Source organism: Carassius auratus, unplaced genomic scaffold, assembly GCF_003368295.1.
Source record: "Carassius auratus strain Wakin unplaced genomic scaffold, ASM336829v1 scaf_tig00009243, whole genome shotgun sequence".
NCBI lineage: Eukaryota > Metazoa > Chordata > Actinopteri > Cypriniformes > Cyprinidae > Carassius > Carassius auratus.
In genome coordinates, this window is record NW_020524018.1 from 92,164 (window position 1) to 155,000 (window position 62,837).

Genomic DNA, 62,837 nt, shown 5'->3' on the forward strand with positions numbered 1-62,837 from the left:
TAAAATAATTAAAACTGAAATAAAGAATTAAAGCTAAATATATTAAAAAAATAAAAAATTACAAAAAAGCATGCAATTACTGAAAATAAAATTAATTTGATAATTGCAAAAAAAAAAAAATACAAGCTCAAAATATCAACATTAAATAAACAATACTAAAATAACACTAATGAAATAAAATGAATTTAAACTGACGCACTAAAACTGAAAAAGCACATTAAATTATTAAAATTAATCAAATGAAAATGAAAAATATATATATAAAAATGTAAAGCTAAAAAAACTAGTATTATAATAGTATACCAATAATTCTAAACTAACACTGCAGGACGTCAGATAATTACGATGGAATAAACTGAGATTAAGCTTGAGTACTGAAATAAGTCAAATGAATTTTTTTTTAATTAATGCTAAATAATAAAAAAACAAACAAAAAATAACTGATAAATAAATAAGACTGAATGCTTCAGGGCTCCATCACTGCACAAACACAGAAAGACTCACATATCAGCTCTCTGAATGCAGACGACTGCGCAGGCGAATCTCTGCAGCTCTCCTCCCGACAGATCCTCAACATTACGCTCACGCAAGTGCAACAGATCTGACCAATCACAGCACAAGAACCATCAGACACAAGACACAATAAAACCACAAACAGAAGTGCATGTGTACTTACCCAGCTGTTCACACACCAGTTCTTCTGTCTTGGTGTCGTCCTTCCTGCTCAGGATGGAGCCTACTGACCCCTGCAGGACAAACAGAGAATTACAAACACAACCAATCAAATCAAATATGAATTCAAATCAGCAGATATTCATACCAACCTTAACGGTTTTGGGGATCTGATCGACATACTGCGGCTTAACGATGGCCTTCAGGTCGTCCTCCAGGATCTTGGTGAAGTAGTTCTGCAGCTCGGAGCCACGGAAATATGCGAGGATCTCCTGCCAGTCCGGAGGAGCCTGGGAAAACACGCATTAGTTTATGTATTCACTGTTTAACGGCATCGCAGCATCAAGGCTATTATCTCAGAGTGATGCGATCTGAAGTGTGTGTTTGTGCGGGTGAGAGAAACTCACATCGAATCTCCCCAGGTTTGGTTTCTGTTTTCCCGCCAGGATTTTGAGGGCCGTGGATTTCCCGATGCCGTTAGTACCCACGAGCCCCAGCACTTCACCTGGACGAGGGATGGGCAACCTGACCCACACATACACACACACACACACACTCAGATCAACTCCACAACACACTGAAGCAAGACTAAAGTGCTGAAGACTCAGTTTATACCTGTGGAGCTTGAAGGAGTTGGCACAGTATCTGTGTGTGGTTTCCTTCTCCAGGTTGCTTGGCAGGTTCACGATCGACAGAGCTCCAAATGGGCATTTCTTAATGAAACAGAATAATTAAATCTATGATAAACTAGGAAAATGTCAGTTTAGAGACAGTCAGTTTTTGTTGAATACATACATGAATCTGAACAGACAGGATCAGGACGAATTACCTTGATGCAGATTCCACATCCGATGCAGAGAGACTCTGAGATCCAGACGATTTTACTCTGAGGCGTGACCTCGATGCACAGCTTACCTGCGACAAAAAACACACGAATGATACCCAAACCCTGCACCGACACCGGGCGAATGCAGCGGGCGATCCTTACCCATGCGCACCACCGGACAGCTCTTCTTGCACTCCTGACGACATTTCTTGGGCTTGCACTTGTCGTGGTTCACGATAGCGATTCTGGTGTTCTTGTCGGCCATTTGGCTGGTTTGATGACGCAGATCTACAGGAACAGAGGTCTAGACCTCACTAGAATAAGAGAGATTTAAAATTAGGGGCCATTCACATATAAGCAAGTGTATCATTGCGGTCCAGGGATTTCCTGATGTTTATTTCATGTCAAGCCCTCATTATTTTGAGGAACGATGCATGGGACACACATGCATTCAATAACTGGTAAGCATGATACTGTTTATACATGAATGTTTATTAACTGGTGTATCAGTTATGCTAGCCGTTCCTAAATGCATGACTTTTTTGATCAATATTAGGGCCTCATTACCTTGACCCTACTTCCTGTAGAGCCGAGCCCCTGGCATCGACCAGCAGCATCAGCAAACATCCAGTCTACACCTGTCAGAGTCACGCCGGTCTCTAGATGTCCCTCAGAGGGAAAGAGGAAGAGAAGGACAGAGCCAGACCTCTCTGAACTCCAGAAGAGCTTTCTAAGTGAACCTCAAGACTATGAGGAACTAGTAACGAAGCAAAATGCTGCTGTAATGTTAATTAATCACTGACTCTCCACAAGATTTGTTCACTGTTGAAGCACCGCTGTATGTTACTTGGAGTTGCACTTTAAAATTCGTTGGAACTAAAGTATTATTTTATTGTAAAATAGAACAAACATGACAATATTCTGAAGTTATGTAAAAATGAATGGCACATCTGCCATCGTTTGGATGTTCAGGGAAATTTGCATGCTTGCTTGTATCTCAATAAACATGCAAACAATAACACGCATTGAGTCTAAGAGAGTCTCAGTCCGTATCAATATTTGCTCTTCATGCTGTTAAGTGTAGATCTACGTTAACGATGCATTGAACAGTAGCAGGATTTACATCATATGCACGCTGCTTGTGTGGATGCAGGCAGTTTTGACCACAAAAGATGAGGTGAGCGGATTGGATATCATGTATCTGACTGTTTATTCACTCCCATTTAACAGTTTTTACATTAGAAGCGGTATTTTGCTGTTGTCAGGAATACATGTTCGGTTTTAATGCACATGTAAGTTGAAGTAGAATTAAATGAATGCCAAAACTCAGAATTCAGTTCGCAGTACCCCAGTTTGAGAACCACTGGTCTAGCTCATACCTTTAGCCTAATTATTATTCTGATATATAAATACAACTTTTTAATTAACAACTACAATGTTGATTAACACATTTGAATGTTTCTAAAACAACTGAACTGATCAATGATTTAAAATACAAAAATAAGGCAATGAGGCAAGTTGTATTAAAATGCAAAGATTTCGTTTATTAAGCAGTATGTTACAGATTCGTTTACCTTAGATAATTCGTTTTCTTAAAATATAATGAATCAGGTCCGTGTCCACTCTGAAATAAACTTTAAAACCTCATGTTGTCCAGACAGAGCTCCTGTATCGGCTGGTTTTTGTGTTTTTGAAGAATGGAGTGCACCCAAACACTGCAGCATTTTTTTTTACTTTTCTTCGTAGATAAATCTTGTCGCAGAGTAACAGCAAGGGTTTTAAAAGCCACGTTTTAGGCACGACATGTGAACGTCCTCTAAGACAAATGCATTGCATCCTCAAATCTAGCAAATGTACAAACCGCAATATGCATATCACAACTGCTTGCATTAGCTGAATAATGTTTATAGATTTAACAGATTAGTAATAGTTTTAATCAATTGGATCATTTGGATTTTAATACATGTAGATTTAAGTCATGCTGTCCAAGATTCACTGCCAAAAAAACAAGAAATGTATGAACGTTATATCATTATGTTTTAATTACATTTATACATAATTAAACACATTTAAAGCATTATTGTATTGCATTAACAAACTGCACATTTCTTTAATATCATGCAGTCTTACTAATCATGAAAAAAAAGATCAATGATACAATTCCCACAAGTTAATAATCAGACTTGCACGATATAATGAAATTATCTACGTATGGCAAAATGTACAAATTATAATATAGTGCAAAAAAAAGAAAGAAAACATTTTCAGCGTTTAAATATAATTATACACACTTGAAGCATTATTGTATCACATTTTGCATTATTATATGACAAATCACTGCATGCCTTCATCTTCAGTATAATACAGTGCTCCTAATAATGCAATACAGAGCAAAACAGTCTCAAAAAGGGTGGACTTTTTCCACTTGAGCCTGTAAGAAACCACCTAGCAACTATTCTGGACAACCTAGCAACTTCCATTAAAATCAGCTTATCACTCGTTTACAGACATGGACTCATTCAAACGACCAGATATAATGGAAACAGCTGTTATCTGAACAGAGTTTTTAACTGTCTTAAGCACTCAAGAAACAGTGATAGTCCACAGACCTTTAAATGAGATTCGAACCTGCAACCTTTCAGTCGCCAGACCACTTTAATAATCAATAAACCACAGATTTCTGAAACAATTGGATCAGACCACTCCCTAACAGACCATTGTTTTAACACTGTGAAAATAATAGCAACAGTTTAATAATTCCAGATTGAAAGATTTAATCATATCGAACACGTGAAACCAGTGCGCGCGCGCGCAAGTCGTGACTCAAACGCGCGCGCCTGAGGGAATAACGATGACGCAAGAATTTACATCAGAGACCTTCCCACATAAATTTCACTCCAAAACCAAAACATTATTTCAATCGATCTTTCAAACATCTGCTCGGTTATAAAAACACTTTGTTTAAGAATGACGTTCGTTTGATGTTAGTGGAAACCGGGGGCATTTAAAGGGAGACAGAAAAGGCCTCGCGTGCAGGGCGACGACGATGTGCTTAATGTCTGTCAAAATACCTATCAGCGTCTGTTTAATTGTTATAATATACCAATAAAACACCGCTCACCTCCCGCTGATGGTAATAGCGCAGTATAACGCGTTAATAAGCGGAGAGTGTCTTCTTTCTGTGTGAAGAGACGAGCAGCGCGTGCTGCTCCGGCGCGCACCGCAGAGATGGCGCCAGAACGCGTGACGCAGAAGGGACGCGACGCGATCGAAAACCTGACGACGTATTCAGAGCGCGCCAATGCCGGGCAAATGCAAACAGCATTTGGGTGTCCACGACCATAATTTATCCTTTTTGAGAAAATGATCCTTAGTTTATGTTAGTTGTGGAAACTGAAGGAGGAGACACTGCTGTGTGAGTGTTTTTCAGTGAGTGCCGGTGAGTGGCTGCGACTTTGTTTCGCTTTAAAGATAAAAGGCACGGTTTGCTGCTTGAGCGTTTGTAAAATAAAATTTTCTAGCCCTGTTTACATTTTAACGTGTTAATTATTTGGTCAGATATATTTGTCATGCCAGTATGAAATTATTACACTCTTATTTTAACATTTTATTTTTACAGTAGTTATCTGAAACATTGAAGTTGACGCTTTACTTGCAATTAATATGCTTTTCATTTGCTTATATATATATATATATATATATATATATATATATATATATATATATATTATGTGTAAAATAACATTTTAAAAATTAATCTCAAAATATGAATACCATAGTTTTAGTGTTTTGTAATCATGCTTTTTTCTAAGTGAAAGTTCCACATTTATGTAAAATGTGTCTGTAAACTGTCTGTGGGTGTTGTTTAATTCCATCCCTTCTGTCTGTCTTCATTTCCACTCCTCAGTAACCATGGCAACGGCCGCTAAGACCCCCCCGGGGACAGATCCCAAGCAGCTGGAGCGCACAGGGACCGTCCGAGAGATCGGATCACAAGCCGTGTGGTCGCTGTCCTCATGCAAGCCAGGTGTGTGTCTTATTAATCTCTGTTTTTGATCATCTGGTTTAATGCACCTTTAGTGTTCCTCTGTTTACGTATTAATTCATTCGTTCGGTTTCTGTGTGAAGGGTTCGGAGTCGACCAGCTGAGGGACGATAATCTGGAGACGTACTGGCAGTCCGACGGCTCTCAGCCACATCTAGTGAACATTCAGTTCAGGTAGAGACACCATGAGCCCCTCTATGAGCCGACTGACCCAATGAACTCATAAACACTGACAAATATTGTTCTATCATAACAAACCATACATCAGTGGAAAGCTTATTTATTCAGCTTATTTATTCATCAATTTCGAAAAATGGTTTGTGGTCCAGGGTCACAGATATTTTTACCTTAATTTAAATTTAAAGTCGTAGAAAAGTTCAAGGAAAAATCACGTAGTTTTATTTTTTGAATATATTTGTAGTATTTATAGAACACTAAAATATTTAACTTAGTTTCTGTGTCTGAATTATAGTTTTTATTCAGTTATAAGTTATTTCTAAAGGCCATGAAAATTCACTGATTAATAGATATATTTTTAAGTACTTTACTAAAGTACTACACAGGTTGTTTATGTGTACCTATGATTGATTATTATTAAACTTGGTTGTTATATCATATTTATAATAATAACCATATAATTAGTATATCGCCAGCACATGATGAACTAAATCTAGGGCTTACCTATTCTATTCTATTGTATAAAAAATCCTTGCTATGTGTTCTGTGCTAGACTAACTGATACTGTTGCTCTATCGTTGGTCTGATTGCTTGTAATGTTCTCCTCATTTGTAAGTCACTTTGTATAAAAGCATCTACTAAATGACTAAATGTATTTGAATTAGACAATGTTTTGTCTCTGTTGTGTTCTGTTAGGAGGAAAACAACGGTTAAAATGCTGTGTATTTATGCTGATTATAAATCGGATGAGAGCTACACTCCCAGCAAGATCTCGGTCAGAGTTGGAAATAACTTCCACAACCTGCAGGAGATTCGGGTAAGAGTCATGACCTATGAACTCAAATACTTGATGCTGATTGGTCGTTTGTGACATTTCATGGTCCATTACTTTTATGTAATGATTTTTTTTAAACATATAAAATATTTTATATCATATTTTAATATCTAGAACCAAAAAAAAATGAATAAAAAAAACTTATTTAATTTTATTAAGATTATAATTGAAATAAGATTATTAAAACAGTAGACATTTAAAAAAAACTAAAACTAATAGAAACCGAAATTGGCAGAATTTTAACAAATAGTTAAAAATGTACTTCTTATTCTGTGTGTGTGTGTATATATATATATATATATATATATATATATATATATATATATATATATATGTATGTGTAATTTTTATTTAAAGTCCTAAAAAAGTGGAAAATTATTATAATCTCAAGAAAAAATCTTGTAGGCTTATTTTTGGAATATATTTATAGTTTTTATAGTACACTAAAATATTTAACTTATTAATATATTAATAAAAATATTTTTTTAAATGTGACCCTGGACCACAAAGCAGTCTTAAGTCACTGGGGTATAGTTGTTGAAATAGCCAAAAGTAAATAAATAAATTGTATGGGTCAAAATTATAAAAAACAAATAAATTGTATGGGTCAAAATTATAAAAAATAAATAAATTGTATGGGTCAAAATTATAAAAAATAAATAAATTGTATGGGTCAAAATTATAAAAAATAAATAAATTGTATGGGTCAAAATGATACATTTTTCTTTCATGCCAAAAATCAGAAAAATGTTCCATGAAGATATTAAGCAAATTTACTAACTTAAATATATCAAAACTTAATTTTTAAATAGTAATATGCATTGCTAAGAATTCATCTGGACAACTTTAAAGATGATTTTCTCAATATTTAGATTTTTTTGCACCCTCAGATTCTAGATTTTCAAATAGTTGCATCTCAGCCAAATATTGTTCTATCATAACAAACCATACATCAATGGAAGAACGTATTTATTCAGCTTTCAGATGATGTATAAATCGAAATTTCAAAGAAATTGACACTTAAGACAAAATGTTGTTGCTAATATTAAATGTCAATTTACTGATTCATTTGTTAAGAAATCATATAATAAGCAGAATATGCATTTCTACAAATTAAATCCTTTCATGGTGACGTGAGCATTGTTTGTGTGTGAGAGCAGCAGCTGGAGATGGTGGAGCCGAGCGGCTGGATTCACATCCCTCTGTTGGATCTGGTGAACAATCCCATCAGGACCTTCATGATCCAGATCGCCGTGTTGGCCAACCACCAGAACGGACGGGACACACACATGCGGCAGATCAAAGTCTACACGCCTGTGGAGGAGAGCTCCATCGGAAAATTCCCACGATGCACCACTGTAGACTTCATGATGTATCGCACCATCAGATGACCCCCGCTTAAATTTTTACCTTCTCGTAAGACTGTTCTAGAATTAAAAGCTTTCAGATGTTCTTAAATGTGTTTTGTAAAGAGAACAGTTCGAAGTTCAGTTTATGTAAATGCAAATCTACAGGAAATAAATGTTGTTTTTGTTTAAATTAAGAAATCATTTGTCTCTTGATGCTTTATTACAGCAGGATGGATCGGTTTAGCTTACTTTATTCAGTTGTGTGTACAAATCGCTTTAATTGCACGCTATTCTACACAGCTTTGCAAAAACATGGACAGATTTTTATCAGGTTGCTACAAAGATCCCTTTTGAGGAATAACAAGTTTGTGAACTTAATGCCATACAGATACAGACATAAATATTCTTATTTAAACATCCAAACATATTCAACCAGGTGAGAATTAGAGATCTGATTTTATTATCATTATTATAATATATTTGGGTTAAAAATGTATGATTTTTTTATGTATAATATGTCAAGACTTGCATTTATTACTTGTAGTTCATTTTTAAGCATTTAAAATTTGGACAATTATTAGCATGTAAATATAAACAAGCACATTTAGATGATCCGTAATGTAAGAACATCCATCCTTTATTATCCTTAGTAATTGAATAAAATGTTTTGGTTCAAAGTATAAGACTTATAATGTTAAGATGTAATGTAGTACTTGTAGTTCACATAAAAAAAAATTAAGCAAATCTATTAGATAAGGAATTGAGATATACTTTTATTATCGTAATTAATAAAATAATATTTTGGGGTAAAATTATAGAATTTATAACAAGACTTAGGGCTAGGTTTTGACAAATTTTTAAAGATTCAATTCTATGATGCTCAATATGGCACTTCTTGCGTCCAGAACATTTTAATATGCATTCAAAAGTTTAATCTGAGACCCTTAGTAGTTTGTAAATATCGACAAGCATAAAAAGACTGTGTTAGGTAAGGAATATAGATCTCCTTTCATTAGGATTAGTTACTGAATACCATTGTTGGGTTCAAAGTCTAGGATTTATAATGTAAGATGTAGTACTTGTAGCTAACAATTTAACATTCAAACATGCATGAAAAAGTGTAGCTTGAGACAATTATTTGCATGTAAATATCGACAAGCATATAAAGACTGTATTAGTTAAGGAATATAGATCTCTTTTATTGGGATTAGTACTTGAATACCATTGCTGGGTTCAAAGTGTAGGAGTTATAATGTAAGATGTAGCTACTTGTAGTTTACATGTAAACAGTCAAACTGTTCAAGCCGGTAAGAAATGGATATCTAATCATACTATCATAATTAATGGAATAACACTTTTGGATTAAAAGTCTAGGATTTATAATGTATGATGTAGTACTTGTAGCTGACATTTTAATATTCAAACATCATGCATGAAAAAGTGTAGTTTGAGACACTTATTCGCATATAAGTATCGACGAGCATGTTTAGATAAGTTATCAGATAGGAAATATTGGACTGCTTTCATTATCATTATTAACATAATGTATAATGACATTACATTTTTGACCAAAAGTGCAGGATTTATAAAGCACTTCTTGCATGAAGTACTTGTAGTTCACATTTAAACATTCAGACGTTTTGTTAGAGAAGCACAAAATTCAGCTTTGTTTAAGATTTGTATCTTCAATCTGTTTGTTTTACACATGCAGTGCCATTTTTTCATTATATACAAATTTACTGCATTTTTATTTTATTTTTTTGATTATTTCATTGCCTTTAAATGTCCGTTTGTTGTTGTTGTTTTTTTAGTTGGGCTTCACTTGTCAAGTCAATCAGACTTTTGAGTAATTGCAAACTTCATGCTCAAACCTGAATACAATATTTATAATATCTACAATATTTCTGTGTGTAAATCTCTGACAGAGACCCCTCCCTATCAGCCAATCACTGTGTGCATAGTTAATAAGCTTGCTGACGTCATCCGTACCAACGAGATCAACCCCGCCCACTCACTCTTAGCTTAAGACTTCACTCTTTTCCTCAGTAAAAGTTTGTCTCAGCAGCTTTGTGAATGGGTTTTTAGAGAAAACTCTTAAAGATAATTTTTTATTACTGCTAGGAGACCTCTTAGTGGTAAGATAAACTGGTTTGTGAATACGGCCCTGATCAGTACACAGTTGTCCACCAGGGGTCGCTGTTTAGTAAGATTAATGTACACTACAGGTTAAAAAAACAACTGGCCTACTTTGATTTCAGCATGCATTCCACTGATTTGAGCTTTTGCAAAATATTCCATGTAAATAAAACACAGGTCAAATCTTACAAAATGTATTGTTTCTTTGTATTAGTGATTTAATTATAAATCTAATCATGCCTGTTATGCAACTATACTGGCATGCCAATATTTTTAAACTATAAAAACAAACTAGAGTCTTTTTGTTGTAGACACCAATAATTTAAACGTGCATTCAAAAATGTTGACATTTGGCTCAAAGGAATAGTTTTTATAATCTAATATAGATGTCACATCTTGCATTTCTTTGTGCTTGTAGTTCTACTTGAACTTCCTACGAATGGTTAGAAAAGGTGCATGTTTGCATGTGTGTCTCTGTGCTGCTGGCTTCCTGTTTAGGCCTCGCTGTGGTTTGCATGATTCAAAGGCGTTGATGACGAAGTGTCAGAGAACAGAAAACTCAGTTTAGGTGGAGCTGGACGGTTACTATCAACCAAAGCAGACCGGACTGAAAGATGCGCACTTACCGTGTACTTCCACACTTATTTGGTGAGCTACTTTACATTATTTTACCAGATGTTGCAAAAGGTTTTTTTATTTTCTGGACTAGATTTTGAGCAAAGCGTGTGTGAACTAATATTAAACAATATTTATCCTGTCTGAAAATTCAAATCTGGAAAAACAAACAAAAAAACAGCATCTATCAAAACTTTAAATCTGTTATATAGAAAAATACAATAACATTTTTGTTTGTTTGTTGTATTTATTGACTTTGTGCATTTTTTTTTTTTTTTAATATCTTCCTATACATACTGTGACTGTCTTTTCCCATAAAATCTCTTTAAAACCAGTTGTTTGCCCTTGATAGCAATGAGATTAAATAAAGAGTAAACGCTGCTCAAGTGTTTCTCTTGTGAGAAAATAAAAATCACATCTCTTCAAAATCCCAACAATGTGCTCATATATTTGCAATCTGGAGGCAGATATGTGAGATATGAATTCAATATGAAAGATTTTTCATCAAATTCTGTTGAATGATAATTGCATTCATTTTATTGCTCTATAATCTTATTCGTCTATCATTTGTGTCTGTTTTTATTTTTCCTCACGGTTGTTGAAATGTCATAAATGCTGAATTTAATACATATATAGGCATACTTTATTTTAAAGTCTAATTCTTATTAATAACTACGACCTTTCCTCAATAAACTCCTAATTAGCTGCTTATTAATGTTTAAAGGGTAGTTGTTAAGTTAAGGTATTGAGTAGGTTTGTATGCTTATGCAAAGTAAGGCATTAAAAGGATCATATGATGTTTTTTTTAAGTGTCATTATTTTGTGTATTTTGGTGTATATGTGTATTTATTTGGTGCTTTTATGTAAAAAAAAATATATATTTAAAAAAATACTGTACATTATTGTAGGTCCTCTATGCCCTGCATAGTGCTTTTGCTTGGCGGCATTATGCAAATATTTCCACATAGTGATGTAGATATGTGGGGGCGTGTTTAAACAAGGAGTTTTTTGGGGCGTGGCAGAATATCTCTTTGGATTTGAGACTTTAGTCTTTGCAACTTTACAGATCTTCTTTATGCACCAAGAGCTTGTAACCTCAGAAAGGAAACATTTTAATCGTCATCATATGACCCCTTTAATGCATACTGTTTCTTTTGTTGTTAATGCTTTGCCCTGTTTTATTACATTTTCAGTTGCTCTTCTCTTCTGTGATTATGGGATGTTCTCCACGCCATCACCATCTCCTTCAGGGATGCCCACTAATGCAGTATTAAACATATCTGACTCTAACACTACTGTGACGACAACTAAATCTATAACAGTTGGGAATGGCTCGAGCACGGTAGAATCTGGCTCAGGGAGAAATCAGCCAAATGATTTCAATGGTACGACTGAGAGCAGTAGAGACAATTCTGTCACTGAATCTCAAAGGGTTAACGGAAGCACGAGCGCAGCGATCTCCTCAACAGCACGTCCAGAGAACACCACACATGACGTGAAGCACCATGCTACTCCAGAGAAAAAAGGTTGGAGGATTTCTAATGATCTGTTCGGTGCTTCTGGGCAATGGAGGCTGTTGTCTCTTTAAAACTTTCGATTGTGGTTCTAGATAGTGGTTTGAAGGGCTCATATTGACATCATCCAATTTTCTATTATATTAGGTTCTTTTATTTATTGAGAATTCAAAAATGACTTGCTTTCGGCTTCCTGACATTAAACTGATGAACACACATTTGTGCGACTGGTCCAAAGTTTAGAAAAATGAAGAGTTTTAAGAAGTCTCTTCTACTCACAGAGGCTTCATTTATTTGATCAAAAATACAGGAAAAACTGTGAAATTGTGAAATATTATAATTATTTAAAATAACTGTTTTCTATATGAATATATTGTAAAGTGTAATTTATTTCTGTGATGCTCCGCTGTATTTCCAGCATCATTACTCCAGTCTTCGGTGTCACATGATCTTCAGAAATCAGAATAATATGATGATTCTGATTATTATCAATGATGAAAACAGTTGTGCTGCACAATATTTTTGAGGAAAAAGTGATGCATTTTTATTCCACTTTTGATCATTTGTGTCTTTTCTTAATAAAAGTATTAATTTCTTCTTAACACTGGAGTAACGATGCTGAAAATTCAGCTTTGATCACAGCAATAAGTCAGAAAAGACTCACATAGAAAACTGTTATTTAAACTGTAATAATATTGTGAGTTTTTATATCATCATGATCAAATAAATGCAGCCTAGCGCAGAAGAAACAGTTCAAAGACATTTTACATTATACTTTTAATCCAGTATGTACTAAAAAAACACTATAAATAATAAAAAGACAGTTTTGTTGCAAAGAAATGGATAATTTTAAATGCATACTGTAGTAGCGCAAACACGAGATGTTTCTGGAAGGTGAGGAAATGGCGATCTGGGTGAAGGGCTTGCGGAGCGGAGATCTGAGCGGTTAAAGTGTGAGTGTGTGCGAGTGTCAGCGTGTGTCTCGCTTTCTGAACACAGACTTACCACAGCAGCCAAATCTCTCTCTCTCTCTCTCTCTCTCTCTCTCTCTTCTGTTTTAATGAATTTGTGTGTAACAGCAGCATGTTTGTAGACTCACACCAAAAAAAATCATTTCTTCATAACTGCATGCTCTCAAAAGCAGATGTTTCTTATCATTGTTGCTGTTTCTCAGTGTATCTATAGTTCATTCTTCTGGGGTGTTTGTTGTAATGTGGTCGTTGCTTTGTTTCAGATTCAACAACGGGTACAGGAGGTGAGCTTGCCTCTGCACAACACAGCATCTGCTTTGACTGTGGAAGATGAGAAAGATGCTGTCTTCCTGCCTTACCAGGCTTCATTTGTTAGATCACAGTAAACACAACAGCGTTTATTTGAAGTAGAAATCTTTTGTGACGGTACAAATGTTCTGACTGTCACTTAAGATCAATTTAAAGCATCCATGCTAAATAAAACTATTAATTTCTTAAGAATAAAATTATTATCACAAACTTTTGAATGCATCACAGCTGTTTTAACATATTAAGCTGTTGTAATGTGATCGTTGCTCTGTTACAGGAATGAAAGCAGAAGGTGAGCTTTACTCTCTACACAACACAGCATCTGCTTTATTTGTGGAAGATGAGAAACATCTTTTCTTCCTTCCTTACCAGGCTTCATTTATTTGATCAAAAATCAGTGGTGGACAGTAACAGAGTGGCTTTTATACATTTTACTAGAGTAGCCTAGTTTTATTTTGAATAACTTTTACTACATTCCAAAGCATAAGATCGTACTTTTAACCCTACATTTCCTAAAACATATTGTGTTAGGAAAGTGTCCGATTAAAGAGCAGGTCATATGAGTTTTTGAAAAAATATCTCTTTTGCAGTTACATAGCTATCCCTAAATAAAAACAATCTGCAAAGTTCTCAATCAAAAAAGTGCATGATTAATAAAGATACTGTCACTCAAAAGAGAGAGTCGACTCAATGAGTCATTCTATTTTCGAATCTTTTGCCCGTTACCGGGATACGTCACTGGGTAACACATTTGCATAATCCCGCCTGTCTATGAAATACGAACAGAGTCTGACCCGCCCACAAACACTTTACACTATTAGTGTGTTTACATCATGCTCAGATAAAGATACCACAGAAATAAAATTCAATCCTTTTGTTGTATGCATGTCATTTAAGAAGTACTGGTTCTCTAATCTTGGCTTTTATCTTCATTGGTTTCTAATCTTGTTAATATGGACTAACAAACTCTCCTAACCACAACCTGTAAAGTTAAGTAGTAGGCTGCGATTTATACGTTATGTGTATATTTGCAATTAGGTTTTTGTGCTAATATGTGAACGCTGTGAACCCACAATTTCCCAAGAATGTGTCGATTATTGTAGACTGATGTTGTTTTAATTCCAGCTGACCAATCAGAGCAGAGTATGCTTATGGAAGGGAGGGGTTTGTTTGTATCGTTCATCAGCTGAAAAAAAATCGTTCTGAAATTATTCCAACAATACCGTTTCTCTATGCCTTTATTGTTATAGTTGTGGTGTGGACTCTGCTATTCTTTAATATTGAGAACGATTTTTAGAACTATAGCTTTATCGTTATCTTTATAGTTATTGTGCTTGGTGTGAACGGGCCTTTACTCGACTACTCGTGGTTCATGCTATTGTAAATGAAAACATATTAAATAGTTTTTTTTTTTTTTATCAATAAACGCTTATTAATGTATAGCCTTATGCAACAATTACATGTGTAAATTTTAAAAACTTTATAATTATGATATTACATATTAAAATTTTCATGTAACAGCCAGTATTTGTATCTGTAACAATCACAACATTTATTAGGATACAATGTTGTACAGTTACTTGATAAGACCGTTATTACTTTTTTATATTTTTTTCTGTAGTTATCACTGAACAAGTGTGTCGTGTTAAACTAAAATAATTATTAATTTCTAAAATAATATTTATCATGCAAGTAGAGAGATGTCATGACAAGCGTTAAGTGATCATCTGAACACGACTGAATCAATTCAATGCACACATTTTCATAACGCAGAACTCTTTAAACGAGTCTATAATGTTTAGTGAACATCACTAAACAGCAAAATTAAACATGCAATGTAGGCCAAGTAGACATCCGTATCTAAGCTGATTAGCCTACTCTTGAGAGAGAACTGGTTTGGTTTTTGAGAGACTGAGACACGCAGCGCGACTGTTTGATTGGTGAGCGCTTTGCTTATTCCATTCATTTGTTTCATATCGTAGCTTAAGATTTAAATAATTGCCTGAACTCTCGAATTGATTCAAATGATTTGGGATCCCCAAACTGACTCAAATGATTCGCAAACCCGCTCCAAACTCCAGACCTGACTCAAATGATTCGCGATCCCCAAACTTACTCAAATGATTCGCGATCCTGCTACGATCTCCAAACTGACTGAAATGATTCGCGATTCCGCTCCGACTCAAATGATTCGCTAACCCGCTCCGAACTCCCGAACTGACTCAAATGATTCGCGATCCCCAAACTGACTCAAATGATCCGCGAAGCCGCTTCGAACTCTCGAACTGATTCAAATGATTCGTGGTCCCCAAACTGGGGGGAAAATATCAATATTTCCATTCCGAAATGCTTTCCACGTCGAAACATCCACGAACATAACCAGCTGAGCAGATCCAATCACACTGTCTCACTATTTGATTGCTCTAGTCTTTAAACACTCATCAACATCATCCACCAATCAGAACACAGGAGAACTATTTGACCACAGCTGCTGTGCTTCAAAAGCAGCTCAACACTGGTTTTCTCTGAGGTGGTCGGATCACATCAGATTGTGGTTAATCTTGCAGATCATGACTTCTATCTACTCTTTCTCTCCCTGCAGTTTGGTAATATAAAGATTCCTCCTTTGAACTCCCACCTCTTCTGTAGGTTTTATTGTTCTGGGTCTGAATTTGGGCTCCTGGGGTCTCAAAAAAGAAACATTTTCAATCTCCAAGGTGAACGTTATGACAACACACTTTTAGTAAAAAGGGTTCCTTTGGGTTCTATAGGGTTGTTTACTCAACTCCAAAGAACCTTTTGTGCTAAAAAGGTTCTATAATGACAAGAAAGGCTATTATTTCTTTAGGCCATTATTCATTCATATATTACATTATTCTGCAACATTTTGTATTTGTAATTCAATTATTGTTTGTAGTAACTTCATTATCACATTTTAATCATGCTGATATTTGGAGAAAAACTGAAATGGCACTCTTTGTGTGATATTGATTAACTACATAAAATGATATAAATATATACATTTTCTAACCCCCATATCTTGAATTTTGTGATCATTCATAAATGCATTTGAATACACCGAATAATTCAGTGAAAGAACGCACTCAAAATGCACACGCGCACTAGTATGACTTCATCATGTAACTTCACATTAGCCTAGATGCGTGCACTTTTTAGGCACGATTTGTTTAGTTTTTGAATATACTATATGCTCTTTAATGAATGAACCGATTCTTTTCAATGAACCGTTTAAATCGGTTCGCTAATCGCACCATACGATTCATTGCAGCGGTTCTCGAGTCGACAACTAACTGATTCGAATGAACCGTTTAGTGCGAGTCTCCAGTGAACTGAATATTTGAGAGTGTGTGAGCGCGCGCGGGACTGAATCTGCTAAAAGTTACAAATGTTGAATTTTAGGATTAATTATTGTAACTCAAAATCATATAGGTCAAAACTGTCATTAGTTTTAGTCCAAAAAGTCCAAAAGTAACCTATATGAAATTGCTAAATAAATATATCTATCAGCACCTTTTATTTAAGTACATAAAAAATACTGGAGTAATATTTTATTATAGCCTGCGTATCTGTACTTTTACTCAAGTACTTGATTTGTGTACTTCGTCCACCACTGTCAAAAATACATTAAAAACAACAGCATTTATTTGAAATGCAATAGTTTCTGTAACATTATAAATGTCTGTCAGTTTTGTTCAATGTAATGCATTCTTGATTATATAATAATAAATGATAATATAGTTATTATGCAAAACTTGGTATTGTATCACTACAACAAAACATTAATCAGTTTTAACATATTAAGTTGCTGTCATTTCTCTGTTTCAGATTCAACAGTAACAGGAGGTGAGCTTGACTCTGCACAACACAGGCTTCATTTATTTGATTAAAAATACATTAAAAACAACAGCGTTTATTTGAAAGGAAATAGTTTCCGTAACATTATACATTTCTTCACTGTCACCTGTGATCGAATGATGACTTCAATGACTGTCACTTGATCAGACTATTCATTAATTAACCCATTAAACCATTTAATTATAAACTGAGAACCACTACAACAGATCTCTGTGTGTTTTTGACAGGTGTCATCATTTTGGTCCTCTTCTTGCTCATGATTGGTTTCCTGCTTGGCCTTTTGTATTATTTGAGAAAGAAAACAAGGGTAAGATTTGATACGTTGTTTAAATTTGTACAATTATGATCTGTGACAAACCCTAGTGTACGCTGTCTTCTGACTAGAATCACCTTCTTACCATAAGTAGGGAAATTGAGTACATTTCCTTCATTTAAATTAATTTTATTGATATTGAATCAATTAAATCACACATCAAAGAGTGCCACGGTGTCATTTACTGGCATTTTGAATTCTTACCATTTTCGAATTTATCCTGTATTGCATTTTATTAAATAAAAAATGTATGAATAAAATTGAACAAAAATAGTTTATTTTAATATTGTTTACTATTTTTTTATAATTGATTCACTAAACGACTTCATTTAAATAGGGTCACACTATAATTTAGAAAATTATTTTGATGTTTTGAAATTCTAATTTTTTTAATTTTTATTAATAAATGAATTTAAATTTAACTAATAGAAAATGTAACAAATTTTAATTTATCTTTTTTTTTCATTTATTTACCCACCTACATTTCACGAGCTTTAAATACTCTTTAGGTAATATGAATTATTATTATTATTATTATTATTGAATTGCTTAAATCACTAACATCAAAGAGGATAACACTGCCATTTAATCTATAAATAAAAACAATATTACAAAAATAGTATATTTCTATTGATTCACTAACCCACTTCAATTAAATAGGCTCACACTATAATTTCTTGTTTTGAAATTCTATTTTTATCAAATAAAAATGTTAATAAATCAATTATAATTTAACTGAAAATGTAACTAATTTTAATTTATCAAATTATTTTTTTCATTTATTTATCCACCTACTTTTCTCATGCTTTAAATACTCTTTAGTCATTTCTTGCAGTTTTCGTGCAATTTGTATTTTTTTTTACTGTATCCTGTATCGCACTATATAAAATAAAACATTTAATTAAATTATGAAATGAAACAACATTTAACATACTTGCATGTATATTTCTTTGGGGGGGCTTTTGCATACTCTCTCTCTCTCTCTCTCTCTCTCTCTCTCTCTCTCTCACACACACACACACACACACTCACACACTTAGTCTAATGTGATCTACTGTATTCTAATTGCATCATTCCTGCATTGTGATTGTAGAGTTACTCATTTGATCTGACTCGTGTGGACGTAGCTGCCAATGATTACGTTGACACCCCGCTCAGAAACGACCAACAAGGCATAAGCTATGAACAAACTAACAAAGGCAAGTGTGAATGTGAATGTCTGATCAGAAACCTGTAAATCTACCTGTAGGTTTTGATAAATCTCTCGCTATGTCTTCCTGCTCAGATCTGTCTGTGTGTGCGGACTACGTACAAGAGGACAAGTCAGAGGAGAAGACTGATCCCAAAGCAAATGGGTCTTGTGGAGAGAAAACTGAAGAAGCATCCACTAATGACAACGGTAAAGCTTTTTCCAAACAGTAGCATTTTTACATTATTTACTGCATCTGTCATTATAAGCAAGCTCTCAAATAGCTTTATAATTAAAAGCCTTCTCTTGATGGTTGCTGTCTGTAATATCTTCACTGAGAGGGAAATGAATGAGATGTAAAAGCTCACTATATTGTGTTCAGTATTGGTGATGATCTTCCCGTCTGTTATCTTAAAGATTATCAGAATGTTCCAGAAGAGAACAGTTTCTCTTCAAACTCGAGCTTGTCTCCACCAATGAAGGACGAGGATTTTAACCTGTGCCTGAATCTGCTCGGAGGCGAATCTGATTTAAACGATTTGACCGAAGCTGAAGCCACCGATACGACGCAAAACGAAAACAACAATAATGTCAGCAATGCCGGTCAGTAGAACCAAAAGAAAGTAATTGTAGAATGATTTTTGGTCTATGCATGTGTGATGTTGTGAGTTTACAGTGTCACTTTGTGTTTATGTGTGTATTACAGGGCAGGGAGCAGCAGAAGATATCTTCACTGAAATCAGTCTAGATGAGCCAAACTAACATGCATAGTGTGTGTTTCCAATGCAGCAGTCAAGATCTCCGGTGTCCGGTATCTAGATTCAAACTAAATCTGTTCAAGATGCCTTGATCCGGACTCTATGAGTGCAAAAGCATCCTTCAAGTTCTGTTCATCTACTGTTAAAGGAGACTGTATACTGTACATAAAAAAATAACATTGAATCATTGGTTGAAGTTTATGTAAAAAATCTAATGCTTTATAAAATAATTTGTGGCTATATTAAAGTTAATAAAAAAGACCGCTGTTATCCTCAACCATCCCCTATATTGGTCAATAAACAGTAATCCCATAACCAGTGTTTTTGGGTCATGCATTGCAAGTATAGCAAGCTATTAATATGATTACTTTTTCAAGTAACTGCCAAAGTAATGCATTACATTTAAGTTACAAAAAAAAAAAAAAAAAAGTATATGAGTTAGTTTTTCAAATAAGTAGTGGCAGTTACTTTATATTGCCATTCACTGACTGACAGCTCTCCCCATGTTGAGAGAAATCAGAAGTGTTAAGGCATTGTGTGAACATGATTTACTGTAGATCTAGACTGAATGAACATACATTTACTCATCTCACCTGCACAAAAACAGATTCAGTATTCCTCAAAATGAACAAAAACAGAGAAAAGCAGAATATTACACAACTCTGCAATGATTAAATGTCAACACAAATATCCTTTATGTATTTAATAATACATGTTTTCATGCTATTGTTGATCAAGCAGACTGATGGTGATGCACAGAGGAGGACTGTTGAATAAAATCATTATTTTTTGCTTCATAAAATTCATAAAAGCTTCATAAAATTACAGTTGAACCACTGAAGTCACATGGATTATTTTACCAATGTCCTACGTTTCTGGGTTTGGGAACGTTACAGTTGTGTAATTGTCTACGCAAAGTTCAGAAAGCTCTCAGATTTCATCAAAAATATCTTAATTTGTGTTTTTAAGATGAACGAGGGTTTTACAGGTTTGTAACGACATGAGGGTAGTGCTTTAAGTGGGCCGGTAAGCACCGGTACTCTACTCAGTGTTGCCAACTTAGCGGATTTGTCGCTAGATTTAGCGACTTTTCAAACCCCCATAGCGACTTTTTTCCAAAAAAGCGACTAGCGACAAATCTAGCGACTTTTTTTTGACAGACCTTATTTATTCTCTGAGACTCTCCAGTACTGCCGAACGAGCACAAGCGCTCGCGCTCTCTCTCTCTCTCTCTCTCTCTCTCTCTCCCCCCCCCCACAGGCAGCGCGCGCACACGCATCTCTATCTGCCCTGTTCAGCGAGCAGAGAGGAGCAGCACTTTCAGTTAAAAAAAGATATTCTGTTGCTTCAAACTCTATTTTACATACAAGTACAGTCGAAATCACAGTTCAACCATTGTCTTAATCTTATGTGTATGTTATTTCATAGTCGTGAATAGGATTTTAGTGCACAGATTAACATCTTTGAGAGCTGGTATGTAGTCTTAATGGACCGCGTTTCAGTCATTATAATATTAATTCCGTTGTCTGACAACAGAAACATTAAAATATAATAATAAAAAACGTTTTATTGAGAATTTTTGCAGCATTAAAATGCAGTACATGAGCACAGAAAGGGCGAGATAATATGACGCACCTACGTCATGAATATGGTAATTACCATATGACGTCATCTAGCGACATTTAGCGACTTTTCAGGCAGGGTTTAGCTACTTTCCATTGAAAGAAGTTGGCAACACTGACTCTACTGCCACTACCAAATATAGCTCTTGAGCTTACAGCCACCTCTCCGTGCGCCCAGAACGTGCTTTTAGTGTACTGGTACGCTCATTTGGACATCTGTTTTAATAGAGGTTTTAATCCTTTCCCTTCTCTGCCGCTTTTCAGAGCACCCTTCACAATGCACGCTTCCTAATTCTTCCTAGTTCGGAGTATGGAGCGTGAAGCATTTGAACCGGTTTGGGAGTTCGGAGCGGGATAACGAATCATTTGAGTCAGTTTGGGGATTGCGAATCATTTGAATCAGCTCTGGAGTTCGTAGCGGCTTCGTGGATCATTTGAATCAATTCGAGAGTTCGGAGCGGGTTCTCGAATCATTTGAGTCAGGTTAGGAGTTCGGAGCGGGATCGCGATTCATTTGAGTCAGTTTGGGGATCGCAAATCATTTGAATCACTTCGGGAGTTCTGAGCGGCATCGCGGATCATTTGAATCAATTCGAGAGTTCGGAGCGGGTTCGCGAATCATTTGAGTCAGTTTAGGAGTTCGGAGCGGGATCGCGATTCATTTGAGTCAGTTTGGGGATCGCAAATCATTTGAATCACTTCGGGAGTTCTGAGCGGCATCGCGGATCATTTGAATCAATTCGAGAGTTCGGAGCGGGTACGCGAATCATTTGAGTCAGTTTAGGAGTTCGGAGCGGGATCGCGATTCATTTGAGTCAGTTTGGGGATCGCAAATCATTTGAATCACTTCGGGAGTTCTGAGCGGCTTCGCTGATCATTTGAATCAATTCGAGAGTTCGGAGCGGGTTCGCGAATCATTTGAGTCAGTTTAGGAGTTCGGAGCGGGATCGCGATTCATTTGAGTCAGTTTGGGGATCGCAAATCATTTGAATCACTTCGGGAGTTCTGAGCGGCATCGCTGATCATTTGAATCAATTCGAGAGTTCGGAGCGGGTTCGCGAATCATTTGAGTCAGTTTAGGAGTTCGGAGCGGGATCGCGAATCATTTGAGTCAATTTGAGGATCGCAAATCATTTGAATCACTTCGGGAGTTCGGAACGGCTTCGCGGATCATTTGAATCAATTCGAAAGTTCGGAGCGGGTTCGCGAATCATTTGAGTCAGTTTGGGGAACGCTAATCATTTGAATCAGTTCAGGAGTTCGTATCCACAAACTAATAAAAGGATTTATTATTAAGGTTGCCTGTTTACTGCTGTATATAAAACCCCTTCAATATAGTTGTTGTTACCTCAGGGGATGAGGGGAGACATCAAAAAGGCCACTTAAAGCACTGAGGACACCAGCACCTCTTTTAGGCCACTTAAAGCACTGCATGAGGGTGAGTTAATTAATTACAGAATATTCATTTTTGGGTGAACTTTCCGTTGAAAGCGCATATCGCGAATCATTTGATTTATATTTGAACAGGTTTGCGAATCATTTCTTGAGTCGAGTCATTTGTGATGCATGCTCCAAAAACTCAATCTGAAATGATTGTATCATTATTCAGATCAGGACTTCGAAGCAAGGGATCGCGATGCGTTTTATTCAGATCAGAGGATTCGCAAATCATTTGCGTTTTAAAAGATTCGTGATATTTTCTCCGAAGTCCAATCTGAAATTCGTGAATCGTTTTATTTGGATCTTCGGAGCTCGGGTGGCGAATCTTCTTTTATTATCTTTCTTTTTAATTAAACAGTACAAAACATCAAACCATTAATGCACTACAGTTATAAAAACTAAACAAAAATAAGAAAAAAGTGTAGATGCAAATAAAACCATGGTAAAGGTGTAGTAACAATATTTTACCACTTGTATAAGCACAGTAATACCATGGTTAAACTATGTTTTTTGTAGTAAATCAGTTTAATAACAGACACTAGGTGCCCTTTGAATTTCTCTTTGCTTATTAGTCAGAGCCAGACCAATCACTGATGTCCTATAAAAGCTACATTTAACTTAAATAATGAAGTATTACATAAATTAATTAAACACACACACAATAACTTAAACTGAACGATTAGGTATTTCCCTTTAGAAAAGTGGATTTATATCAGTGTTCTTTTGATTTTAGGCCTGGCTCACTGCTCAGGTTTCCAACTGGCCAAGCAGCAACAGGAAAGAAGCATAGAGTGCAGAAAATGAGACACTGGTGAAGATTACAAAATGTCGAGCTTTTTGATGCACTCTGTAAAATGGTGATTTTTATGTGGGCTTGTGTCCTATTTGTTGATGCTGCCCTTACCACTGCATTTATTTTTAACTAGTTCTCCTACACTCACCAGTTTGTGTCTTTCATTCATGTGCACCAGAACTGTTGTGTGTAAATGTAAATGCAATCGGTTGTGGATTCCCTAATGTGCATGAGGGACATTACAAAGGATGTCTAAATATAGCTGGGGAAACTCCCCTGTACACAGTTTAAGAGAGCACAGAACAGGACAGCTTTTCCTCTGAACACGATCTTGAATGTCTACATCAATGGAACAGATGACACTTTTCTTCATCAGAATGGAAATAGTGTGAGACAGCGCTCTCTGCTGGATATAATGAACTGCACTGATTCAGATTTAATCAACATTTAAATTCAGATTGAATCACAGGAATAATATATTAAATTTTTCAATATATTCTTTTTTTTTTTTGTAAAGATATTTCTCCATTTTACGGTTTTGACTTTTTAATTGATTAAATAAATAATAATTCAAATATGCAATTTTTTCGAATGCACTAAAGGAAGTGCTGTCAAACATTTAATCACGATTAATCACATCCAAAGTTATTGTAAAAAATTTACATAATATGTGTGTGTGTGTGTGTGTGTGTACGTGTACTGTGAATTAATACATACAAATACACACACATACATGTATATATTTTTTTAAATTACAAATACCATAAATACATAAATATACATATATTTTACATATAAACATAATGAAATATAATCATGCATGTGTGTGTATTTATATGCATAATAAATATACAAAGACACACATTCTTTTATTTCAAACTTAAAATGATTTAATATAGTTTTTTTTTTTACTTATTTTCTCCTTTTATTAACTAAAAGCAGATGTTAAAATGTTTGTTCAATTTTGGTCCGACAATAAACTAATATATTTTCTCGTATGCATCCATGCATTACTTGGATTAATAGCTTTACTTTTCTTCTTCTTCTTCTTCTTCTTCTTCTTCTTCTTCTTCTTTTTCTACTTCTTATTCGTTTTTTAATTGGCAGCTCGCAATCACAAATTGTGCATTACCGCTTACTGGATTCAACATCTCTTTTAACGTTACTTGCTGCTCACAGTTTTTTTTAAAGTTCATTGATTAACTTCTCTCCTCCATATAGCTTTACTTCTCTCTCTTTCTCTCTCTAATTAGTTTCACTCACTACATGAATTTCACGACGCTCCCTTACGCGTGTCGCGCATGCGCAGATCGTCGCTGTTTCGCTCGCGCTCCGTCCGTTATTGTTGTCAACAGCCAACGGCCGAAAACATCCCACAACATGCCTCCGTCGCGCCGCTTCTGCGCGCGTTTCCCCCGATCCAACGCGCGTCTCGCACAGGCAACATGCTCTAGAGGTTATTAACGTCAAAACTCGGTCTTTTACACGGTTTGACCATGAGTGTCGGTCACTGCGCGTAACGGAAACACAGCTATGACACTCTCGGTGATCCAGGCGTGTCGTAGTCTGGCCCTGTCCACCTGGCTTCTGTCCTTCTGCTTCGTCCATCCGCTGTGTTTGGACTTCACGGTGGCGGAGAAGGAGGAGTGGTACACGGCGTTCGTCAACATCACGTACGTGGACCCGGACACGGCCGAGGTCCGCACCGAGAAGACGGAGTGCGGCCGTTACGGGGAGCACTCTCTCAAGCGCGAGACCAGAGGCGTGTTAGCGATGCCCGTCGCGCCGCAGGACAAAAAACGCGTGCGATCCTAACAGCAGGTTCACGCCGCGCGGGCACGACGCGTGGATCGCGCTCATCAGCCGGGGAAACTGCACGTACAGAGAAAAAATCCGAAACGCCGTGGGAAAAAACGCGTCAGCTGTGGTCATATTCAACGTGGGATCCTCGAACCCCAATGAGACCGTCACTATGCCTGATTCAGGTGATGTATCATGTGACTAATGGTACATTCATAACTGCATGTCTGGCTGAATATGATGGTCAGTGCATTTTATAAATGCATTCATCATCTGTCAAATAGATATGTATGTCTGGTTATGTGTTATTGTAAGCCCACATAAGGTCAGGAATGATGACTTTGGTAATATGAGGTACATAATTGCATCTAGCATGGGTGATGGTTGATACATAAATGCAACTTAATTTCGTGGTAAATGTGTAATTATAAATGCATGTCTGTTTTAAAGGCGTAGGTTTGCCCAAAATGAAAAATTGTTGAAAATGTGCTCACCCTCGGGTCATCCAAGATGAAGATGAGTTTGTTTCTTTGTCAGATTTGGAGAAATGTAGCATTGCATCTCTTGCTCACCAATGTATGTAAATGGGTGCCGTCAGAACGAGAGTCCAAACGGATGATAACAACATCACAATAATCCACAAGTGATCCAGTCCAGCAGTTAACATCTGGAGAAGACTAAAGCTTGTAAGCTGTAGTTTGTAAGAAACAAAAACATCATCATTGCATTATTTAAACCTTTGCTTCCGACTAAAATATGAGTCCATAATCTATAATAATGCTTCTTCAGTGAAAAAGTATGTTTTCTTTTAACCTCTCACTTCAAAACATATTTGTTTAGAGCTGTTTAAACACTGCTTGATCTGTGCAGATTTCTCTCCTGATTCAGATCAGACCAGTTTTTTTAACGGAGGAAGCGTTATTATGGATCATAGACTCATATTTTGGCCAGAAACCACAGTTTGAAGTTAAAACCGTTTAATGAATGATTTGTTTCTTACGGCTTCTCCTGATGTGAATTGTTAGATTGGAGTGTTGTGGATTATTGTGATGTTTTTATCACCTGTTTGGACTCTCATTCTGACGGCACCCATTCACTGCCATTCAGGTTCTGAAAACATTCGTTCTTGGACCTTGGGCACTGTAATGTAAAGTGACCCATGCATGACTGTTTTTGTGGGTGTTCTGTGTAAGAAACTTCTGTATAAAGTCAGGTCCTGCAGGGAAGTGTTGATGGTTTGTGATGTGTCTGTGGTTCTGAGCAGAGATGGGCTTGGTCCAGCTGTGTTTGCATGTTCTCTCACATCTGGATGGATGTCGTGAGTGATGCTTCAGACGTGAGGTTGGCATTCAGGCTGTGTGCTGGTCGTTCTGTGCCTTAGAAAATGTTTTGCGGTGAAAGTTTTCTCTTTCTCTATCTGTCTGTGAAGTGTTGCAGAAATATTGCTGGTTTAGTTCCTCTCTTTTTCAGTATGTCTGTGTGTTTTTCGTGTTCACGTTGATTCTCTCTGAGCTTTGCCTTTCGTTTGGTTTTATCTTTAAAGATTTTCATTGTGCTTTTGATCAGGGGTTTCCTTTATCTTTCCCCCCTAAATTCTTTATTTTCCATTTTAACTTTTCTGGATTAATTTTTTTTTATTATTATTAAAATTTGTTAAATTCTGCTTTAATGGTCACATAAAATTTTAGTAATCAAAAAGCATGTCTAAATAATGAATCATTATACAATACAATGTATGGAAACAGTTTAACAACAATTTATTGAAAGTTTAACAAAAAGTACATTTATATGGCCTTATGAAATCCATTACAATTTTTTCCCCAAAAAATTCTCTTTTTTTTTTTTCTTATTTCTTTGCAGTTTACTTTTTTTTCCAGTTATTAAAATTTTTCTGGATTATTTAAAAGGTTACATTAAATCATAAGAATCAGAAAGAATCACACACAAAAAAAACATTCATTTTTAAGACCTGTGAAATCTTTTTTATATTTCTTCTGATTTAAAAATTCTGATTCAAATTCTGGAAATGTTTTTTCCAAATCCTATTTACCCCCCCCCCCCCTATTTTTTTTCCTGATTCTTTCTGGATTCTACAGTTTAACAAAAATGTATTAAACTTTTTACTAAATGTAAATTTTTAAGGTTGCATACAATTGTATTATTCCCGAGTTCCATGTTTTCCATCATAATTTTTCTGGATTCCGTTTTAAAATAATAAAATGTTAATAATTGAAAGATGTATATTGTTAAGTGAGTTCATAAAGAGACAGTTTTTACAATAATAATGCCATAATTTTTTTTAAATAAATCTTTTGTCTGCTTAATCTGGATTTTTTATTAAATACTTAATATTTTTATCAAAAACAGTGGTAATCAAACGAAGAACTGAAACAATAACAATTATAAATACTAACAATATTTTAAAATACAATCAAATGATAATGAACACTTTTGTTTTATACAGCAAACAAAGCACTGCTCTAACATACTGTTAAAACGAAAAGACAGGAGAAAAACTGTGATACTACTTTAAAAAACAAAGTTATATACTTCAAATTAAATCAAACTTTTATTTTGATGAGTTTTTGTAGTTTTACATGCATTTGTCATATTTAATTAGTTTGTGGTTTAATAATTATGATTAATTTATTTGTCTAAAATCCATGATTGTTCAAGTCCCCTTTTTTTACTGTGCCACTAATAAGCCATTGAAGCTTTCTTCGGTTGTGTGCTGGTTATACTTGTTGTTGTTGATCAGGACAGAGTTTGTGGGTTCTCTGGTTAACTGTGTCTCTGTGTTTCAGGCTCCGGTGACGTGGTGGCCATCATGATCCCCGAACCCAAGGGTCGTGAGCTGGTTCTTCTGATGGAGAGGAACATCACCGTTCTCATGCACATCACCATCGGGACACGCAACCTCCAGAAATACGTCAGCCGCACCTCCGTGGTCTTCGTCTCCATCTCCTTCATCATCCTCATGATCATCTCGCTGGCCTGGCTCGTCTTCTACTACATCCAGCGCTTCAGATACGCCAACGCCAGAGACCGCAATCAGGTACAAACCTGAGAAACATCGTCTCCTTTTGAGAAAGTGATTTCTCAAAGCCTCGCGTTTGAACTGTGTGTGTGTGTGTGTGTTTTGTTTGCATGTTTTTTAATCCATTTATAATCATGTATTCACATAATCATTAGTCACTCATATGATTAATGATTTGATTGTTTATCAGTTATTTTTGTTTAATCATTTATTAATTCATTATATTTCTCATATTTTTGTATTTCTTATAAATTTTCCCTTGCTCATGCATTTCCATTGTTGTTCAGTCTCATGCTTGTGAATAAGAGATGGATAAGAGGGAACGTTTATGGAAACCATAGTTTTACAGGACGTTGTTGTTGTGAAACTGTTTGAAATATCATAACTTGCTAATATTTTTTTGCTCATCAGATGAAGACATGCAACTAAGATTGTTCAATAAACTCTGTTTACATCACTTCATCTCCTGTTTCTGTATAATATATAAAAAAGAATATTTATTATATTATTAGGAATGAAATATAAGAACAATATTTATACTTGTGTTCTAAAATACTGAAATGTTATTGTGCAACGAAATATTAGATTAATAATATTTCAAATATTTATTATTGCTTATATAAATAACAATACAATTATTATCATTCATATTTTTTTTCTTAAACTATTTTTTATTTTACAGTGGAGTATTTCATTAATATAAAAAAATATATTTTATAAGACATTTTTTTTATATCTAAATAAATAATTATAAATCGTAAAATTATTATACATTTTTATAATATTTTCTTAAATACTGAAATTTTATTGAACAGTGAAATATTGTAACATTATTTTACATTTTAGTATTATTAGTGTGCATTTTATTATTATATTTATTTATACAAATAAAAATACAATTGAAAAATTGTTTTGCATTATACCGGTTTTTATTTAACTGTGCAGTTTTATTGATAAACTTTTTTTTAATTTAGAAATATACATTTTTTATTTAGTATTATTAATAATAATATATTCAAAAATAAATCTATTATTATTATTTCATAGTCACATTGATTAAAAAAAACATAAAACGTTGGCCAAATTGTGCAGTTATTAATAAAATAATAACATATATATATCAGAAAAATTGCAATTAGACATTTCCCACCCCAAGAATTGTTCAGCATTCAGATCAAACCACATTGTTTCTCCACACTTGCTTGTTTTCAGTGGTTTGTGTGATTGTATGTTTCAACGTGACCCTAAACCATGATTCCAGGCCACAGGAAGTGACTTCCATCACAGGAAACCCACCGCAGAGGCTTTCATCACAGCCCTCAGTCTTTAATTATTCTAACGAGAGACGGATGTAGAAGATCTGGGAGAAAAGCGTTTATTAATCACATTCTGTTCTCTGATTGGTCAGAGGAGGCTGGGAGACGCAGCCAAAAAAGCCATCAGCCAGTTACAAGTGCGGAGCATCAGGAAAGGAGACGAGGTGAAGAACACATGCAGTGTGGTGCTCTTTAAAGCAGTGTGTTCTCTCTGTGTCCTCTTTATAATGTGTGTGTGTGTGTGTGTGTGTGTTCCCTGTAGGAGACGGAGAGTGATTTCGACAACTGTGCTGTGTGTATCGAGGGTTATAAACCCAATGATGTAGTCCGAGTCTTACCGTGCAGGTAAACACACACCTGACTGCACTTCTGACGAGTTACTAACAGCACAGCTACATTAAAACTGCTTCATCAGTAGCAAAGCGCTATATTACTACATTGTGTATTCCATCTACGGTAATATGTGACTCCGGAGCACAAAAGCAGTCTGAAGTCTCTGGGGTGTATTTATAGAAATAGAAAAAAATACATTGTATGGGTCAAAATCATTGATTTTTCTTTCATGACAAAAATCATTAGGATATTAAGTAAAGATCATGTTCCGTTAAGATATATGGTAAATTTCCTACCATAAATATATCAAAACTTAATTTTTGATTAGTAATATGCATTGCTAAGAATTAATTTGAACAACTTTAAAGATGATTTTCTCAATATTCAGATTTTTTTGCACCCGCAGATTCCAGATTTTCAAATAGTTGTATCTCAGACAAATATTGTCCTCCGAACAAACCAGACATCAATGAGAGATGATTTATTCAGCTTCAGATGATGCATAACATTTTTTTTTTTTGTTGAAAAATTGACCTTTATGACTGGTTTTGTTCTCCAGGGTCACATTTTGTTTATATTATAATAGTAGGTAAATGTTATTAATGTTTTTGAAAAAGTCTCTCCTGCTCACCAAGGCTGTATTTATTTGATTAAAATAATAAAATATTAATACTATTTAAACCAGCTGTTTTCTGTGTGAATCTGTGTTAAACTGTAATGTATTTCTGTGATGCTCCGCTGTATTTCCAGCATCATTCCTCCAGTCTTCAGAGTCACATGACCTTCAGAAATCAGAAGAATATGAAACATTTCTGATTATCATCAATGTTGAAGACACTTGTTTTTGTGGAAAACATGATACATTTAATTTTTCTAGATTCACAGATGAATTTATCTGCATTTTATTTGAAACAGAAACTTTTTGTAACATTACTATACTATCACTTTTGATCAATTTGATGCATCTTTGACGAACTAATGCATTTTTAATAAAAAAATCACTGACCTCACACTTTTGAATGGATATATTATATATATATATGCTATACCATATTTCTATGTCTTCATATAACAAAGTTGCTAAATACTCTCTTTTCTTGCTATGAAACCAGGATGTGAATGGTCTGTTGATTGAAAAGGCTTCTGTATTAGACTGATACACACGTTTCTTGTGTGTGTCTGCTTCTCGCAGGCATCTGTTTCATAAGAGCTGTGTGGACCCGTGGCTGGTGGACCATCGCACCTGTCCCATGTGTAAAATGAACATCCTCAAAGCCCTCGGCCTCACGGTTGGTGCTCCATCTCTCCGTTTGTGCATGTTTCTGAGCGAGAGAGAAATGATTCCAACATCAAGCTTCAGACAGAATCTGTGGAGTAAATTCACTTTATTATTAATAATATTACATATATTAATTACAGTAATTTATTAATGCATTAAGTTATTTCTAGATAAGTCATTTACATTTAACCTATTTTTTTTATTATTATTTTTTTTTTTTACATACGTTTCTTTTATATATTTTTTATTCAAATCTTTAAGGTTTAGTCATTCTGTTGTGTTCTTGTCATTTGTATTAGTATTTTAAAAATATATGTCTGTATAGTGTTTTTTTATGAATTTTATTTCATTTTTTTAGTTCTATTTTTCAAGTGTTTCCATTGTATAATTTTTTTATTGTATAATTTATTTAATTCTCAAAACACTGATGTTTGTTGTATTGTGCCGTAATGAGTGTAATGTTAGTATCACTGATACAATAAAAGCATATTTAATATTTTGAAATTTTTATAATTTTTTACATTTTAATTTGTTAGTTTCAGTAATTTTGTTGTGATTTTGGCATTTTTTTGTAATTTCTATAAAAAAAATTAAGTTATGCTAATACTTGAGTAAGACTAAGTAAAAAAAAGAATGTCTTGTTTTAATTTCAATTTGAGTTAGTTTTAGTACTTTTGTTGTGTTTTTGTAATTTTTTGTAGATTTGTCAAATGTTCTTATTGAGATATAATTAAACTAAATTAAAGTAAAATGTTAACTTGCGAACTAGATAAAATAAAACAAGTTGAAAAAACATGCAGTTTATGCAGTTTAAGTAGTAGTTTAATGCTTAATTGTAATAACCCTGGATCTTAATCATGGTAAAAACCCAGAAATGCATGTTTTACTGCTTCAGTGGGACTGTAGTGTAATTCTATTGTATTTAACTCTATCCTGTGTGACTGTGGTGTAATTCTGTTCACATGCAGTCCAGTGCCGAGTGTCTGAATGAATTTCCTCTGGACTATGAGCACGCCGTGGGGGGCGTGGCTCTCAACGCCATGGTGATGAGTGATGATGTCATCGGGGGGCGTGACCCCGGCGTGAGGATGGTGGGTCTCCCTCAGGTCCTCCTGGACTCTGAGCCGCTGTCCCAGGACACCATGCCAACCGAACAGAGTGAGTGTGTGTGATTTCTGTGAGAGAGGAAGTCCTCCGCTCGTCTAGTGCAAGGCCTTGTGGGTAATTATTTACATTTTTGCATTTACAAGAATAACGGGCCAAAAAAGCATGCACAAATACATTGGAAGTACTAAAATAACTAAAACTGAAATGGAGATAGACAAAAAAAACTATATAGACATATAAAAACAAAAATACAAATGACTAAAAAATGTAACTAAAATAAAAAACTAATTCAAACTATATCTCATTCACACTAAAATAAGTTGCAATTTAGTACATTTAAAATATATTCACTTTAAATGTAATATCAAATAACACACTACAGTTAAAATTAATATCACATGCATTGCATGCTCATCAGAATAACTGTACTTTAAAGCATGACAAAAATATATAAACAATAATTTAAAATGCACTTTAAGTTAACTATTTATTTGACATTACAGTGAACTTATGAAAGTATACTCTCTTTAAATTGTATTTTTATCTCATTAATATTATTATATACTTTAAGGTTTAATGTTTCAGTTAACCTTTTTGGCATACGATTTTGTAACTTGTTCTTATTTTGCATGCTATTTAGTAAAGACAGCATACAAAGTAGGACACAGCCGTCCTGATGAATATCTTCATGACTGTCTTTCCTCCGCAGGTGAGTTACAACCAATAACCAGTGGCAGTTCAGAGATGTCGCTCACCATGGGGGCGGGGCATTCGGACATTGACACGCCCACAGACGACTCAAAGTGCTGATCTGGCCCCGCCCACTCCTGCTCATGGTGACCGGGTTGAATGGGCTTTGAATGGCCAGTGATTGACCTGTCTGTGGAGTACATACTGAAATCCACATCCGATGTTACGGTCGTTTCATCTCTTCTCTGAAAAGCAGGGTAAACTGTTCTCTCTCGACCGCAGTGCACACTACAGATTCTGCTGTGCTCGACAATCCTCTCAGTGTTCGCTGCCCGTTTCACCATTTGTCTGTGATCCTGCCGGAAAGAACGGGTATAAGACTGTTTTGAATCTGATCAGAAGTGGTTTATTTTTCTATGGAGAAGCATTTGATGTGCTCGAGTTCTGCAGTATTAAAGAAGAGAATCTCAGTATTTAGACGCCTTCCTCTGGGAGATTTTTTGGGAACTAAACTGTGGGACTTTCTAGGAAGTGCTCTTTGGATTCTGTGGAGCAGGACGTGTGATATTTGCTCTGCGTGACACTTGAGATATCATTTAAAGAGATAGTTCACCCAAAAATGAAGGTTTACTGGCAGTGTCCTCACCCTCAGGTCGTCCAAGATTTGAGATGAAGAACAGATTCTGGAGAAACTCCATCATTCGTTCGCAAGTGGATCCTCTGCAGTGAATGGGTGCCGTCAGAATGAGAGTCCAAACAGTTGATAAAAACATCACAATAATCCACAGAGGATAATAAGGGATGGACTTTATTACTGGAGGAAGAGTCATTATGGATGTTTTACCAAAGATAATCATAGCTTATTGATTTTTTTTTTTTTTTATGATGTAGCTTTTGTCTTCTCCAGATGTTAACTGATGGACTGGAGTGATGTGGATTATTGTGATGTTTTTATCAGCTGTTTGGACTCTCATTCTGACGGCACCCATTCACTGCAGGGCATCCATCTGTGAGCAAGTGATACAATGCTACATTTCTCCAAATCTGATGAAGAATGAAGATCTTGATGACCTGAGGGTAAATTTTCAGCAAACCTTTTTTTTTTTTTTTTTTCTCTCGGTGAACCGTTTTTTTTAAAGGGAGAGTCCACCCCATCCGTGATTGTTCCGTTAATGTTTATTCCCCCTCAGGTCATTCTAAATCTCTTTTTGTTTTCTCCAGAAATCACCATGAGAGTAGTTTGTATGACTTGTGCACTGTATTCAAAAAAAGACAGGAGGGTGAGTAAACAATCGTTTACAGGTGCGCTGTTCCTTTAAACCTGTAACTCGTTCTTCCTTGTTTGACTGTATATTGTAAATAGAGAATAATTTTGTCCAGTTTTCTCAAATTGCCAAGTTTTCCATCATGCACTTTATGTATTTAGATATTGAATTTCGTTTTGAAATTGGGATTTCGGTCACAGTTTGTGTACTCTCTCTCTCACACACACACACACACACACACTTAGTTTGTAACAATTCATGCTCAGTGTTTTGCACGTGTTTCAGTCTGACTGTCCTTTGAATATGAATAAATTTTAAATTAAGTTTTTGGGGGCTAAACATCATTCTTCTCCTGTACACAGAGTTTCACATCTGTTGCCTTTGATGATGTCACATGATTCCGTCTCATTTAAATATTTGAATGTTTCCTGTCTGTTAAACTGAAAATTCCATCACAGTTAAATAATGAACATTCTAAACTCAGGATAGTTACAGTTGGAACAGATGAAGTAGTTTCTATGAAGTTTAACATGCCCAAACTTCAGCAGAATTTGTTTTTAACACCTTACAAAAAGTTTATACTAAAATTGATTAAAATTGGTAAGTTGACCAATACAATTTTTTAAATAGTTTTAAATAGAGTTGTTAATTTGTTATTAACTCATTTTTTAGTTTTGCTCCGTGCTTCGGCAAATTTGTGTCTGATCATAAAACTTATCAAAGCACCTGCCACCTCAAACATGCACAGTTATCAAATATTGCATTAAAACGTGCAACAACAACTAAATTAGTGAATGTTGAGTTTTTTTTAAATAACTATTTTCTTAGTGAAAATTTGTAACTTATTTCTGTGAATCTTCATCATCATTCCTCCAGTCTTCAGCATCACACGATCCTTCAGAAATCATTCTAATATTCTGATTTGCTGCTCAAGAAACACTTTTTGATTATTACCAATGTTTATGGATTTTTGTGGAAACCAATATTTATTTTTCAGGATTCACATATGAATAGAAACTTCAAAAGAACAGAGTTTGTTTAAAATGGAAATCAATTAGTATCTTTATAAAAGTCTTTATAGAAATGTTGGATCTGAGAAACTCTTCCTGTATCTGGGCTGTCCTCATGCACTGCTTGTCCACGAGGGGGCAGCACCTGCATCATGAATTTACCTACAGAAGCCATAGAAAACATTACATAGAGAATATTAGCATCCTAGCACATTACTATTAATGCCATTACTCGGGTGTAAACGCTGTTGGTTACATATGTTGCTTTTTTCTGCGCTGGCCAGGATTGTTACGCATCTTTTAGGGCAGATTTGAATGATTGAACAGCTCAATGCATGATTGCTATCAGAGGATACAGTTATTGATCAGACTCACCCTGCATCTGTTCAATGGTCAGGTCTCTGTCCAGTCGATCAATGTCTGAACACAGAGAACATTTCATTGCTCATGCACATCAATTACGCTCCATTGTTTGTCATGCACTGTTTGGTCAGTTGCACATGGAGGGGTCAGAGGTTAATAGATGTTAAATATGAGTGGATGCAGTGCTTTAAGTGGGCCGGTACGCACAGGTACTCAGTACCGCCACTTTCAAATATAGCTCTTGAGCGTACCGCCACCTCTCCGTGCGCCCAGAACGTGCTTTTAGCTTACCGGTACGCTCATTTGGACATCTGTTTTAATAGAGGTTTTAATCCTTTCCCTTCGCTGCCGCTTTTCAGAGCACCCTTCACAATGCATGCTTCCTAATTCTTCCTAGTTCGGAGTATGGAGCGTGAATCATTTGAGTCAGATCGGGAGGTCGGAGCGGGTTCGCGAATCATTTGAGTCAGTTTGGGGATCGCGAATCATTTGAGTGAGTTTTGGAGTTCGGAGCGGGATCGCGAATCATTTGAGTCAGTTCGTGAGTTCGGAGCGGGTTCTCGAATCATTGAGTCAATTTGGGAATCGCAAATCATTTGAATCAGTTCTGGAGTTCGGAGCGGCTTCGCGGAACATTTGAATCAATTCGAGAGTTCGTAGCGGGTTCACGAATCATTTGAGTCAGTTTGGGGATCGCGAATCATTTGAAGCAGTTCGGGAGTTCTTAGCGGGTTCGCGAATCATTTGAGTCAATTTGAATGCAATAGCTTTTTCTGAGGGTATTTTTTTCAAAATACTTTTGCACATTTTATTTATGTTCAGTAGTTCTTTCTAGCTCAAGCAAATCCACAAACTAATAAAAGGATTTATTATTAAGGTCGCCTGTTGACTGCTGTATATAAAACCCCTTCAGTATAGTTGTTGTTACCTCAGGGGATGAGGGGAGTCATCAAAAAAAAAAAAAACAGACAATATATATATATATATTTTGTTTTGGCTATAATAGAGTACCGTTTTCATGCTTTAGTAGTTCATAATTAGGAGATCAGCCCAAATCGGAAATCACATTTATTAGATAAAAAGTCATAATAATTATGCTACACGTAGTAATGATGACATTTAAAAAGTCTAAATTCTAAATTGTCATTGATGAGAAATTTAAGTTTTACTTCAAAATAAGTAAGTGAAGTCAAAATTGTCAAGACAAAAATTATAAGGATGAAAGTCTAAAAGTTATGAGATTTGAGAAAACCAAACTGACATAATCTAAATTACAAGTGCAAACAGTAATAACTATGAGATAAAAGGTCTAAAATTATGATGTTGAAATTGAGAAATTAAAAAAATGACATTGACAAAAAATAAATGCAGTGTAAACAGTCATAATAATTAAGAAAGTCTTAATTATGACATAATAAATTGTAATAGTGAGCAAACAAAATCTAAATTAAGAGGTTTAAAAAACAAAATGATGAGTTTAAATGTTTGAAATGTGAAATTATGACATGAAGTTGAAATTGAGATGAATCTAAATTATGATATTAAAGGTTGAAGTTAACCAAAAAGTTTAGACAGTCATGATTGAGAAAGTAAAATTACATTACTTTTTTAAAGAGTTTTAAAGAGTTTAAAGAGTTGTAGTTGAGAAAGTCATAAGTATGACATGAAAGTCTAAATTGAGATTAAATACTGAAAGGTTTAAATGCACTGAATTGATCAAAAGTGATATTCAAAACATGTTTCAAAAGGTTTTTTTTTTTTTTTTTTTTTAAACTGTCATTTCATTAAAATAAAATGCATCACAGTTTCCACGAAAATATTGTGCAGCACAACTGTTTTTTTTATATATTTATATGATAATACTCAGAAATGCTTCATATTAGATTGATTTCTGAAGATCATGTGACACTGAAGACGGGAGGAATGATGATGAAAATACAGCGGAGCATCACAGAAATAAATTGCACTTTAATATATATTCACATAGAAAACAGCTGTTTGAAATGGTAATAATATTTCATAATTTTTACTTCATTGTTTTTACCAAATAAATGCAGCTTTGGTGAACAAAAAAAAAAAAAGACTTCCTTTCAAATCTGTAACATTCTGAACAGTGCATCACTAATATTGAAGTATAAAGTATCAGACTTAAGAGTGTAACTCATCCTGCTATTATTCCAGTTATAAATGATTCCTCAAATCATTTTTTTTCGGTTACTTGTTTAGGAATTTGGGCTTATAATGCTAATAAATGTGTCTCTCCTATCTTAAAAACAGGTTTGATTTTAAATTTGTTTTTGAGTACATTTCAGGGTTTTAAGCATTTAAGCACAAGCAAAACCTCTTCTGGTTTCTTGCAGGTCTAAGCTGGTTATTTATCTTTAAGAAAAGTATGAGTGCATGTACTTAAAGCCAGATCAATTATTTAATGCTCGTGGGGTTTTCCAGCTCAGTTGTTTCACCAAAGTGTCAGCTTTGTCTCGGATGTTTCTCTGAGAGGGAAATAATGCATCAGGAGAAACAGACAAACACACATATAGTTGTACAGTAATAAAGAGATGATCAGCCGTGTGCTTTAAGTACTTAATATGGACAACTTTAATGTCGATTTTCTCAATATTTAGATTTTGTTTGTTTGATTGCTCCCTCAGTTTCCAGATTTTCACATAGTTGTGTATCCCAGCCAATTTTGGCTTATTTATCCAGCTTTCAGATTATCTACACATTTCAGTTTCAAAAAAAGTTACTTTTTTGACTGGTTTTATGATCCATATTGATCTTAAGTTGTAAATGGGCATATAAATGGGACATGTGGTTCATAAGGATTTTAAAACATTTTCTAGAGTATTGGAATCGGATATATAACGTTAGTTATTAAATAAATAACTTATTTTCTAGAAAATTAAATCCAGTCTATAAAATGCAGATACACTGATGTTTGAATAGGGATGTGGATGCTTTCTGGCGATTTCCCAGCTGAAAGCAAAGAAACACGACAGTGTAACGCTCACATCTCTAAAATGCCAGTTGATGTTTTGGAAAAATGAAATGCACATCAAACCAAATCGATACGCGAGCTGTATTCCGTGCGCGCGTGCGTCATCCTCAGTGTAGAACTGAGCGTCGTCATTTATTCACGCGCGAGAGGGAAACACTTCACATCTACAGCATCTGCGAACAGAGGCTCAAAACAGCACAGCGTCGTGGCAATGTCTGTGTTCGGTGTTTGAGGCATTAAATAGTGAGTATGATACTGTTTTCTATTTTGTGTACTTCGTTAATAACGGATAGGGTTTACTTGTGTTATGGTGACGTGTGTGTAGTTAGGCGTCGCGTGTAAATTCGAATCTCTGTCCCTCCTTTGAAGAACACGCGGGAAACTTGGCAACTTGTTTAGAAATTAAATGTTAGATTATATTAATGCTAACGGTGAGTTAAAACCGAAATACTGAACTAAAAGAATAAGAATAAGATTTATTATTATTATTATTAAATCAACAGCTGCAACCTAATATAGTTAGACAGGTCTGTTTTTCAGGGCTTTGGATAATGTTTTCCTAAACTGACCTACATTTTTTAAAATCTATTTTCTTTTCTTTTTCAGCAGGGAAATTTGAGCGTTTAAGTTTATTATTATTAACTTATCTGTTTATGTAGTTGCTTTGGTTCTATTTTCACAAGTTTTGAAAGTATTTTAAAACTGATTTCAAGTAAACCATTCATCATTCAAAACTTTCTTCCATTAGGACTGTAAGTGTTGTAAAATTATCTATTAATTAACATTAATATACAACCAGTTTTACTACAAATACCATGGTTAAACTATGATTAGTGTAGCAAAACCATTGCTAATTTGTGGTTACCGTGATTTAGCTACAGTAACCATGTTTTTTAGTTTAATTGAGGTAAAACCATGATTATGGTTAATGTACAGATCAGTTCAATATGCATTATACATGTACAGTTGTTACTCTATGAGTGAATTTACAATGCATAACTGAGCTGACATTAAATCCATAGTTTCCATAATACTTTCTTTCCAATGTCAGTTAAAATGTTTGATCAATGAACATATGACAATGAAAATTAAACACTTGTGAAAATAGAGTTAAACCCACAAAGACGTTTTTGTGTGTGTGTGTGTAATAAGGTTTATTTCATCAATACATTTTTAAATGTGTTGTTTTGTTCTACACAGATGTGTCACATCCACAACTAGGACATCACTAAATCAGATTGTGACTACTGGATCTTTCAACTGTTATTGGTTTCATGGATTCCCGACCTACTTTCCTTCATCCCCCTGAAAATAATGAGCCCAAGGTATGCTGGGAATCTGAGTCCCAGCACAGAAAAGGAAACCACTCTCCTGGAACCAGGACAAGACTTGTAAAGAATCATGGGATTGAAGTACAAGCTAAAGAGACGGAGGAGAGATCCACCGGCCATGTAAAAACACTAAAACACAATGCATTAGCCACCACTGCCATTCCAGCCGCAGAACTGCTTCCTGCATCCACAGCTGCATCAAAAATACCCACCATGCACTCAGCGTCAACCAAGCAGGTCACTGCGGGAATAACCAGTGTAAGTGCTATGACTAAAACGGCATCTAAAAAAAACACCAAAACAACAGTTGGAGTGGAGGTCTTAAGTTTATCCGGCCAAACTGGACACAGTGGGACAAAACCAAGATCCCCAAATGTGAGCCATGAGAAGAAGCTACAAGCAAGTGCAAAAGCATTTCCCAATAACATGCAAAAAACTGCCTCAGCATCTCATATCATGGGCTCCACAGACTTCCCCAAAAAGACACTTCAAAAAACATCGTCCACTTCCCAGATTTCCTCAACCGACTCTCCCAAGAGTCTCAGCCGGACTCTCTCGCACATTCCCAGAGCAACGTCCAGCCCCAAACTTAAACCACCCCATCCCGCATCTCTCAAAGTGGATAAAACCGAGCGGAATAGAAGAGTCACGAGCAAAGAGGCACAGCTGTCGACTTCTCCAAAAGATAAAATGACTGATACGTTGGTGGAGAGCAACCTGCAACTGGGGACAAAAGCAGAAATGCGGGAGAGTCCTCAGGAGCAAGAGATAAAGAGCGGGAATGAGGGAGATAATAAAGACACAGTCCCTCAGGGACACAGTCTTGGAGGAAGTGACGTCATCTCGAACTTTAAAGGTTGCAAAGAAATGTCTTCTCTGTCACTGTATCGTGCCGAAAACCTGAAAGAGCCAGAAGACAAGACTGACGCATATGTCACGACCCAAGAGAGACACACAGGAAAGAGTCAGAGGCTCTGGGAGAAGAAGGGAAGGGAGGAAGCAGAGTGCGAGGAGAAGAGGAACACAGGAGAGAGAAAGGGGGAAGCTGAGGTTAAGAATGTCAAAATGGTGATTGAGCTCAAGAAGGATACTGTAAATAATGAAAAGAATAAGATTCCGACACCCAAGAACTTGAAGGATGCAGTGACAATGACAGTCGAAGGTTTCCCGGTGACCGAGACGAAGGATGCAGCACTGCAGGTTGATCTGAAACCGGTGTGTATTGATGTCGAGGTCCAGGCGGTTGTGGAGGTCTGCTCCAGATCCACACTCACAAGCCCAGTCCACAACGTTCAACCTTGTCAGTTGAACCATGAGATTGACCTCAACTCTAAAGCTGGCCTGCACAATGAGCTCAACCTTGACAGCATCTTGGACTCTGATTGGTTGCCGACTGTACCCTTACCGGACCCCAAACCAACAGAAGCCAAGCCTAGATTTCTAGGTCCACCCCCTTACAAGTCTCCCAATAGTCAGAAACCGCTTCAACACATCTGTCAAATAGAGATTGAGCTTCGTAGCCAGTTTCCGCAACCTCTCGGTTCGGTCCCCACCCAAGTAACCTCTGGGGACTCCTTGAAGCCACTCAAATCTGGGGGAACAGCAGGGGTGGTAGGAGAAAAGGAGGAGAGCGGTGCACCTCAGGAGATTGTCTGGGATGAGCAGGGAATGACGTGGGAAGTCTATGGAGCGTCGCTGGATATGGAGTCCCTGGGATTTGCCATCCAGAACCACCTGCAGTGTAAGATCCGTGAACATGAGCGTCGCATCGGCACACTCCGGAAGTCTATATGCCTCTCCGAACAATCGCCCGGAAAGGGCAGGATAGGAAAGAAGAAGAGGAATGTCTTTAGGTCGCTGTTTGGTGGATCTAAGTGCTGCTCAAAACCACGACCCAAAGAGGAAGCCGAAAAGTGACTAATTGTTATGTAAATATATTTTGTAGATGTGCTACACTGGAGAACGTATAGCAAAAATTTCTAAAAATATGTAGCGTATTGTTGCTTCATAGAAGTGTTAGACCAGGAGTCACCAGACTTGCTCCTGGATGCCCATTGTCCTGCAGAGTTTAGCGCCAAACCCCAATCTAACACACCTGAACCAATTAATCAAGCGCTTATTAGGCATACTAGAAACATCCAGGCAGGTGTGTTGAGGCAGGTTGGATCTAAACTCTGCAAGACCAAGTTTGGTTACCCTTGTTTAAGACCATGTCCAGGATTTGAACGGTTTGAAATAATTTCTTGCCCATGGCCTTGTCCCAAATGGCGAGCTTAATGTGAACTTACAGTCCAATGACCTACACTTGTTCTTGACTATGAAGTGCATGAGACTAGAGTGTCCAACGTAGAGAGGTACCACGTTTGGCCATACTGGTACAGACTACTACCCAAACGTCAACCTTTCAGGTTTTGGAACTCTGGAATGTTCTTAAGTCTCTTACAAGAGTAGTTCACTCAAAATTTAACTTTCTATCATCTCTTACTCATGTTGTTCCAATCCTTGAGTGAATTTTTTTTTCTGTTATAAACCCCTTAAGAAGAATGTTTTGTAAAACCAAAAACTTTGGACCCCACGGACTTCTACTGAATTCTCAAAATGACCCGGAGACATTTCTTAAAAGAAACGAATAGAGTTTTGGACATATACAATTGCATTTAAGTGTGAACTATCCCTTCCTGCCACATAAAACACCAACTTGTAGACATTATTTTGGATTAGCATGTTCACACTGTTGAAATGCAGATTAGAAATTGCAGTCGTTTCCCAACATTTAAAAGTTGAACATCCAACTCTTTGAAATGTTGGTATCCGTTGAGGACATGTGAAATAGCTTAGTTAATGCATTCACTTAATCATTAAGCGACGAGTGTATTGTTCACTTTTATGTAACTATTGAAAGTTAGATAACATTTTTTTATTTTTGTACAATATTCACTATTAGTACTAACTTGTGTAAAACTGAATTTTACATTTTTACAATTTGAAGTTTTGTATCACTTTTCTTTTAAAAAAAAACTTTTGTTTGAGAACTGGTTTGACAACAGTTTCTGTATTACACTGTTTTTAGGAATCTTGTAGGTTTTGTCACAACAGCTAATGACTTTCTAAATGTGAGCACTGATCATGTTCAGTCACTTTGGTCACATACTTGCACGCCTGAGAAACTTCAAGCACTGGTTGTTGTTTAATGCTGGTAGATTTTAATCCCAGTTGTTTGCTTTATTACTGCAAAAATGCTGTCAGTGTGAGCGTCCTTTAGAAATACATAATGCTGAGCTGATAATCACTGTAGGGCACTTTAATGGATTAAAATAATGCTTGTGATGTTCTATATGATGTGAATTTTGAAGCTTTTTTTTTCAAGTTGAATTGTTAAAAATCCTTGTGCACGAGTCTGGTTTTTGTTTTCTCATTTGAGAGCCCCTTTAATGAGTCTTTGCACGCTGTATGATTTTCATGTTATTTTTACCATGGTATCAGGACTTGACTGAATGAGGTCTTTGTGTTTTTGTGAGAGCTCTAAGTGATGGCTGCTGAATATTTTATCCTTTTCATGTGAGGGAGCAAGATGTTGATGTTGAGTTTACAGAAGCAAGCTTGGTCTAAATTTAGGTATCTTTGTTCTAAATGATGTCTGAAGTTAGTCCTGCTGTAAATTTTTTACTCGGGAGCAGTGGTGCAGCACATAAAGCTACCATGTTCTGTGTTAGTTTGACATTATGGACCCTATGGAGCATCTGCCCTATATACTACAGTGAGATGAACTGTGCAGCAAATGATGGTGTGATGGCGCTCTCTCTGCTCTCTGTACAGTATTTGTGTGGCAGCACGTAAAAACATTCTTGTGAGCATTTGTTCAAAACCTCCAGAACTGTTAGGTATAAATAAACACAAAACTTCTGCTATTCAGCAATATATATATATATATATATATATATATATATAAAGAAATTTAAGGTTGAAGAGAGTTCACCCAAATTAAAATTTGCTCAATAAATTGACTCCAAGATGTAGATGAGTTTGTTTCTACATCAGATTTGGAGAAATGTAGCATTGCATCACTTCCTCACCAAAGGATGCTCTGCAGTGAATGGGTGCCATCAGAATCCACAAATAAAAAAGTAGTTTGTAAGCAGGGTCGGATCTAGAAAAATAATGGTGAGAAGGGGGTAGGAATTTTTGAGGGGTGACAACATATGGCAAACGTATATATACTGAATTTAGTCACAGTTATCACAGTTTGATGATAAATATAACTGCACACTACAAAAGGACACAGGCTATCATTTACAAACTTAATCTCATGCAATCAATGTCTTTCATTTGAAACAGTTCATATAAGAAATTAGTGACCATACCCCATAAGCACCATCACACTCACTAATGCATACAGTATGCATCGACATGTAATTAAGAGCATTATGAAAGGTTCAGTGTTATCAATATGTCAATTTATTATAAGAAACACAACAGCCAATGACATTTCCAGCTGGGGAGACTCAACTGATTTTCTACTGTTTAATGTTAATCACCATCTAACTCAACCAGTCAAGAGCTACATTTAACCTTAGATGTTATATGAATATAGTCCCTGAAGCATAGGTTTTATTAGCTGACAATAATAATAAATAAATAAGCATTAGAGGCACAAATACAAATGTACTTTTAGAAATAGTTTTTGAAAAATATGGTGTTATTGTTTTGGCAAGCTTAAATTAAAACTTCTATGAAACCTTGTGTGATATTCCTTTAAAATAATGTTTTAGTATATATATATTTTTTAAGTATATTTTACTAAGCAATTTCTTACATAATTTCTTTGAGTTACACCAAACTTTTATTTTAGTGGATTGTAACCAGAGTTTCTGTGTTTTTCGCGAACCATTTGAGTCAGTTTGGGGAACGCCAATCATTTGAATCAGTTCGGGAGTTCGGAGCGGGTTCGCGAATCATTTGAGTCAGTTTGGGGAATCGCGAATCATTTGTATCAGTTCGGGAGTTCGGAGCGGGTTCGCGAATCATTTGAGTCAGTTTGGGGATCGCAAATCATTTGTATCAGTTCGGGAGTTCGTAGCGGGATCGCGAATCATTTGAGTCAGTTTGGGGATCGCGAATCCTTTGAATCAGTTCGGGAGTTCGGAGCGGGTTCGCGAATCATTTGAGTCAGTTTGGGGATCGCGAATCATTTGTGTCAGTTCGGGAGTTCGGAGCGGGATCGCGAATCATTTGAGTCAGTTTGGGGATCGCGAATCATTTGAGTCAGTTTGGGGATCGCGAATCCTTTGAATCAGTTCGGGAGTTCGGAGCGGGTTCGCGAATCATTTGAGTCAGTTTGGGGATCGCGAATCATTTGTGTCAGTTCGGGAGTTCGGAGCGGGATCGCGAATCATTTGAGTCAGTTTGGGGATCGCGAATCATTTGAGTCAGTTTGGGAGTTCGGAGTGGGATCGCGAATCATTTGAGTCAGTTTTGGAGTTCGGCGGGATCGCGAATCATTTGAATCAGTTCGAGAGTTCAGAGCGGCTTCGCGGATCATTTGAATCAATTCGGGAGTTCAAAGCGGGATCGCGAAGCATTTGAATCAGTTCGGGAGTTCGTAGCAGGTTCGCGAATTATTTGAGTCAGTTCGGGAGTTCGTAGCGGGTTCGCGAAGCATTTGAGTCAGTTTGGGGATCGCAAATCATTTGAATCAGTTCGGCAGTTCGGAGCGGGATCACAAATCATGAAAGATTTGCGCTCGTAAATTTTCAAATTGGCCATAACCTTTCATTCGTTGCTGCCAACTGGGGTGGCAGCAGGGGTGGCAAGGCTTTCTTTTAGGGTGGCATTTGCCACCCTATCCACCCCAGTAGATCCGCGCCTGTTTGTAAGTAACAAATCCATGAAGATGTTTTAACTTTAGATCTAAAATAAGAGTCCACATAATAACACTTCCTCCAGTTAAATAAAAAGCCCATGTTGTCAAATTAAAATCCATCCACAATATTTGATCAGATGTTTGGACTCTTATTCTCACGGCACCCATTCTGGATCCATTGGCCTGCTAATTTTCATTCTAGATCCTACAGAAAACGGGACGTGTTGCCACAAGTCTGATTCCTAGATGTGCTACAGTAAGTGCAGCATTTCATTTACTGCACACAGCTTAAAACATAATCTTACCCTAACATTTATTTGCTACCAAGCAAGTGCTGCTGTTTGCTTAAGAAAACGTGAATCTTGTTGCAATTCATGTTATGGTCTCCTCAGGAATAAGTTATTTATAGTGTATTAAAACGTTTGAGTTTTGAGTACTTGCTGATCTTTTATTCAGGACTTCTGCTGTGTTTACAGCAGAAACATGCTGTGATCCATCTGTGTGTGTGTGTGTGTGTGTGTGTGTGTGTGTGAGGGAGAGATAAGAGTCCAAGCACACACACACTGGTAGTGTTTCTGTCCCTAATACATGTTTAAATCAACCACATTTGGCACTGTTACACATTTTAGTTCAGTTAAAATGTTTTTTTGTTGTTTGATGCTCTACAGAGAAATTGTTAATCATAATACAATAATATGTTGGGGACTCATGTTCTGAAATTTGTTTTGTTTTATGTTGGAATCATAAGTAACACCAAACATTCAATTTATCATGTAATTAAATCAAACAGTTCGAATTCAAGTCGGTAAGAAAATGATGTTGGACAGTGGCACCAAAAAACAGAAGAAGCTTGAGCTAAACCCTCACACACCCCCCATCTGATTGGACGAGAAGAGTGCAAAGGCGGCTTGTGATTGGATACTGTCGTGTAATGGAATGTGAATACCCTTCTATGTATGCTACAGAAATTTAACAAGTACGTAGAATGTGTTTCAGAAGGGCGGGGCTTAGCAGCTAGTACGCTGTCTCTGATTGGTCAGGTAGGATTAGTCTAAATATAATTTCTTAACGTTTCATTGTCCACTCCCTAATTCCCATTCACCGATTGCCAAAATGTCTCTCAGCTATTATTTCGGTTTTAATTATTATCCATACCCGCTTCTGAAGCACCGCTTGGCATCTGATACGTGTGACTTTGCTCAGCGCTGCTAAGGATCGACCAATCACAGCCGTTTGCGTTTATCTGGTTAGAGTTTCAGTTACTCCAAAATCTTTTGAGCCGCATAGCGCCCCCTGGAGCAGGATTATTTATTAATGTAACTAGTTGACACACTTTAACTTAGTTTGTGTCACTCCAGCTGGACAGGAGACCGAGTCGGACACCGACAACTTTGCAAACTAAATGATAAACCTGCTTATTTGCAGAAGGTAAGTTACTGTAAATTGTTTTCGTGTATTTTTGCGTTTGTAATAAGCAGTGACTTTTTTTTTGAAGCATCCCGTGAAAACTGGTAACGTTACATTAGCCTAAATGTTTTGACGAATTATTAATACTTAAAAAAAACTGCGTTATATTATTATTGCTGGGACTTCAACTATATTTATTAATTAGACTACCAGGCTGTTTAAGTAAAAACACTAAAAACATACATATATAAAATATAAAATTTGTTTATCCATGTTGTTTGCGCATTTTGGTGTAGTTTGTTTGGTGTAACCTTTGTTTTTGGTGTGTTGGCGTTGTAATTATTTTACTGTTTTCACATAATACAGGCATAAAGTTAAATTAAGGTTTAGAAAAATAATTCAAATGCGGCAAAGTAAAACACAAACAAACATTATTAAATAAATAACTTAAGATAAAAAGTAAAAAATAAATAAATACCAAAAACCTCAGGAACAAAGATAATTATATATATATATATATATATATATATATATATATATATATATATATATATATATATGTGTGTGTGTGTGTGTGTGTGTGTGTGTGTGTGATTTAAATTGTGCGTGCATTATGCAACATTAACATTCATTGCAGAACGTGTTCTTGTTATGATACAACATCAATGTCAGAGTCAATGTCACATGGTCCAGTGACGTCACTTTTACAGTCTTGTGCTTGCTTGTGTTTGTTTGGACACGAAACACACGTCCCTCAAAGATCAGCAGTTGAGCACAGCTCGTGCATGTGAACTTGGGCTGAAGAGGTCACTATTACTACTAGGGGTCATTCAGATCAACACAAACTGACTTTAAGTTCGCAAAATAATGTTTAGTTTATTTATCATTTGGGACCCTGGACCACAAAAACAGTCTTAAGCTTTATAAATCATCCTGAAAGACGAATAAATAAGCTTTCTATGATGCATGGCTTGTTAGGACACAACAATATTTGAAAATCTGGAATCTGAGGGTGCAAAAAAAAATCTATATATTGAGAAAATCGACTTTAAAGTTGTTCAAATGAATTCTTAGCAATGTAACATGTACTTACTCTAAGGTTAGGGTTTGGTTTAGGGTTACTTGCATGTAACATGTGAAAAGGACACCTTGAAATAAACACAGTAACTGTGAGTTTGATTTTATGGACAGGAGTCCCGTCTGAGGATCGTCTCGATGTCCGTCTCAGTGGCCTCAGTGTCCCGTCTGCTCCGATGCGGTCTGTCCTCGGTGGGCCGGAGCACCAGCGGGGGGGTCCGGTGGAGCAGCACTCGTCTGGACGTGGATGGAAGCGGACGTCCAGCCACGTGGGACTCCTTCGGGATCTGGGATAACCGGATAGAGGAGCCCATCCTGCTGCCTCCCAGCATCCGCTATGGGACCCCCATCCCACAAATCAGCCTGTCCAAGGTGGGCTGCGCCTCCCACATCGGCCGCCGGCGCGACAACGAGGACCGCTTCCAGGCGAGCAGACTCACGCATGACGTCCTCTTCTTCGCTCTGTTCGACGGACACGGAGGACCACAGGCCGCGGACTTCTGTCACAAACACATGGAGCAGCACATCCGGTACAGGACTGACCTTCAGCTCAGTTAAACACGTTTGACCCTTGCAGAAGACTGACATTCTGCTCACGTTTTTATTTTTTTCAGGACAGTTTGTCCTAAATGGGATTTAACATTAAAAAGCTATAATACTAATAGTGATAATTAACCAAAAAGTAAAAAAAAAAAAAAAAAAAATGTGCACATAAATAACTTTTTTGAAAAAAATTTTTTTTTTTATTTAATAAAAAAAAAAACTAAATGTGAATATTTAAAAAAATATATTGAAAACCAAATTAATACATCTTAATACATACAAAAAAATTAATAAAAATGAGAATGTTTAAAAACTGTATTTAACAAATATATATATTTGAATTTTATAAAATCTATATATTTTAATGTTTTGAAAAGATTGAAGATTAAAAAAATTAAAGATTAAGATTAAAACTATATTAAATGAAAAATCTGGTAAAAACAGTAAAAATTGTATATGTCACACATTACATAAAATAAACAAATAAACACGATCAGTTAAAAAAAACTGTATTTAACAAATATTTTAAAAAGTTAGTAAATTTAAACATTAAAAACACTATTTTAAATATAAAAAAATCTGGTAAAAACAATAACCCTTTAACATTAATATACATATTTTTCTCACACATTACAAAAAAACTAAACATAATTTTTGTTTTAACTATTTTTAACAACTATTTAGACAAATTACAAAATGTGAATATCTTAAACAGAATTTATTATTACAAATATTATATTAAATAAATCAGGTAAAAAAAACGGTGCAGTTTTAACGTTAATACACATAAAAAATGGCATTTGACAACTATTTAAACAAATTAGAAATATGAATTTTATCAACAGTTATACATTATATATTTCTTTAACCTTTTTTGCGTACTTTCCTAAATCTCAAACATTAAAGCAGAATATCATGCATAAAAATGTAAACACCAAACATTTCATTTTACCCTCAATGAGAAATGGTTAAGAATATCATCCTAGTTTTATGCATTATTTCCAACATTGAAAAAAACATTACAGGTCAAGCCGACCCAGGATCTAATGTAAGGGATAAACATGCATCATTGTAAATGAAATGACGAGGATTTCGTGTTTTGTAGGGATTGTTTGGAGGTGGAAACAGATTTACAAACAGTTGTGTCTAAAGCGTTCCTGCAAGTGGACGCAGCTTTGTCAGCGGAGCTGCAGATGTACGGCAACGGTATGAAAAACTCACGTTTGTCTTTATGCATTTGACAGACGCTTTTATCCAAAACATCTTGCATTGCATTAAACATACAGGGTTCCCAGGGTTTTTTTCTGTTAATTATAGGTCATAGAAATTCCGAAAGTCATTGAAAAGTCATGGAAAATCAGTGAAAGTCAGTGAATTCGTCTGTCGGTTCATGCATTGATGCACACTCCAGTAAAGTGTGTCTGTGTGTGTGCTCCAGCCTCCCTCATGATGGTGGGCACGACGGCGACGGTGGCGCTGTTACGAGACGGAATCGAGCTGGTCGTCGGCAGCGTCGGAGACAGTCGAGCTCTGCTGTGCAGGAAGGGAAAAGTGCGCAAACTCACCGACGACCACACGCCAGATAGGAAAGATGAGAAACACAGGTACACACACACACACACACACCAGCGCTCCAGGAATAACACGTTCTGGTATGTTTCGTGATAGAAGAGCGCTCTCTTATGTGCTATTAATAAAAGCAAAGACCTGCAACTCACATTACAACTCACATCCATAAAAACCGTGCGTGCAGTGTTACTCAAGCGTTCGTTTGCAGAACAATTTCTGTCTATCACTTAAATAAAAGTTCTGTTTTAGGTTACTGATTTAACCACTGAGTGTTTTAACCACATTTTGTCACAATATCTTGGATTAGCCTGTAAATGCCAGTAATTGGACAGTACCAATGATTTGGACACATGTAATTCCACTAAATAACAAAATCTTGATATATAGTGTCATTTATTGTTACAATCAACAAATTTAAAGATTCTAAATATAATATGAAAGAAATTAAGATAGTATTGTGTTTGTGGTGTTAGCTATATACTATTATAGTTTGTATTAAAATATTAATATTTTTAATCTCATTTTAGGTATAGTAATTTTGTTGTTTTTAATTTTTAATATTAAATATGTCTATGTAGGTTGGGTTTTTTCCCCCATTTTTTAAGTTAGCCTCGTCAACTAAACTGTTTTTTTTTATTTTATTACATTTTTATTCCAGTAAACTTTTATTTTTAGTAACAAAAGTATATTTTTAATGGTTTTGGTTTTAGTTAGCTATAATAACAGCATTTCTATTTTTCACAGTTAAATTCTTATATTACATTTTATTTGGAATAACAGAAATGTTTGTAATAATTTTAATCAGAAATGTTTCTTGAGCAGTAAATCAGAATATTTGAATGATTTCTAAAAGATCATGTGACACTGAAGACTGGAGGAATGATGCTGAAAATACAGCTTTGATCACAGGAATAAATTACATTTTAATATATATTCACATAGAAAACTGATATTTTACACTGCAATAATATTTCTCAATATTACTGATTTTACTGTATTTTATATATATATATATTTTTTTCAAATGAATGCAGCCTACCCAATATTTAAGTAATATCTGTGTTTGTAGGATTCGTCAGAGTGGTGGGTTTGTGACCTGGAATAGTGTCGGTCAGGCAAACGTTAACGGCCGGTTGGCAATGACCCGCAGCATCGGAGACTTCGACCTGAAGAAGAGCGGCGTGATCGCAGAACCAGAGACCACTCGAACTCTAGTATGCGCTTGTCAAATTATAGTCAACTGCATTATTTCAAAATAAAAGTCTGGCTTTTAACTTGTGCTTTATTTCATTTTGTGTCATTTCAAACATTTGATCAGCATTTAAAGGGTTAATTCACCCCAAAATGAAAATTCTGTCATTAATTACTCAGCCTCATGTCGTTACAAACTCATAAGACCTTCGTTCAATTTGTATTTTTTGGTGTGAACTATTCCTTTAAGTGACTTGAAACATGAAATAGTGCTAAATTCCATTCGTAAAACTTGTCAAACCTGCTCTCATTGTTCTCTCACGTCTGTAGTTGCATCACGCTCACGACTCTTTCCTGGTTCTCACCACCGACGGCATCAACTTCATCATGACCAACGAGGAGATCTGTGATGTCATCAACCAGTGCCACGACCCCACCGAGGCGGCAAACGTCATCGCTGAGCAGGTTTAAAACTTAAATCATAATCTGACAAAGTAAAAATGGGATACTGAAGTTATTCTGCCCATCATTTGAATGAGGTATAACTTTGCTGTCGAAATGGCTTAAAAACTACGTTTGAATTGTGTGTTTAAATATTATCAACATCTCCAGTTATATTCAAGTTTAAAGTGCATAATTTCAGCTAGGGGCAAAAAAGCTTCAAGGCCACAAGAGGGCGCATCGAGCAAAATATTACTAATGCACATTTATTCAAATTAATAAAATAACAAAATTATCTTTGAAAAAAGTGCATAATGTTTAAAAAAAAAATCTAAATGAAATATAATGAAGTTGCGTAAAATTTTGAAACAAAATAGCATAATGTTTGTAGATATGATTGTATACTTTAATATAAAGTACCGAAAACCAATCACAAAGAGTACTTTTTTCATGGGATGGGGAAAAAACACCATAAAGTCTCAAAACTTTGAGTTGAACTTACATTAATTTGTAATTGAGTGCATGAGTAAAAGATGTCCCTATAGAAAATGTGATAAATGTGCATTCTGTGTGAATGGCTTGGCTTTTTTGCGCAATATTTTTAATGAACAGCGCCAAATCTAGTGAGTTTAACTGGAATGGGTGACAAAAGGATTAAAATGCGATTACACCTAAATAGATATTGCATTTCATGCGCCACTGATAAGGCTTCCTGACGCAGACCTAAAATTTAAATGCAACGTTTTTTGCATTCAAATTCGACATATATTCGAAATTCGAATTTTTATTTGACAACGCTACTTTGTTACACAACAGCGTTAAGATTCGTCTTCCTAAAGTTGAGTTTGTGTTGTTAAGGCTCTGCAGTACGGCTCGGAGGACAACAGCACAGTCATTGTCGTCCCATTTGGAGCCTGGGGAAAACATCAGAACGGCGAATATACGTACAACATGAGCCGAAACTTTGCCTCCATCGGCCGCTGGTCCTAACGGTGGTCAAAAGATCATCTCAACAAGAGAAAAACACTCCCAATAACAACCTGTTCTCATAGTAAACAAAAGTCCAACTGTATGAAGCGAGAGTAAAACTGGTGGATTATTATTTATTGTTAGGGAACACTCATTGTGTTAAATAATTACGTCTTTCTCGAAACATAAGATGATTGAATTCTGTGTATGTAATTGTGTCAACACTGATAGAGGCCCATCAAAACAAAAGTTAAATAATAAATCTAGAACAAATGAGTCTTTATAACTTTATTTATTGGCTAAAACTGTTTATACAGAGTTCTGGCATGAAACTCTAGATGGCGCCTTCCAATACAGTACTTATAACTCAATCTGTCCTAATGACATCATTATCACATGGCACAGCTGATTGGTTCCCTCCTGTATCGGTAACCAATGAGCTCGCTGCTCAGCATAAATATATTACCGTAGCAGTTGCAGCTTACTTCAGAAGCCCTCCACCTTCCCCAGCTCCACCTGTATAGGCCTGCTGCAAGATGATTCATGTACGCTATATGTGGGTTATTTCATGTATGTTATATTTGGAGTAGCAATGTTTCTTACTTGCTCACAGCAGCATGTTATGGATGTATTGGCAACAGCAGCAGCAGCGAAGCAGATCTATTCTGCCAAGACCAAATACATTAACATTGTAATGTCCATATATCATGCCAATCCCTCTGAGAGTTATTATTATGCTATTACTGAATATAAAAGTAACTTGTGGAATATACCAACCCATATGTGCACACGCATTCAATAAATAGTTAATATTTCATGATAGTAATAATAATAATGATTATAACTATGTTAAATAGTAATTGTTTATTTTTTTAATGATGTTGTATTTTCTGTTTTAAACAATTGACTGGTTTTATCTGACTAATTGTTCATTTGCATGACAACAATGTTCTAAAAATTTAAAAGCTGCATTTGCATTTTTGAAAATTTCATTTCATCCTTATTTACATGGACTAAAAACGCTGTATTATTCATGCCGGGCCAGTAGTTGGCGATGTAGTTTAGTAAAATACACGCATTGTGTGCACACCGTTTTTTTTTTTTTTTGCAAGTTTGCATTTTGTGATTTATTTGCACTTTATCAAGGTGTATCACATTTATCGTTGCTCAGCAAAAGTTTGCGGGTGAAATTGAGTCATTCCAATAGGAATCCGCACAATCGAGTGTTTCAGAATCAGAATCAGAATCAGAATGAGCTTTATTGCCAGGTATGTTTTTTTTGCATGAAAATGTCAAGATTTCTCTCATGTTCAAGTTTTTTACACTGATTCTACTTGACACAACACCCTTTTCAACAATGAAATACAGAAAACTTTCTGGTGTTTTGGTCGTTTATTTGCACGACGATGCCATTTTGGGGACCTGAAAACGCAAACTTTTTTAAACATGTTTCCAAGTGCGCATTTTTGAAAATTATACCGTTATTGTCTCCATGTAAACTTTAAAAATGCTAATTTGTAAAACCGGTGACATCATGCACATGCATATTACGTATTCTGTCTAAAGGCATGCCTGATTACATATCGAAGAATGTTTATGTTTCTTTGCAAAGTGACATCGCCATCTACAGGCCTGGCATAATACAGTGTTTTTAGTCATTTATGTGGATCCGCGTGAACTGGGATCACTTTGACGACATTGGTGTCTGTATGCAAAGTTTTAAGTTTTTAGTACAGACGTCCTGTAAATGTACCCTAAAAGTGTAAAATGTTAGTTATCTGAGCACAATGGACATTTTTAGTGCCTTACTACTTTGTAACGTGATTTTATTGACAAATCAAGTCAAGTGGGTAATACTGCTAAAGACATTTGGTTAAGTTGATCCCAAAGTTTTGCATTGGTACAGTACTGTTTTAGAGAGATTGGCTTGTGTACTCTCTCAGTGTAGTATAAATATCTTCTACACTGCTGATGGTATCACATGTCAGTTATGAAATACGATTGTAGAGAACTTCCTGTGAAATAAAAACTGCTATGAAACATGGTGAGCTACTTTCTCCTCTTAAATAAACATGAATCTTTACCAACAAGTGCTGAACTCATTTCAGCACACTAGAATGGTTTTAATTATGTTTCAAATGCTATCAGCAGAAGCACATTAAAACTTTTGTAGCTTAGAACAAATGTCCCAGATGTTGCTTCATATTGCAACTAAGCATTGGATGCTTTTTGGATAAAGGAGTACATGTGGATATGGAATTGAAAGCGAGTTATGACACTCTAATACGAGATTACAAAGACAATCATTTATTTTCTTTAGAAAAACATGCAATGATAAATAAGACTAGGAATGTGTATTTAAAAAGTAAAGAAGGCAATTTGTAAGTCGCTTGGCTTTGGCCTTATTCACTTCTTGAACAAAAAAAACGTCCATTATGCCCCTTACGAAAAATAAACTTTTTTGAGTGTGCTATTAGTATACTTTTTTTAGGAAAGTATTTTTTTAGTTTACTTATTATGTACTTCTCAGAAATGGGCTTTATGTACTCCTCAGAAATATACTTAATATGACATTTAAGTATACTTGACTTATACATACAAAAATATATTTGAGCTATACTCCTAGAATCTGTGTTTTCATTGTTATACAGTAGAGGGCGCTAGTACACATCTTCTGTACAGAATTTCTAAAAAAAGACAAGTGAAGAAGAAAAAAGAAACACAAGATACTAGCACATGTAACATTATCATCTGACATGAAACAGCATCAAAACTGTAACGTTATGGAATAAATTTACTGATGAAGTAGTTGACCATCTAAGTTTTGATTATCATTCTGAATCCAATTCATAGTCTTTTTCAGCTTTTAGTTTACAATTTTATTTATTTTTTTAATGAAACTTACCCACATCAAAGTGTTTAAAAAAATAATGCATGAAGCTGCTAGTTTTCTTTGTTCTTTCTTTGGATGTTTTGTATGTTCAGATATTCATGTAACACCATATATACACATTAAAACCTAAATAGGGACATATTAGTATACTTAAAGTATGATGTGAAGTTCACTTAAAGAAAACACATGAGTATACTTGCAGTATAAAACTACTAGACTAGTAGTTTACTGAGACTATACTTCACAAAGTATTTAATTACCGTAGTAAACTATCAGTGTACCTAAAAGTTCACTTTTAGTATAATTGCAGTAAAAACTACAAACATAGAGGTAAACTAGTAGTGTACTCAATATTTGCTACTGTTAAACTTAAAGTATACTTAAAAGTATACTTTTATATACTAGAAAGTGGGCCAATTTAGTCCCAATGAGTATTAAAACTGTACACTTACAAGCATTTGTATACTTTTAAATAAAATATACTCAAACTTTACTTAAGTATACTTAATATTATAAACTTGAAGTACACTACTTTTTGGTAAGGGGCTGCTTGATATTGCAAACTTGAGAAAAATGTATTGCTGTAATGTGAGTTTGTTATGGTTCAACAGTGGCCCACGGCAATCTTGGTCCTTGAACTTTGGAGCGTAAGGTGAACTATGGCTCGATCTGTAGATGGTAAACACATCCCACATGTCTTGTGAGTCGGTGGGCTAAAAATACACGAGAACAGCATGAGACTCCTTTACTGATATTACATGCATGTATGTTCTGCCATTGTGTCCTCAGACTTCACCTGTCTGCAAAAGCCTAGATCTGAATTTAGTGTCCTGTGTTTTGTTTTTTTTACACTAAATACAGTCATATACAGTCAAAGAGTAATTGAATTTGATTCAGATCGGTACTCCGGAAAGGCCATTCACCAACATAATCAAAGCTTGATTTAATTTTAAAAAATTGAATTAAGTATAATGTCTATAAGCTTCATTTACATGCATCTAAAAAGCAGGCAAATTCAGCCACCTTGTGTTTTTCATACAACCTACAATAGCTTTGAAAAAGGCAATTTTTTCATGCATTGTAGCATGAAGTATTTTGTTGATTCACCATTGTTGAGATTCATATGCTGATTCTTGACGTCTGTGGTCTTTGTGTTGCTTCAGATGAAACTTTTTGTGTGATTTGTAAATTATTGAAATCATCTGATTTATACAATACTACTAGATCTGACATTATAAGTGATGCTAAAGCAATACAATATACATTTAATCAGAAATTGGACTTCTAAGAAACTTTTGTTTATTTTTACTTGGCTTCGCTGGTCAAGCTAAATGTGTTTTTAATGAACACACAGTCAAAACTAACAGTGTAACGTCACCACCAAAACATGAAAGGTCAAGAACCCAACAAAAGGACACACTGATCTATATATATATATATAGCCTATATTTTTTCCTGAGATCAGATAATATTTTAAGCTGTCATGTTACAGCGTGCCCCTCAGATGTTACAATGTACCCCACCTACGGGGCATGTTGTCTCACTTCACTTTTATTTTTTTAGGTTAAATAAAGGAAAACCTAAATAATGTAATTATTAAACAAAGCGACATATTTGTTTTAGACACTTGTAAAATTACTGTGGATGATGAAATTATATTCTGAACCCCATGTGGATTAACACAAATTGAGAAAGTCAAAAAGTGTTACCCCCCGCTCTCCCATATAGCCCCAATTTACCAGAGGAACCTCGTAAAAAAAAACAAAAAAAAAACGTGTAAACTCAGAAAAAAAGGTACAAAAGTTGTCACTGGGGCGAAACCTTTTCAAAAGGTACAAATTTGTACCTAAAGAATGCAAAAATGTACAAAAGCTTTTATACATTTTGTTCTGAGTGTATTTCAGAACACAATATTTACTTTTATTTTATTTTATTTTATTTTATTTTATTGTATTTTATTTTATTTTTTACAGATGGAACCCCGTCCCCTTACCAAAAATAGCCATGGTTTAACCATAGTAAAATTGTAGTAATCATTTATTTATTTTTTTTTTGTCGTATTGACTACCATTTGTATAATCACAATATAAGTTTTACTACAAATATGGTTATAGCAAAACCCTGGTTAACTTTCGTCAGGGTCAAAACGCCCTCGGGCTAGTTTTGGGCGTTTGAGTAACAATTGGAAGGGCTTTGTTGTGCAAACCTGGCAACCCTGCTCTGTCTACACACTCCGAGATACTAGGTGGCAGTATGCATGCTTCACGGGTGTTTATAAGCCACCATTACTCTAAAACAAGGATATTCCATAGACAGTAAAAGATTCCCAGTCTTCCGATCCATAAAACTCGAGTCTCGTCGCGTCGCTGCGCTCGTTCACGCGCCCGCGCGTTCCCAGCGATTATGTAAATGAGGCCCGCGACCGTAGCACAGTGATCGGCGAGACTAGAGTATATTCCGCTCGCGATGACTGGAAGATCGTGGACCCCCGAGGCGGAGGAGACTCTGATCGAGCTCTGGCAGCAGTCTGCATGTCTGTACGACATCTCCTCCGCAGACTACCACAACCGAGAGGAGAAGGACAAGCGCTGGAGGGAGGTCTCCGAGGCGCTGCAGATGCCCGGTGAGGGTTACCTACCTGCAGTCAGCTCGTGCAAACCTTCAATGAGTGCATAGACAGAACAAGAACTTAAGTGCAATCGAAATATCTTTTAAGGAATTAAAATTAAATGTGACCCTGGTGCACAAAACTAGTCTAAAGTTGCAGAGATATATATTTGTTGCAATAACTAACAATTAATTGCATGGGTTTTTCTAATGTAAGCACTCTCGATTGCCTTTAAACAGCATGCACAGGTTAGGATCCGCATTATGCATTTTGAAATGCATCTATGAAATGTGTTATTTTCCTCAGTGGAGGCGGTGGCGACCCGGGTGGCGTCTCTGAGGACTCAATATGCCAGACTGAAGAAACCTAAAGCAAACACGGGTGAGAGGAAGCCCCTCACGATGAGGCAGCGCTGGCTCCTGAGGGCCCTTGATTTCCTGAAGCCGCACATCGTTCATCGGCGGCACGAGACCACTGTACGTCTGCAAACACAGCAGAACATGCACAGAGCTCTATGATATTTTACAATTAACAGTAACATTTTCTGCATTCTTTTTAGTTACATTTTAGTGACCAAAAAGCATTTTTAGTTAATCAGGAAACGTGTTAAATTTAACACTTTTAAATAAGGTTCCGATTTTTAACTACTATAATTAATGCATTAACTAACATTTATTAACAATGAGCAATACATTGTTTGGGTATTTATTAATATTTGTTCTTGTTAGTTAATGAATACAGCTGTCTATTGTTAGTCCGTGATTGCTCAAGTCCCTTAAATAACATTAATAAAAATAACTTTTGATTTTAATAATGTATTAATAGTGCTGGAATCTAATTAGTTAATAAAGTTAATAAATTATGAATTGTTCCCAAACAATTTATTATTTTTAACAAATACTTTTTTTATAATTTCTTTTTAACCAAATTTCAGTTTTAATTCTACTGAATTCAGTTTAGTAATTAGTAATTAAAATGCATATGTAATAAATTGAGTTCTTTTACACTTTTGTTTTAATAATTAAATGTTTTGTTTTTTAATTTGGCCGTTTAAGAAATTCTAAATAATTTTTCTGTTTTTATTATTTAATGCACATATATTATCAAAACCAATAGCAAACAAATGAATGCATATTATTATAAAATATAAATAATTTTTACAGTTTTAGAGTTTAGAGTTTTTATTTTTTATTTTTATTTTTTACAAAAAATGACATTTCATAGAGTGAAAGTGAAAGTTTTATATAGTGAACTCCTTTTGAATGTCTAGATTTACTGCACGAGTCATAACACCCTGGTTTTCTTGTAGCTGGGTTTGCCGTCCTCTGATAAAGCGGAGGACGCTCTGGACGAGTCGGATGAAATGTCTCAGGAGACGGATAAAGAAGTGGACAGCTTCGACTCCATCAGTGTGTGTCTCTCCCCGATGCCTGACACTCCAGACACCGGCATCCCTGAGGAAACAGCCTCGTGCTCTCCGTCTCCCCGGAGCACATCCGGCAAACGCACACGCTCCTCCGAACCCGACATCGAGCTGCAGAAGCTGGAGGTGCTGAAGCAGATGTCCGGTAAGGTCCTGGAGAACCCGTCTCTGGACGCCGCGGCGGTCTTCTCCAGCCAGGTGGCCCTCGAGTACCGTCTGCTCAGAGACCCCAGCGTCCAGATGCGTGTCCGCAGACAGATCATGGCTCTTCTCTACGAAGCACAGGATTCAGAGAGACTTCCTCGAGCGTCCAAGAGACACGAACAGAGAGCGCTCAAAACTGAGGATCAACACTAATATATACGGTGAAATGTGGTTCTTGTTTGTTTTAGATGTTTTACTGAACTATTTTTCTTGGTGGAGGCTTTGATATAATCTACATGTTAGATAATAAAACAATTTGAACATCATGTCAGTGTATTATTTCTGTGGATGTTAGATGATGGATAATTAAAACAAGCCCTGTTTTATTAGTTTGACATGATGAAGTGCCATCGAATCCGCTTTTGAGTTAAAATACTGCATCAGTCCAGCAGGTGGCAGCATCGTGTAAGTGTACAGTGAAATCTTCAATAAAGACGCTGAAATGCACTAAAATAAAAAAATAAACAATCGTAATCTAACACATATTTTGAAAGCAAAATAAAACCCTAGAAGTATTTATTTTTTATTTATTTTTTTTAAATATATTTTATAGCTTTATTCTCTCACACACACATATATATGTATGTATATCAGTAGTGTAGCCAGAAAAGAGACTGGGTGTGCATATGAAAATCTGGGTGTGCCACATTTATTGTCAGATTACTGTGCAAAATTATGGGATAGTATTTTTGTCGCACTGCTTCCGTCCAACCATACTCCTAGTGTTAATTTGCAGGTCGTGTCAAAATGTAGTTAATTGTTAAATGTAATAATTTTCTTCCAAATACGATAATTTTGAACTTTAGCTATTTCATTTAGTTTATTTTTCATTACAGTTTATTCACTTTAAATACATTATAATACATAATTATATTAAAATGAATTGTAGTTGCTCAATATAGATCTTATATTTGCGCGCGTGCCGGGGCGCAGGTTAGCGCGCTTCGGATGAGCGCATGCACAAATCTTCTCACTGCGCTCGTGAACTCGCTGCCTCTGGCTCTTAAATGTTTAAACTGACAAAACTTAAATGAGTTTAGTTTAAACACAGATATCAGCACCCAGGTGATGACGGAATAAATTACTGCTCATATACAGCATTCCGCGTTGAACAAGAGTGAATGATTTGTCCAGGATTTTTTTTTCTTTTTCTCATGTTTTTGTAATGTCTGGGAAGCCAGAATGCGCATGCATCAATAGAAACATTTATTAGCTGAATGCTGTTTTTTTCTACGTGCCATTTATAGCAAGCCATATTACAGATGATATTACAGATGCTTTGTCAGATTTAAGTTGAAGCGCGTGCCGAACCGTGTGTGGTGAACCGAACGGGCGAACCGTGCCATCCCTATTACCTCAATAATCAATCAATTACAGGCCTAAAACAATCATGCCCGAGCAGACGGATAGTAGTACATCTCATCACACCGTCACCCGCGTCTAAATCAGTTATGGTCTGGTTTTCAGTCTAAAACAGTTGTGTCAAGTATAAATGTCTCGTCTGTTTCGGGAGGTGCGCGCGCAGTCAGCGGAGACTCGCACCTGTTTTTCTCAGATTTTGAAAAATCTTCGCGATCGACTTAAAATGCTTCCAAGATCGACTTGTCGACCGCGATCGACGGGTCGGTGACTCCAGATATAGCGACCAACTTTTTTTGAGCAAGCATTGATTATGCGTGACACAGTCTCAATTTGTGGGACGCATGTATTGGGCTTCAAACGCTGTGCGCGCACGCGCTACGAGGGACGGGTGGTCACCCTACCTGGCACACCCGTCTAGAGTGTGTCCACCTTTGTGTGTGGGTCCCATGTACATGCTGAATCGACAGGTAAAAAAGCCTCAAGTCCAAATATTAATTTATCACCAATTAACTGTTTGACAAACACTTCCTGCTTCGATGTCCAGATCTGAATTTAAAAAAATCTCAAACATGCTACGAAGTCCCGATCTGAATCAACCGAGTCGCGAAAATGCTCCGAAGTGCCGATCTGAATCAACCGAGTCGCGAACATGCTCCGAAGTGCCGATCTGAATCAACCGAGTCGCGAAAATGCTCCGAAGTGGCCGATCTGAATCAACCGAGTCGCGAACATGCTCCGAAGTGCCGATCTGAATCAACCGAGTCGCGAAAATGCTCCGAAGTGCCGATCTGAATCAACCGAGTCGCGAACATGCTCCGAAGTGCCGATCTGAATCAACCGAGTGGCGAACAGGCTCCGAAGTGCCGATCTGAATCAACCGAGTCGCGAACAGGCTCCGAAGTGCCGATCTGAATCAACCGAGTCGCGAACAGGCTCCGAAGTCCCGATCTGAATCAACCGAGTCGCGAACAGGCTCCGAAGTGCCGATCTGAATCAACCGAGTCGCGAACAGGCTCCGAAGTGCCGATCTGAATCAACCGAGTCGCGAACATGCTCCGAAGTGCCGAACTGAATCAACCGAGTCGCGAACAAAAAATCTATATATTTTCTAAGTAAACAACAATAGCCCAAGTTTAGTAAACATTTTTTATTGAGACTATAAAAAATAATTCTGCATCTATTTTTAGGTGTGCCAGCTGCCACTGTGGGTGGCACAGGCACACCCTGGCACACCCGTGGCTACCACTGATATATATATATATATATATATATATATATATATATATATATATATATATATATATTTTTTTTTTTTTTTTAA

General features: G+C 36.0%; 6 protein-coding genes and 1 pseudogene across 9 annotated transcripts in view; 6 read left to right on the plus strand and 1 right to left on the minus strand.

Annotated features, from left to right (window-relative positions):
• Positions 1-4,753, minus strand: part of LOC113072513 (ATP-binding cassette sub-family E member 1) — an 11,147-nt gene extending 6,394 nt beyond the window's left edge. The window contains exons 1-8 of one of the 2 annotated variants that reach the window (XM_026245503.1): positions 4,620-4,753; positions 1,661-1,812; positions 1,502-1,587; positions 1,288-1,385; positions 1,080-1,197; positions 825-962; positions 677-746; positions 505-601 (exon numbers count right to left, since the gene is read on the minus strand). In XM_026245503.1, the coding sequence (XP_026101288.1) occupies positions 505-601; positions 677-746; positions 825-962; positions 1,080-1,197; positions 1,288-1,385; positions 1,502-1,587; positions 1,661-1,763 (710 nt within the window). In that variant the 5' untranslated portion in view covers positions 1,764-1,812; positions 4,620-4,753. Of the gene's footprint in view, positions 1-504; positions 602-676; positions 747-824; positions 963-1,079; positions 1,198-1,287; positions 1,386-1,501; positions 1,588-1,660; positions 1,813-2,065; positions 3,499-4,619 lie in introns of those variants that run through there. The other variant, XM_026245504.1, reaches the window with a different exon arrangement.
• A 30-nt stretch (positions 4,754-4,783) lies between these two features.
• LOC113072514 (anaphase-promoting complex subunit 10-like) lies at positions 4,784-8,102 on the plus strand. The gene is made up of 5 exons (XM_026245505.1): positions 4,784-4,937; positions 5,406-5,525; positions 5,627-5,717; positions 6,417-6,537; positions 7,716-8,102. Exons 2-5 carry the CDS (start codon positions 5,411-5,413, stop codon positions 7,944-7,946), a joined length of 558 nt encoding a protein of 185 aa, XP_026101290.1. The 5' UTR covers positions 4,784-4,937; positions 5,406-5,410; the 3' UTR covers positions 7,947-8,102.
• Positions 8,103-10,600: 2,498 nt separating this feature from the next.
• LOC113072515 (uncharacterized) lies at positions 10,601-19,900 on the plus strand. Its single transcript, XM_026245506.1, has 10 exons — positions 10,601-10,688; positions 11,849-12,181; positions 13,404-13,424; positions 13,727-13,741; positions 17,296-17,313; positions 17,553-17,632; positions 18,732-18,837; positions 18,924-19,037; positions 19,245-19,430; positions 19,534-19,900. The coding sequence occupies exons 1-10, from the start codon at positions 10,655-10,657 to the stop codon at positions 19,587-19,589; spliced, it is 963 nt and encodes a 320-aa protein (XP_026101291.1). The 5' UTR covers positions 10,601-10,654; the 3' UTR covers positions 19,590-19,900.
• Positions 19,901-24,720: 4,820 nt separating this feature from the next.
• On the plus strand, positions 24,721-34,590 carry LOC113072517 (RING finger protein 150-like; annotated as a pseudogene).
• On the plus strand, positions 33,220-43,852 carry LOC113072516 (uncharacterized). 3 transcript variants are annotated; one of them, XM_026245509.1, is made up of 2 exons: positions 33,220-33,259; positions 39,839-43,852. In XM_026245509.1, exon 2 carries the CDS (start codon positions 39,913-39,915, stop codon positions 41,884-41,886), a length of 1,974 nt encoding a protein of 657 aa, XP_026101294.1. In that variant the 5' UTR covers positions 33,220-33,259; positions 39,839-39,912; the 3' UTR covers positions 41,887-43,852. The 3 variants fall into 3 exon arrangements, with proteins under 3 accessions (XP_026101294.1, XP_026101292.1, XP_026101293.1); XM_026245507.1 differs by lacking the exon at positions 33,220-33,259 and adding an exon at positions 34,221-34,282; XM_026245508.1 differs by lacking the exon at positions 33,220-33,259 and adding an exon at positions 38,793-38,881.
• A 3,305-nt stretch (positions 43,853-47,157) lies between these two features.
• On the plus strand, positions 47,158-55,071 carry LOC113072518 (protein phosphatase 1K, mitochondrial-like). The gene is made up of 7 exons (XM_026245510.1): positions 47,158-47,257; positions 48,428-48,843; positions 49,962-50,062; positions 50,295-50,460; positions 51,495-51,639; positions 51,947-52,081; positions 52,916-55,071. The coding sequence occupies exons 2-7, from the start codon at positions 48,452-48,454 to the stop codon at positions 53,045-53,047; spliced, it is 1,071 nt and encodes a 356-aa protein (XP_026101295.1). The 5' UTR covers positions 47,158-47,257; positions 48,428-48,451; the 3' UTR covers positions 53,048-55,071.
• A 3,104-nt stretch (positions 55,072-58,175) lies between these two features.
• LOC113072519 (uncharacterized) lies at positions 58,176-60,420 on the plus strand. The gene is made up of 3 exons (XM_026245511.1): positions 58,176-58,542; positions 58,834-59,003; positions 59,837-60,420. Exons 1-3 carry the CDS (start codon positions 58,386-58,388, stop codon positions 60,305-60,307), a joined length of 798 nt encoding a protein of 265 aa, XP_026101296.1. The 5' UTR covers positions 58,176-58,385; the 3' UTR covers positions 60,308-60,420.
• The last annotated feature ends 2,417 nt before the right edge of the window (positions 60,421-62,837 follow it).

Bases quoted from the DNA above. Each gene is read 5' to 3' on its own strand.
- LOC113072514 (XM_026245505.1), top strand. From the start codon at position 5,411: ATGGCAACGGCCGCTAAGACCCCCCCGGGGACAGATCCCAAGCAGCTG. The intron at 5,526-5,626 runs GTGTGTGTCTTA...TTCTGTGTGAAG, and splicing joins GCTGTCCTCATGCAAGCCAG to GGTTCGGAGTCGACCAGCTG. The intron at 6,538-7,715 runs GTAAGAGTCATG...GTGTGAGAGCAG, and splicing joins ACAACCTGCAGGAGATTCGG to CAGCTGGAGATGGTGGAGCC.
- LOC113072515 (XM_026245506.1), top strand. From the start codon at position 10,655: ATGCGCACTTACCGTGTACTTCCACACTTATTTG. The intron at 18,838-18,923 runs GCAAGTGTGAAT...CTTCCTGCTCAG, and splicing joins CTATGAACAAACTAACAAAG to ATCTGTCTGTGTGTGCGGAC. The intron at 19,038-19,244 runs GTAAAGCTTTTT...GTTATCTTAAAG, and splicing joins AGCATCCACTAATGACAACG to ATTATCAGAATGTTCCAGAA.
- LOC113072516 (XM_026245509.1), top strand. From the start codon at position 39,913: ATGGATTCCCGACCTACTTTCCTTCATCCCCCTGAAAATAATGAGCCC.
- LOC113072518 (XM_026245510.1), top strand. From the start codon at position 48,452: ATGTCCGTCTCAGTGGCCTCAGTGTCCCGTCTGCTCCGATGCGGTCTG. The intron at 50,063-50,294 runs GTATGAAAAACT...TGTGTGCTCCAG, and splicing joins GCTGCAGATGTACGGCAACG to CCTCCCTCATGATGGTGGGC. The intron at 50,461-51,494 runs GTACACACACAC...CTGTGTTTGTAG, and splicing joins AGGAAAGATGAGAAACACAG to GATTCGTCAGAGTGGTGGGT.
- LOC113072519 (XM_026245511.1), top strand. From the start codon at position 58,386: ATGACTGGAAGATCGTGGACCCCCGAGGCGGAGGAGACTCTGATCGAG. The intron at 58,543-58,833 runs GTGAGGGTTACC...TATTTTCCTCAG, and splicing joins CGAGGCGCTGCAGATGCCCG to TGGAGGCGGTGGCGACCCGG. The intron at 59,004-59,836 runs GTACGTCTGCAA...GTTTTCTTGTAG, and splicing joins ATCGGCGGCACGAGACCACT to CTGGGTTTGCCGTCCTCTGA.